Source organism: Mesoplodon mirus (genome assembly GCF_964341445.2).
Source record: "Mesoplodon mirus genome assembly, contig: HAP1_SCAFFOLD_352, whole genome shotgun sequence".
Lineage (NCBI taxonomy): Eukaryota > Metazoa > Chordata > Mammalia > Artiodactyla > Ziphiidae > Mesoplodon > Mesoplodon mirus.
In genome coordinates, this window is record NW_028295594.1 from 287,689 (window position 1) to 357,942 (window position 70,254).

Here is a 70,254-nt window from a genome sequence, read left to right on the forward strand (position 1 = left end):
CCTTTCAAATGGGGGAAGATACTGCCTTTTTCCAGGCTTCTCAATTCCACACCGGATCACCCAGCACATATCCCTCTCTTCTCTGACAAGCCAAAGGAGGCCCTTGGAACACAATTCGGCCTTCTGCGATGAAACTTTGGGATGCAGTCTGTTTGTTCTGCATGTGCTGAATGGCATAACCCTCTAAATGCCCTCAGGCGGCCTAGGTGACTTTGCATGTTCCAACTGCCTAGCAAGGCTCAGGGTACATCTCTACTTTATTTCGGGCTGGACCTAAAGTCTACTTTCTGCCTCACTTAGAGAGACGTCGAGCACGAGTCCCCAAAGTGGATTGGAGCCCCGGTGATTTCTTCCAGGGCAGCATAGGTGTCCTCAACGTGGCAGACCCGCATGGAAAGAAAGCCTGCCCAAGAAGCGTGCTCCTGGGGCTGTTTCAAAGCTGTGGAACGCTAGCCATAGAGAACAGATTAGTTGCCGGCCCTTTCACCTGCCTAGTGAGGGATGGTCCCAGAGCCGTGTATCCCTTGATTGTGCTCAGAAGGCTTCTGGTACACGGTGCACTTCCTTGGAAAGAAGTGCCCCCGTGAGAGGCTTGAGCGCTGGGAGGCCTACTAAAGCTACAGCCGTCCATGGACTGAGACTCCCTGGAAACTGGTGCACCCCTGCCTCTGGGAATGGGAAAACGTGCACCTTACCTCGAGACTAGAGGTCACATTTAGTTGGCACTTTAGCTACAGTATGCTCTGGGCTGAGCTCCCCGGAAGGAAGCGCAAGCACCCGGTTTCTTTGGCCAAAGCTCACTGCTCCTCAGAGGCATCTGTGGAGCGAACAGTGTCCTGGTGGTGTGGTGTTCAGGCAGCTTGGAAGCTGCCCCGAAGCTGCTTTCCAAAGGGGGAGAGTCGGGCTTCTCCCACATGCTCCCGTTTCCAACTTGACCCCACAGCGCAGTTACCGGCACTCTCTGACTGGCGACTGGAGACTTTCGGCCACACGGGGCCTTTCTAGGATCACACTTCGTTGCAGCCGGGGTCTTTTGCATGCCGTGCATAGCACTACCCGCTTCATGACTTAGTCAGGCCTAGGTGACTTGGATCGTCCAAATGTCTCACTCGTTGAGCGGTTTTTCTGTTCTTTCTGTCAGGCTGGGCCTACAGTGTACCTTGCGTCACAATAGAGAGATGACAGGTAAGAGTTGCCAGGGGGCTCTGTAGGCTCAGGGATTCTTTCAGTGCAGTTCAGAGGGCCTCCACAGAGGGAGAGCCACGCTGAAGGTAATCCTGGCAAAATCGTTGTCCTGGGGCTGCTTTACAGCGGTCGAAATCAAGCTAGGCAAGCGAGGATCAGTTCATTGCCCTTCCCTCTGCATAGACAGGGTTGACCCCAACAGCCTGTTCTGCGCTGTGTGGCTCGGAAAACACAAAGGGGACTCACGGCACCCACGCTCTCCCTCAGAAGGGAATTCATACGCGACTCTCTGAGGCCTCCGGAGAGCCGGAGAGCAGTGAAAGCACTCTATCGAGTCGGGGTTCCTGGAGATGGCTGCACAGCAGACTTTGCTGATAGGAAACGCTCGTGCTTCCCTTGAGGCCTGGGGTCACGTTTACTTTGCACTTTAGCTTGGGCAAGCCGTGGGACGAGCTCCTAGCAAGGCACTGGCGACCACCTGGATTCGTAGGAGAAAACTCACTTGCTTCCCTGAGGCATTCCTAGCAGTGACTAGAAGACGGGTAACGGCACTGTCTTTCAGTCAGCCTTGAGGCCGCCACTATCTACCTTTCAAATGGGGGAAAATACTGCCTTTCTCCAGGCTTCTCAATTCCACACCGGATCACCCAGCACATATCCCTCTCTTCTCTGACAAGCCAAAGGAGGCCCTTGGAACACAATTCGGCCTTCTGCGATGAAACTTTGGGATGCAGTCTGTTTGTTCTGCATGTGCTGAATGGCATAACCCTCTAAATGCCCTCAGGCGGCCTAGGTGACTTTGCATGTTCCAACTGGTAGCAAGATCAGGGTACATCTCTACTTTATTTCGGACTGGACCTAAAGTCTACTTTCTGCCTCACTTAGAGAGACGTCGAGCACGAGTCCCCAAAGTGGATTGGAGCCCCGGTGATTTCTTCCAGGGCAGCATAGGTGTCCTCAACGTGGCAGACCCGCATGGAAAGAAAGCCTGCCCAAGAAGCGTGCTCCTGGGGCTGTTTCAAAGCTGTGGAACGCTAGCCATAGAGAACAGATTAGTTGCCGGCCCTTTCACCTGCCTAGTGAGGGATGGTCCCAGAGCCGTGTATCCCTTGATTGTGCTCAGAAGGCTTCTGGTACACGGTGCACTTCCTTGGAAAGAAGTGCCCCCGTGAGAGGCTTGAGCGCTGGGAGGCCTACTAAAGCTACAGCCGTCCATGGACTGAGACTCCCTGGAAACTGGTGCACCCCTGCCTCTGGGAATGGGAAAACGTGCACCTTACCTCGAGACTAGAGGTCACATTAATTGGCACTTTAGCTACAGTATGCTCTGGGCTGAGCTCCCCGGAAGGAAGCGCAAGCACCCGGTTTCTTTGACAAAAGCTCACTGCTCCTCAGAGGCATCTGTGGAGCGAACAGTGTCCTGGTGGTGTGGTGTTCAGGCAGCTTGGAAGCTGCCCCGAAGCTGCTTTCCAAAGGGGGAGAGTCGGGCTTCTCCCAAATGCTCCCGTTTCCAACTTGACCCCACAGCGCAGTTACCGGCACTCTCTGACTGGCGACTGGAGACTTTCGGCCACACGGGGCCTTTCTAGGATCACACTTCGTTGCAGCCGGGGTCTTTTGCATGCCGTGCATAGCACTACCCGCTTCATGACTTAGTCAGGCCTAGGTGACTTGGATCATCCAAATGTCTCACTCGTTGAGCGGTTTTTCTGTTCTTTCTGTCAGGCTGGGCCTACAGTGTACCTTGCGTCACAATAGAGAGATGACAGGTAAGAGTTGCCAGGGGGCTCTGTACCTCAGGGATTCTTTCAGTGCAGTTCAGAGGTCCTCCACAGAGGGACAGCCACGTTGAAGGTAATACTGGCAAAAACTTTGTCTTTGGGCTGCTTTAAGGCGGTAGAAATCAAGCTAGGCAAGCGAGGATCAGTTCATTGCCCTTCCCTCTGCATAGACAGGGTTGACCCCAACAGCCTGTTCTGCGCTGTGTGGCTCGGAAAACACAAAGGGGACTCACGGCACCCACGCTCTCCCTCAGAAGGGAATTCATACGCGACTCTCTGAGGCCTCCGGAGAGCCGGAGAGCAGTGAAAGCACTCTATCGAGTCGGGGTTCCTGGAGATGGCTGCACAGCAAACTTTGCTGATAGGAAACGCTCGTGCTTCCCTTGAGGCCTGGGGTCACGTTTACTTTGCACTTTAGCTTGGGCAAGCCGTGGGACGAACTCCTAGCAAGGCACTGGCGACCACCTGGATTCGTAGGAGAAAACTCACTTGCTTTCCTGAGGCATTCCTAGCAGTGACTAGAAGACGGGTAACGGCACTGTCTTTCAGTCAGCCTTGAGGCCACCACTATCTACCTTTCAAATGGGGGAACATACTGCCTTTTTCCAGGCTTCTCAATTCCACACCGGATCACCCAGCACATATCCCTCTCTTCTCTGACAAGCCAAAGGAGGCCCTTGGAACACAATTCGGCCTTCTGCGATGAAACTTTGGGATGCAGTCTGTTTGTTCTGCATGTGCTGAATGGCATAACCCTCTAAATGCCCTCAGGCGGCCTAGGTGACTTTGCATGTTCCAACTGCCTAGCAAGGCTCAGGGTACATCTCTACTTTATTTCGGGCTGGACCTAAAGTCTACTTTCTGCCTCACTTAGAGAGACGTCGAGCACGAGTCCCCAAAGTGGATTGGAGCCCCGGTGATTTCTTCCAGGGCAGCATAGGTGTCCTCAACGTGGCAGACCCGCATGGAAAGAAAGCCTGCCCAAGAAGCGTGCTCCTGGGGCTGTTTCAAAGCTGTGGAACGCTAGCCATAGAGAACAGATTAGTTGCCGGCCCTTTCACCTGCCTAGTGAGGGATGGTCCCAGAGCCGTGTATCCCTTGATTGTGCTCAGAAGGCTTCTGGTACACGGTGCACTTCCTTGGAAAGAAGTGCCCCCGTGAGAGGCTTGAGCGCTGGGAGGCCTACTAAAGCTACAGCCGTCCATGGACTGAGACTCCCTGGAAACTGGTGCACCCCTGCCTCTGGGAATGGGAAAACGTGCACCTTACCTCGAGACTAGAGGTCACATTTAGTTGGCACTTTAGCTACAGTATGCTCTGGGCTGAGCTCCCCGGAAGGAAGCGCAAGCACCCGGTTTCTTTGGCCAAAGCTCACTGCTCCTCAGAGGCATCTGTGGAGCGAACAGTGTCCTGGTGGTGTGGTGTTCAGGCAGCTTGGAAGCTGCCCCGAAGCTGCTTTCCAAAGGGGGAGAGTCGGGCTTCTCCCACATGCTCCCGTTTCCAACTTGACCCCACAGCGCAGTTACCGGCACTCTCTGACTGGCGACTGGAGACTTTCGGCCACACGGGGCCTTTCTAGGATCACACTTCGTTGCAGCCGGGGTCTTTTGCATGCCGTGCATAGCACTACCCGCTTCATGACTTAGTCAGGCCTAGGTGACTTGGATCGTCCAAATGTCTCACTCGTTGAGCGGTTTTTCTGTTCTTTCTGTCAGGCTGGGCCTACAGTGTACCTTGCGTCACAATAGAGAGATGACAGGTAAGAGTTGCCAGGGGGCTCTGTAGGCTCAGGGATTCTTTCAGTGCAGTTCAGAGGGCCTCCACAGAGGGAGAGCCACGCTGAAGGTAATACTGGCAAAAACGTTGTCCTGGGGCTGCTTTACAGCGGTCGAAATCAAGCTAGGCAAGCGAGGATCAGTTCATTGCCCTTCCCTCTGCATAGACAGGGTTGACCCCAACAGCCTGTTCTGCGCTGTGTGGCTCGGAAAACACAAAGGGGACTCACGGCACCCACGCTCTCCCTCAGAAGGGAATTCATACGCGACTCTCTGAGGCCTCCGGAGAGCCGGAGAGCAGTGAAAGCAGTCTATCGAGTCGGGGTTCCTGGAGATGGCTGCACAGCAAACTTTGCTGATAGGAAACGCTCGTGCTTCCCTTGAGGCCTGGGGTCACGTTTACTTTGCACTTTAGCTTGGGCAAGCCGTGGGATGAGCTCCTAGCAAGGCACTGGCGACCACCTGGATTCGTAGGAGAAAACTCACTTGCTTCCCTGAGGCATTCCTAGCAGTGACTAGAAGACGGGTAACGGCACTGTCTTTCAGTCAGCCTTGAGGCCGCCACTATCTACCTTTCAAATGGGGGAACATACTGCCTTTTTCCAGGCTTCTCAATTCCACACCGGATCACCCAGCACATATCCCTCTCTTCTCTGACAAGCCAAAGGAGGCCCTTGGAACACAATTCGGCCTTCTGCGATGAAACTTTGGGATGCAGTCTGTTTGTTCTGCATGTGCTGAATGGCATAACCCTCTAAATGCCCTCAGGCGGCCTAGGTGACTTTGCATGTTCCAAATGCCTAGCAAGGCTCAGGGTACATCTCTACTTTATTTCGGGCTGGACCTAAAGTCTACTTTCTGCCTCACTTAGAGAGACGTCGAGCACGAGTCCCCAAAGTGGATTGGAGCCCCGGTGATTTCTTCCAGGGCAGCATAGGTGTCCTCAACGTGGCAGACCCGCATGGAAAGAAAGCCTGCCCAAGAAGCGTGCTCCTGGGGCTGTTTCAAAGCTGTGGAACGCTAGCCATAGAGAACAGATTAGTTGCCGGCCCTTTCACCTGCCTAGTGAGGGATGGTCCCAGAGCCGTGTATCCCTTGATTGTGCTCAGAAGGCTTCTGGTACACGGTGCACTTCCTTGGAAAGAAGTGCCCCCGTGAGAGGCTTGAGCGCTGGGAGGCCTACTAAAGCTACAGCCGTCCATGGACTGAGACTCCCTGGAAACTGGTGCACCCCTGCCTCTGGGAATGGGAAAACGTGCACCTTACCTCGAGACTAGAGGTCACATTAATTGGCACTTTAGCTACAGTATGCTCTGGGCTGAGCTCCCCGGAAGGAAGCGCAAGCACCCGGTTTCTTTGACAAAAGCTCACTGCTCCTCAGAGGCATCTGTGGAGCGAACAGTGTCCTGGTGGTGTGGTGTTCAGGCAGCTTGGAAGCTGCCCCGAAGCTGCTTTCCAAAGGGGGAGAGTCGGGCTTCTCCCAAATGCTCCCGTTTCCAACTTGACCCCACAGCGCAGTTACCGGCACTCTCTGACTGGCGACTGGAGACTTTCGGCCACACGGGGCCTTTCTAGGATCACACTTCGTTGCAGCCGGGGTCTTTTGCATGCCGTGCATAGCACTACCCGCTTCATGACTTAGTCAGGCCTAGGTGACTTGGATCATCCAAATGTCTCACTCGTTGAGCGGTTTTTCTGTTCTTTCTGTCAGGCTGGGCCTACAGTGTACCTTGCGTCACAATAGAGAGATGACAGGTAAGAGTTGCCAGGGTGCTCTGTACCTCAGGGATTCTTTCAGTGCAGTTCAGAGGTCCTCCACAGAGGGACAGCCACGTTGAAGGTAATACTGGCAAAAACGTTGTCTTTGGGCTGCTTTAAGGCGGTAGAAATCAAGCTAGGCAAGCGAGGATCAGTTCATTGCCCTTCCCTCTGCATAGACAGGGTTGACCCCAACAGCCTGTTCTGCGCTGTGTGGCTCGGAAAACACAAAGGGGACTCACGGCACCCACGCTCTCCCTCAGAAGGGAATTCATACGCGACTCTCTGAGGCCTCCGGAGAGCCGGAGAGCAGTGAAAGCACTCTATCGAGTCGGGGTTCCTGGAGATGGCTGCACAGCAAACTTTGCTGATAGGAAACGCTCGTGCTTCCCTTGAGGCCTGGGGTCACGTTTACTTTGCACTTTAGCTTGGGCAAGCCGTGGGACGAACTCCTAGCAAGGCACTGGCGACCACCTGGATTCGTAGGAGAAAACTCACTTGCTTTCCTGAGGCATTCCTAGCAGTGACTAGAAGACGGGTAACGGCGCTGTCTTTCAGTCAGCCTTGAGGCCGCCACTATCTACCTTTCAAATGGGGGAACATACTGCCTTTTTCCAGGCTTCTCAATTCCACACCGGATCACCCAGCACATATCCCTCTCTTCTCTGACAAGCCAAAGGAGGCCCTTGGAACACAATTCGGCCTTCTGCGATGAAACTTTGGGATGCAGTCTGTTTGTTCTGCATGTGCTGAATGGCATAACCCTCTAAATGCCCTCAGGCGGCCTAGGTGACTTTGCATGTTCCAACTGCCTAGCAAGGCTCAGGGTACATCTCTACTTTATTTCGGGCTGGACCTAAAGTCTACTTTCTGCCTCACTTAGAGAGACGTCGAGCACGAGTCCCCAAAGTGGATTGGAGCCCCGGTGATTTCTTCCAGGGCAGCATAGGTGTCCTCAACGTGGCAGACCCGCATGGAAAGAAAGCCTGCCCAAGAAGCGTGCTCCTGGGGCTGTTTCAAAGCTGTGGAACGCTAGCCATAGAGAACAGATTAGTTGCCGGCCCTTTCACCTGCATAGTGAGGGATGGTCCCAGAGCCGTGTATCCCTTGATTGTGCTCAGAAGGCTTCTGGTACACGGTGCACTTCCTTGGAAAGAAGTGCCCCCGTGAGAGGCTTGAGCGCTGGGAGGCCTACTAAAGCTACAGCCGTCCATGGACTGAGACTCCCTGGAAACTGGTGCACCCCTGCCTCTGGGAATGGGAAAACGTGCACCTTACCTCGAGACTAGAGGTCACATTTAGTTGGCACTTTAGCTACAGTATGCTCTGGGCTGAGCTCCCAGGAAGGAAGCGCAAGCACCCGGTTTCTTTGGCAAAAGCTCACTGCTCCTCAGAGGCATCTGTGGAGCGAACAGTGTCCTGGTGGTGTGGTGTTCAGGCAGCTTGGAAGCTGCCCCGAAGCTGCTTTCCAAAGGGGGAGAGTCGGGCTTCTCCCACATGCTCCCGTTTCCAACTTGACCCCACAGCGCAGTTACCGGCACTCTCTGACTGGCGACTGGAGACTTTCGGCCACACGGGGCCTTTCTAGGATCACACTTCGTTGCAGCCGGGGTCTTTTGCATGCCGTGCATAGCACTACCCGCTTCATGACTTAGTCAGGCCTAGGTGACTTGGATCGTCCAAATGTCTCACTCGTTGAGCGGTTTTTCTGTTCTTTCTGTCAGGCTGGGCCTACAGTGTACCTTGCGTCACAATAGAGAGATGACAGGTAAGAGTTGCCAGGGGGCTCTGTAGGCTCAGGGATTCTTTCAGTGCAGTTCAGAGGGCCTCCACAGAGGGAGAGCCACGCTGAAGGTAATCCTGGCAAAATCGTTGTCCTGGGGCTGCTTTACAGCGGTAGAAATCAAGCTAGGCAAGCGAGGATCAGTTCATTGCCCTTCCCTCTGCATAGACAGGGTTGACCCCAACAGCCTGTTCTGCGCTGTGTGGCTCGGAAAACACAAAGGGGACTCACGGCACCCACGCTCTCCCTCAGAAGGGAATTCATACGTGACTCTCTGAGGCCTCCGGAGAGCCGGAGAGCAGTGAAAGCACTCTATCGAGTCGGGGTTCCTGGAGATGGCTGCACAGCAAACTTTGCTGATAGGAAACGCTCGTGCTTCCCTTGAGGCCTGGGGTCACGTTTACTTTGCACTTTAGCTTGGGCAAGCCGTGGGATGAGCTCCTAGCAAGGCACTGGCGACCACCTGGATTCGTAGGAGAAAACTCACTTGCTTCCCTGAGGCATTCCTAGCAGTGACTAGAAGACGGGTAACGGCACTGTCTTTCAGTCAGCCTTGAGGCCGCCACTATCTACCTTTCAAATGGGGGAAAATACTGCCTTTTTCCAGGCTTCTCAATTCCACACCGGATCACCCAGCACATATACCTCTCTTCTCTGACAAGCCAAAGGAGGCCCTTGGAACACAATTCGGCCTTCTGCGATGAAACTTTGGGATGCAGTCTGTTTGTTCTGCATGTGCTGAATGGCATAACCCTCTAAATGCCCTCAGGCGGCCTAGGTGACTTTGCATGTTCCAACTGCCTAGCAAGGCTCAGGGTACATCTCTACTTTATTTCGGGCTGGACCTAAAGTCTACTTTCTGCCTCACTTAGAGAGACGTCGAGCACGAGTCCCCAAAGTGGATTGGAGCCCCGGTGATTTCTTCCAGGGCAGCATAGGTGTCCTCAACGTGGCAGACCCGCATGGAAAGAAAGCCTGCCCAAGAAGCGTACTCCTGGGGCTGTTTCAAAGCTGTGGAACGCTAGCCATAGAGAACAGATTAGTTGCCGGCCCTTTCACCTGCATAGTGAGGGATGGTCCCAGAGCCGTGTATCCCTTGATTGTGCTCAGAAGGCTTCTGGTACACGGTGCACTTCCTTGGAAAGAAGTGCCCCCGTGAGAGGCTTGAGCGCTGGGAGGCCTACTAAAGCTACAGCCGTCCATGGACTGAGACTCCCTGGAAACTGGTGCACCCCTGCCTCTGGGAATGGGAAAACGTGCACCTTACCTCGAGACTAGAGGTCACATTTAGTTGGCACTTTAGTTACAGTATGCTCTGGGCTGAGCTCCCCGGAAGGAAGCGCAAGCACCCGGTTTCTTTGGCAAAAGCTCACTGCTCCTCAGAGGCATCTGTGGAGCGAACAGTGTCCTGGTGGTGTGGTGTTCAGGCAGCTTGGAAGCTGCCCCGAAGCTGCTTTCCAAAGGGGGAGAGTCGGGCTTCTCCCACATGCTCCCGTTTCCAACTTGACCCCACAGCGCAGTTACCGGCACTCTCTGACTGGCGACTGGAGACTTTCGGCCACACGGGGCCTTTCTAGGATCACACTTCGTTGCAGCCGGGGTCTTTTGCATGCCGTGCATAGCACTACCCGCTTCATGACTTAGTCAGGCCTAGGTGACTTGGATCGTCCAAATGTCTCACTCGTTGAGCGGTTTTTCTGTTCTTTCTGTCAGGCTGGACCTACAGTGTACCTTGCGTCACAATAGAGAGATGACAGGTAAGAGTTGCCAGGGGGCTCTGTAGGCTCAGGGATTCTTTCAGTGCAGTTCAGAGGGCCTCCACAGAGGGAGAGCCACGCTGAAGGTAATACTGGCAAAATCGTTGTCCTGGGGCTGCTTTACAGCGGTAGAAATCAAGCTAGGCAAGCGAGGATCAGTTCATTGCCCTTCCCTCTGCATAGACAGGGTTGACCCCAACAGCCTGTTCTGCGCTGTGTGGCTCGGAAAACACAAAGGGGACTCACGGCACCCACGCTCTCCCTCAGAAGGGAATTCATACGCGACTCTCTGAGGCCTCCGGAGAGCCGGAGAGCAGTGAAAGCACTCTATCGAGTCGGGGTTCCTGGAGATGGCTGCACAGCAGACTTTGCTGATAGGAAACGCTCGTGCTTCCCTTGAGGCCTGGGGTCACGTTTACTTTGCAGTTTAGCTTGGGCAAGCCGTGGGACGAGCTCCTAGCAAGGCACTGGCGACCACCTGGATTCGTAGGAGAAAACTCACTTGCTTCCCTGAGGCATTCCTAGCAGTGACTAGAAGACGGGTAACGGCACTGTCTTTCAGTCAGCCTTGAGGCCGCCACTATCTACCTTTCAAATGGGGGAACATACTGCCTTTTTCCAGGCTTCTCAATTCCACACCGGATCACCCAGCACATATCCCTCTCTTCTCTGACAAGCCAAAGGAGGCCCTTGGAACACAATTCGGCCTTCTGCGATGAAACTTTGGGATGCAGTCTGTTTGTTCTGCATGTGCTGAATGGCATAACCCTCTAAATGCCCTCAGGCGGCCTAGGTGACTTTGCATGTTCCAACTGCCTAGCAAGGCTCAGGGTACATCTCTACTTTATTTCGGGCTGGACCTAAAGTCTACTTTCTGCCTCACTTAGAGAGACGTCGAGCACGAGTCCCCAAAGTGGATTGGAGCCCCGGTGATTTCTTCCAGGGCAGCATAGGTGTCCTCAACGTGGCAGACCCGCATGGAAAGAAAGCCTGCCCAAGAAGCGTGCTCCTGGGGCTGTTTCAAAGCTGTGGAACGCTAGCCATAGAGAACAGATTAGTTGCCGGCCCTTTCACCTGCCTAGTGAGGGATGGTCCCAGAGCCGTGTATCCCTTGATTGTGCTCAGAAGGCTTCTGGTACACGGTGCACTTCCTTGGAAAGAAGTGCCCCCGTGAGAGGCTTGAGCGCTGGGAGGCCTACTAAAGCTACAGCCGTCCATGGACTGAGACTCCCTGGAAACTGGTGCACCCCTGCCTCTGGGAATGGGAAAACGTGCACCTTACCTCGAGACTAGAGGTCACATTTAGTTGGCACTTTAGCTACAGTATGCTCTGGGCTGAGCTCCCCGGAAGGAAGCGCAAGCACCCGGTTTCTTTGGCCAAAGCTCACTGCTCCTCAGAGGCATCTGTGGAGCGAACAGTGTCCTGGTGGTGTGGTGTTCAGGCAGCTTGGAAGCTGCCCCGAAGCTGCTTTCCAAAGGGGGAGAGTCGGGCTTCTCCCAAATGCTCCCGTTTCCAACTTGACCCCACAGCGCAGTTACCGGCACTCTCTGACTGGCGACTGGAGACTTTCGGCCACACGGGGCCTTTCTAGGATCACACTTCGTTGCAGCCGGGGTCTCTTGCATGCCGTGCATAGCACTACCCGCTTCATGACTTAGTCAGGCCTAGGTGACTTGGATCATCCAAATGTCTCACTCGTTGAGCGGTTTTTCTGTTCTTTCTGTCAGGCTGGGCCTACAGTGTACCTTGCGTCACAATAGAGAGATGACAGGTAAGAGTTGCCAGGGGGCTCTGTACCTCAGGGATTCTTTCAGTGCAGTTCAGAGGTCCTCCACAGAGGGACAGCCACGTTGAAAGTAATACTGGCAAGAACGTTGTCTTTGGGCTGCTTTAAGGCGGTAGAAATCAAGCTAGGCAAGCGAGGATCAGTTCATTGCCCTTCCCTCTGCATAGACAGGGTTGACCCCAACAGCCTGTTCTGCGCTGTGTGGCTCGGAAAACACAAAGGGGACTCACGGCACCCACGCTCTCCCTCAGAAGGGAATTCATACGCGACTCTCTGAGGCCTCCGGAGAGCCGGAGAGCAGTGAAAGCACTCTATCGAGTCGGGGTTCCTGGAGATGGCTGCACAGCAAACTTTGCTGATAGGAAACGCTCGTGCTTCCCTTGAGGCCTGGGGTCACGTTTACTTTGCACTTTAGCTTGGGCAAGCCGTGGGACGAACTCCTAGCAAGGCACTGGCGACCACCTGGATTCGTAGGAGAAAACTCACTTGCTTTCCTGAGGCATTCCTAGCAGTGACTAGAAGACGGGTAACGGCACTGTCTTTCAGTCAGCCTTGAGGCCGCCACTATCTACCTTTCAAATGGGGGAACATACTGCCTTTTTCCAGGCTTCTCAATTCCACACCGGATCACCCAGCACATATCCCTCTCTTCTCTGACAAGCCAAAGGAGGCCCTTGGAACACAATTCGGCCTTCTGCGATGAAACTTTGGGATGCAGTCTGTTTGTTCTGCATGTGCTGAATGGCATAACCCTCTAAATGCCCTCAGGCGGCCTAGGTGACTTTGCATGTTCCAACTGCCTAGCAAGGCTCAGGGTACATCTCTACTTTATTTCGGGCTGGACCTAAAGTCTACTTTCTGCCTCACTTAGAGAGACGTCGAGCACGAGTCCCCAAAGTGGATTGGAGCCCCGGTGATTTCTTCCAGGGCAGCATAGGTGTCCTCAACGTGGCAGACCCGCATGGAAAGAAAGCCTGCCCAAGAAGCGTGCTCCTGGGGCTGTTTCAAAGCTGTGGAACGCTAGCCATAGAGAACAGATTAGTTGCCGGCCCTTTCACCTGCCTAGTGAGGGATGGTCCCAGAGCCGTGTATCCCTTGATTGTGCTCAGAAGGCTTCTGGTACACGGTGCACTTCCTTGGAAAGAAGTGCCCCCGTGAGAGGCTTGAGCGCTGGGAGGCCTACTAAAGCTACAGCCGTCCATGGACTGAGACTCCCTGGAAACTGGTGCACCCCTGCCTCTGGGAATGGGAAAACGTGCACCTTACCTCGAGACTAGAGGTCACATTTAGTTGGCACTTTAGCTACAGTATGCTCTGGGCTGAGCTCCCCGGAAGGAAGCGCAAGCACCCGGTTTCTTTGGCCAAAGCTCACTGCTCCTCAGAGGCATCTGTGGAGCGAACAGTGTCCTGGTGGTGTGGTGTTCAGGCAGCTTGGAAGCTGCCCCGAAGCTGCTTTCCAAAGGGGGAGAGTCGGGCTTCTCCCAAATGCTCCCGTTTCCAACTTGACCCCACAGCGCAGTTACCGGCACTCTCTGACTGGCGACTGGAGACTTTCGGCCACACGGGGCCTTTCTAGGATCACACTTCGTTGCAGCCGGGGTCTCTTGCATGCCGTGCATAGCACTACCCGCTTCATGACTTAGTCAGGCCTAGGTGACTTGGATCATCCAAATGTCTCACTCGTTGAGCGGTTTTTCTGTTCTTTCTGTCAGGCTGGGCCTACAGTGTACCTTGCGTCACAATAGAGAGATGACAGGTAAGAGTTGCCAGGGGGCTCTGTACCTCAGGGATTCTTTCAGTGCAGTTCAGGGGGCCTCCACAGAGGGAGAGCCACGTTGAAGGTAATACTGGCAAAAACGTTGTCCTGGGGCTGCTTTACAGCGGTCGAAATCAAGCTAGGCAAGCGAGGATCAGTTCATTGCCCTTCCCTCTGCATAGACAGGGTTGACCCCAACAGCCTGTTCTGCGCTGTGTGGCTCGGAAAACACAAAGGGGACTCACGGCACCCACGCTCTCCCTCAGAAGGGAATTCATACGCGACTCTCTGAGGCCTCTGGAGAGCCGGAGAGCAGTGAAAGCACTCTATCGAGTCGGGGTTCCTGGAGATGGCTGCACAGCAAACTTTGCTGATAGGAAACGCTCGTGCTTCCCTTGAGGCCTGGGGTCACGTTTACTTTGCACTTTAGCTTGGGCAAGCCGTGGGACGAGCTCCTAGCAAGGCACTGGCGACCACCTGGATTCGTAGGAGAAAACTCACTTGCTTCCCTGAGGCATTCCTAGCAGTGACTAGAAGACGGGTAACGGCACTGTCTTTCAGTCAGCCTTGAGGCCGCCACTATCTACCTTTCAAATGGGGGAACATACTGCCTTTTTCCAGGCTTCTCAATTCCACACCGGATCACCCAGCACATATCCCTCTCTTCTCTGACAAGCCAAAGGAGGCCCTTGGAACACAATTCGGCCTTCTGCGATGAAACTTTGGGATGCAGTCTGTTTGTTCTGCATGTGCTGAATGGCATAACCCTCTAAATGCCCTCAGGCGGCCTAGGTGACTTTGCATGTTCCAACTGCCTAGCAAGGCTCAGGGTACATCTCTACTTTATTTCGGGCTGGACCTAAAGTCTACTTTCTGCCTCACTTAGAGAGACGTCGAGCACGAGTCCCCAAAGTGGATTGGAGCCCCGGTGATTTCTTCCAGGGCAGCATAGGTGTCCTCAACGTGGCAGACCCGCATGGAAAGAAAGCCTGCCCAAGAAGCGTGCTCCTGGGGCTGTTTCAAAGCTGTGGAACGCTAGCCATAGAGAACAGATTAGTTGCCGGCCCTTTCACCTGCCTAGTGAGGGATGGTCCCAGAGCCGTGTATCCCTTGATTGTGCTCAGAAGGCTTCTGGTACACGGTGCACTTCCTTGGAAAGAAGTGCCCCCGTGAGAGGCTTGAGCGCTGGGAGGCCTACTAAAGCTACAGCCGTCCATGGACTGAGACTCCCTGGAAACTGGTGCACCCCTGCCTCTGGGAATGGGAAAACGTGCACCTTACCTCGAGACTAGAGGTCACATTTAGTTGGCACTTTAGCTACAGTATGCTCTGGGCTGAGCTCCCCGGAAGGAAGCGCAAGCACCCGGTTTCTTTGACAAAAGCTCACTGCTCCTCAGAGGCATCTGTGGAGCGAACAGTGTCCTGGTGGTGTGGTGTTCAGGCAGCTTGGAAGCTGCCCCGAAGCTGCTTTCCAAAGGGGGAGAGTCGGGCTTCTTCCAAATGCTCCCGTTTCCAACTTGACCCCACAGCGCAGTTACCGGCACTCTCTGACTGGCGACTGGAGACTTTCGGCCACACGGGGCCTTTCTAGGATCACACTTCGTTGCAGCCGGGGTCTTTTGCATGCCGTGCATAGCACTACCCGCTTCATGACTTAGTCAGGCCTAGGTGACTTGGATCATCCAAATGTCTCACTCGTTGAGCGGTTTTTCTGTTCTTTCTGTCAGGCTGGGCCTACAGTGTACCTTGCGTCACAATAGAGAGATGACAGGTAAGAGTTGCCAGGGGGCTCTGTACCTCAGGGATTCTTTCAGTGCAGTTCAGAGGTCCTCCACAGAGGGACAGCCACGTTGAAGGTAATACTGGCAAAAACGTTGTCTTTGGGCTGCTTTAAGGCGGTAGAAATCAAGCTAGGCAAGCGAGGATCAGTTCATTGCCCTTCCCTCTGCATAGACAGGGTTGACCCCAACAGCCTGTTCTGCGCTGTGTGGCTCGGAAAACACAAAGGGGACTCACGGCACCCACGCTCTCCCTCAGAAGGGAATTCATACGCGACTCTCTGAGGCCTCCGGAGAGCCGGAGAGCAGTGAAAGCACTCTATCGAGTCGGGGTTCCTGGAGATGGCTGCACAGCAAACTTTGCTGATAGGAAACGCTCGTGCTTCCCTTGAGGCCTGGGGTCACGTTTACTTTGCACTTTAGCTTGGGCAAGCCGTGGGACGAACTCCTAGCAAGGCACTGGCGACCACCTGGATTCGTAGGAGAAAACTCACTTGCTTTCCTGAGGCATTCCTAGCAGTGACTAGAAGACGGGTAACGGCACTGTCTTTCAGTCAGCCTTGAGGCCGCCACTATCTACCTTTCAAATGGGGGAACATACTGCCTTTTTCCAGGCTTCTCAATTCCACACCGGATCACCCAGCACATATCCCTCTCTTCTCTGACAAGCCAAAGGAGGCCCTTGGAACACAATTCGGCCTTCTGCGATGAAACTTTGGGATGCAGTCTGTTTGTTCTGCATGTGCTGAATGGCATAACCCTCTAAATGCCCTCAGGCGGCCTAGGTGACTTTGCATGTTCCAACTGCCTAGCAAGGCTCAGGGTACATCTCTACTTTATTTCGGGCTGGACCTAAAGTCTACTTTCTGCCTCACTTAGAGAGACGTCGAGCACGAGTCCCCAAAGTGGATTGGAGCCCCGGTGATTTCTTCCAGGGCAGCATAGGTGTCCTCAACGTGGCAGACCCGCATGGAAAGAAAGCCTGCCCAAGAAGCGTGCTCCTGGGGCTGTTTCAAAGCTGTGGAACGCTAGCCATAGAGAACAGATTAGTTGCCGGCCCTTTCACCTGCATAGTGAGGGATGGTCCCAGAGCCGTGTATCCCTTGATTGTGCTCAGAAGGCTTCTGGTACACGGTGCACTTCCTTGGAAAGAAGTGCCCCCGTGAGAGGCTTGAGCGCTGGGAGGCCTACTAAAGCTACAGCCGTCCATGGACTGAGACTCCCTGGAAACTGGTGCACCCCTGCCTCTGGGAATGGGAAAACGTGCACCTTACCTCGAGACTAGAGGTCACATTTAGTTGGCACTTTAGCTACAGTATGCTCTGGGCTGAGCTCCCAGGAAGGAAGCGCAAGCACCCGGTTTCTTTGGCAAAAGCTCACTGCTCCTCAGAGGCATCTGTGGAGCGAACAGTGTCCTGGTGGTGTGGTGTTCAGGCAGCTTGGAAGCTGCCCCGAAGCTGCTTTCCAAAGGGGGAGAGTCGGGCTTCTCCCACATGCTCCCGTTTCCAACTTGACCCCACAGCGCAGTTACCGGCACTCTCTGACTGGCGACTGGAGACTTTCGGCCACACGGGGCCTTTCTAGGATCACACTTCGTTGCAGCCGGGGTCTTTTGCATGCCGTGCATAGCACTACCCGCTTCATGACTTAGTCAGGCCTAGGTGACTTGGATCGTCCAAATGTCTCACTCGTTGAGCGGTTTTTCTGTTCTTTCTGTCAGGCTGGGCCTACAGTGTACCTTGCGTCACAATAGAGAGATGACAGGTAAGAGTTGCCAGGGGGCTCTGTAGGCTCAGGGATTCTTTCAGTGCAGTTCAGAGGTCCTCCACAGAGGGACAGCCACGTTGAAGGTAATACTGGCAAAAACTTTGTCTTTGGGCTGCTTTAAGGCGGTAGAAATCAAGCTAGGCAAGCGAGGATCAGTTCATTGCCCTTCCCTCTGCATAGACAGGGTTGACCCCAACAGCCTGTTCTGCGCTGTGTGGCTCGGAAAACACAAAGGGGACTCACGGCACCCACGCTCTCCCTCAGAAGGGAATTCATACGCGACTCTCTGAGGCCTCCGGAGAGCCGGAGAGCAGTGAAAGCACTCTATCGAGTCGGGGTTCCTGGAGATGGCTGCACAGCAAACTTTGCTGATAGGAAACGCTCGTGCTTCCCTTGAGGCCTGGGGTCACGTTTACTTTGCACTTTAGCTTGGGCAAGCCGTGGGACGAACTCCTAGCAAGGCACTGGCGACCACCTGGATTCGTAGGAGAAAACTCACTTGCTTTCCTGAGGCATTCCTAGCAGTGACTAGAAGACGGGTAACGGCACTGTCTTTCAGTCAGCCTTGAGGCCGCCACTATCTACCTTTCAAATGGGGGAACATACTGCCTTTTTCCAGGCTTCTCAATTCCACACCGGATCACCCAGCACATATCCCTCTCTTCTCTGACAAGCCAAAGGAGGCCCTTGGAACACAATTCGGCCTTCTGCGATGAAACTTTGGGATGCAGTCTGTTTGTTCTGCATGTGCTGAATGGCATAACCCTCTAAATGCCCTCAGGCGGCCTAGGTGACTTTGCATGTTCCAACTGCCTAGCAAGGCTCAGGGTACATCTCTACTTTATTTCGGGCTGGACCTAAAGTCTACTTTCTGCCTCACTTAGAGAGACGTCGAGCACGAGTCCCCAAAGTGGATTGGAGCCCCGGTGATTTCTTCCAGGGCAGCATAGGTGTCCTCAACGTGGCAGACCCGCATGGAAAGAAAGCCTGCCCAAGAAGCGTGCTCCTGGGGCTGTTTCAAAGCTGTGGAACGCTAGCCATAGAGAACAGATTAGTTGCCGGCCCTTTCACCTGCCTAGTGAGGGATGGTCCCAGAGCCGTGTATCCCTTGATTGTGCTCAGAAGGCTTCTGGTACACGGTGCACTTCCTTGGAAAGAAGTGCCCCCGTGAGAGGCTTGAGCGCTGGGAGGCCTACTAAAGCTACAGCCGTCCATGGACTGAGACTCCCTGGAAACTGGTGCACCCCTGCCTCTGGGAATGGGAAAACGTGCACCTTACCTCGAGACTAGAGGTCACATTTAGTTGGCACTTTAGCTACAGTATGCTCTGGGCTGAGCTCCCCGGAAGGAAGCGCAAGCACCCGGTTTCTTTGGCCAAAGCTCACTGCTCCTCAGAGGCATCTGTGGAGCGAACAGTGTCCTGGTGGTGTGGTGTTCAGGCAGCTTGGAAGCTGCCCCGAAGCTGCTTTCCAAAGGGGGAGAGTCGGGCTTCTCCCACATGCTCCCGTTTCCAACTTGACCCCACAGCGCAGTTACCGGCACTCTCTGACTGGCGACTGGAGACTTTCGGCCACACGGGGCCTTTCTAGGATCACACTTCGTTGCAGCCGGGGTCTTTTGCATGCCGTGCATAGCACTACCCGCTTCATGACTTAGTCAGGCCTAGGTGACTTGGATCGTCCAAATGTCTCACTCGTTGAGCGGTTTTTCTGTTCTTTCTGTCAGGCTGGACCTACAGTGTACCTTGCGTCACAATAGAGAGATGACAGGTAAGAGTTGCCAGGGGGCTCTGTAGGCTCAGGGATTCTTTCAGTGCAGTTCAGAGGGCCTCCACAGAGGGAGAGCCACGCTGAAGGTAATACTGGCAAAATCGTTGTCCTGGGGCTGCTTTACAGCGGTAGAAATCAAGCTAGGCAAGCGAGGATCAGTTCATTGCCCTTCCCTCTGCATAGACAGGGTTGACCCCAACAGCCTGTTCTGCGCTGTGTGGCTCGGAAAACACAAAGGGGACTCACGGCACCCACGCTCTCCCTCAGAAGGGAATTCATACGCGACTCTCTGAGGCCTCCGGAGAGCCGGAGAGCAGTGAAAGCACTCTATCGAGTCGGGGTTCCTGGAGATGGCTGCACAGCAGACTTTGCTGATAGGAAACGCTCGTGCTTCCCTTGAGGCCTGGGGTCACGTTTACTTTGCACTTTAGCTTGGGCAAGCCGTGGGACGAGCTCCTAGCAAGGCACTGGCGACCACCTGGATTCGTAGGAGAAAACTCACTTGCTTCCCTGAGGCATTCCTAGCAGTGACTAGAAGACGGGTAACGGCACTGTCTTTCAGTCAGCCTTGAGGCCGCCACTATCTACCTTTCAAATGGGGGAAAATACTGCCTTTCTCCAGGCTTCTCAATTCCACACCGGATCACCCAGCACATATCCCTCTCTTCTCTGACAAGCCAAAGGAGGCCCTTGGAACACAATTCGGCCTTCTGCGATGAAACTTTGGGATGCAGTCTGTTTGTTCTGCATGTGCTGAATGGCATAACCCTCTAAATGCCCTCAGGCGGCCTAGGTGACTTTGCATGTTCCAACTGCCTAGCAAGGCTCAGGGTACATCTCTACTTTATTTCGGGCTGGACCTAAAGTCTACTTTCTGCCTCACTTAGAGAGACGTCGAGCACGAGTCCCCAAAGTGGATTGGAGCCCCGGTGATTTCTTCCAGGGCAGCATAGGTGTCCTCAACGTGGCAGACCCGCATGGAAAGAAAGCCTGCCCAAGAAGCGTGCTCCTGGGGCTGTTTCAAAGCTGTGGAACGCTAGCCATAGAGAACAGATTAGTTGCCGGCCCTTTCACCTGCATAGTGAGGGATGGTCCCAGAGCCGTGTATCCCTTGATTGTGCTCAGAAGGCTTCTGGTACACGGTGCACTTCCTTGGAAAGAAGTGCCCCCGTGAGAGGCTTGAGCGCTGGGAGGCCTACTAAAGCTACAGCCGTCCATGGACTGAGACTCCCTGGAAACTGGTGCACCCCTGCCTCTGGGAATGGGAAAACGTGCACCTTACCTCGAGACTAGAGGTCACATTTAGTTGGCACTTTAGCTACAGTATGCTCTGGGCTGAGCTCCCCGGAAGGAAGCGCAAGCACCCGGTTTCTTTGGCAAAAGCTCACTGCTCCTCAGAGGCATCTGTGGAGCGAACAGTGTCCTGGTGGTGTGGTGTTCAGGCAGCTTGGAAGCTGCCCCGAAGCTGCTTTCCAAAGGGGGAGAGTCGGGCTTCTCCCACATGCTCCCGTTTCCAACTTGACCCCACAGCGCAGTTACCGGCACTCTCTGACTGGCGACTGGAGACTTTCGGCCACACGGGGCCTTTCTAGGATCACACTTCGTTGCAGCCGGGGTCTTTTGCATGCCGTGCATAGCACTACCCGCTTCATGACTTAGTCAGGCCTAGGTGACTTGGATCGTCCAAATGTCTCACTCGTTGAGCGGTTTTTCTGTTCTTTCTGTCAGGCTGGGCCTACAGTGTACCTTGCGTCACAATAGAGAGATGACAGGTAAGAGTTGCCAGGGGGCTCTGTAGGCTCAGGGATTCTTTCAGTGCAGTTCAGAGGGCCTCCACAGAGGGAGAGCCACGCTGAAGGTAATCCTGGCAAAATCGTTTTCCTGGGGCTGCTTTACAGCGGTAGAAATCAAGCTAGGCAAGCGAGGATCAGTTCATTGCCCTTCCCTCTGCATAGACAGGGTTGACCCCAACAGCCTGTTCTGCGCTGTGTGGCTCGGAAAACACAAAGGGGACTCACGGCACCCACGCTCTCCCTCAGAAGGGAATTCATACGCGACTCTCTGAGGCCTCCGGAGAGCCGGAGAGCAGTGAAAGCACTCTATCGAGTCGGGGTTCCTGGAGATGGCTGCACAGCAAACTTTGCTGATAGGAAACGCTCGTGCTTCCCTTGAGGCCTGGGGTCACGTTTACTTTGCACTTTAGCTTGGGCAAGCCGTGGGACGAACTCCTAGCAAGGCACTGGCGACCACCTGGATTCGTAGGAGAAAACTCACTTGCTTTCCTGAGGCATTCCTAGCAGTGACTAGAAGACGGGTAACGGCGCTGTCTTTCAGTCAGCCTTGAGGCCGCCACTATCTACCTTTCAAATGGGGGAACATACTGCCTTTTTCCAGGCTTCTCATTTCCACACCGGATCACCCAGCACATATCCCTCTCTTCTCTGACAAGCCAAAGGAGGCCCTTGGAACACAATTCGGCCTTCTGCGATGAAACTTTGGGATGCAGTCTGTTTGTTCTGCATGTGCTGAATGGCATAACCCTCTAAATGCCCTCAGGCGGCCTAGGTGACTTTGCATGTTCCAACTGCCTAGCAAGGCTCAGGGTACATCTCTACTTTATTTCGGGCTGGACCTAAAGTCTACTTTCTGCCTCACTTAGAGAGACGTCGAGCACGAGTCCCCAAAGTGGATTGGAGCCCCGGTGATTTCTTCCAGGGCAGCATAGGTGTCCTCAACGTGGCAGACCCGCATGGAAAGAAAGCCTGCCCAAGAAGCGTGCTCCTGGGGCTGTTTCAAAGCTGTGGAACGCTAGCCATAGAGAACAGATTAGTTGCCGGCCCTTTCACCTGCATAGTGAGGGATGGTCCCAGAGCCGTGTATCCCTTGATTGTGCTCAGAAGGCTTCTGGTACACGGTGCACTTCCTTGGAAAGAAGTGCCCCCGTGAGAGGCTTGAGCGCTGGGAGGCCTACTAAAGCTACAGCCGTCCATGGACTGAGACTCCCTGGAAACTGGTGCACCCCTGCCTCTGGGAATGGGAAAACGTGCACCTTACCTCGAGACTAGAGGTCACATTTAGTTGGCACTTTAGCTACAGTATGCTCTGGGCTGAGCTCCCAGGAAGGAAGCGCAAGCACCCGGTTTCTTTGGCAAAAGCTCACTGCTCCTCAGAGGCATCTGTGGAGCGAACAGTGTCCTGGTGGTGTGGTGTTCAGGCAGCTTGGAAGCTGCCCCGAAGCTGCTTTCCAAAGGGGGAGAGTCGGGCTTCTCCCACATGCTCCCGTTTCCAACTTGACCCCACAGCGCAGTTACCGGCACTCTCTGACTGGCGACTGGAGACTTTCGGCCACACGGGGCCTTTCTAGGATCACACTTCGTTGCAGCCGGGGTCTTTTGCATGCCGTGCATAGCACTACCCGCTTCATGACTTAGTCAGGCCTAGGTGACTTGGATCGTCCAAATGTCTCACTCGTTGAGCGGTTTTTCTGTTCTTTCTGTCAGGCTGGGCCTACAGTGTACCTTGCGTCACAATAGAGAGATGACAGGTAAGAGTTGCCAGGGGGCTCTGTAGGCTCAGGGATTCTTTCAGTGCAGTTCAGAGGGCCTCCACAGAGGGAGAGCCACGCTGAAGGTAATACTGGCAAAAACGTTGTCCTGGGGCTGCTTTACAGCGGTAGAAATCAAGCTAGGCAAGCGAGGATCAGTTCATTGCCCTTCCCTCTGCATAGACAGGGTTGACCCCAACAGCCTGTTCTGCGCTGTGTGGCTCGGAAAACACAAAGGGGACTCACGGCACCCACGCTCTCCCTCAGAAGGGAATTCATACGTGACTCTCTGAGGCCTCCGGAGAGCCGGAGAGCAGTGAAAGCACTCTATCGAGTCGGGGTTCCTGGAGATGGCTGCACAGCAAACTTTGCTGATAGGAAACGCTCGTGCTTCCCTTGAGGCCTGGGGTCACGTTTACTTTGCACTTTAGCTTGGGCAAGCCGTGGGATGAGCTCCTAGCAAGGCACTGGCGACCACCTGGATTCGTAGGAGAAAACTCACTTGCTTCCCTGAGGCATTCCTAGCAGTGACTAGAAGACGGGTAACGGCACTGTCTTTCAGTCAGCCTTGAGGCCGCCACTATCTACCTTTCAAATGGGGGAAAATACTGCCTTTTTCCAGGCTTCTCAATTCCACACCGGATCACCCAGCACATATACCTCTCTTCTCTGACAAGCCAAAGGAGGCCCTTGGAACACAATTCGGCCTTCTGCGATGAAACTTTGGGATGCAGTCTGTTTGTTCTGCATGTGCTGAATGGCATAACCCTCTAAATGCCCTCAGGCGGCCTAGGTGACTTTGCATGTTCCAACTGCCTAGCAAGGCTCAGGGTACATCTCTACTTTATTTCGGGCTGGACCTAAAGTCTACTTTCTGCCTCACTTAGAGAGACGTCGAGCACGAGTCCCCAAAGTGGATTGGAGCCCCGGTGATTTCTTCCAGGGCAGCATAGGTGTCCTCAACGTGGCAGACCCGCATGGAAAGAAAGCCTGCCCAAGAAGCGTACTCCTGGGGCTGTTTCAAAGCTGTGGAACGCTAGCCATAGAGAACAGATTAGTTGCCGGCCCTTTCACCTGCATAGTGAGGGATGGTCCCAGAGCCGTGTATCCCTTGATTGTGCTCAGAAGGCTTCTGGTACACGGTGCACTTCCTTGGAAAGAAGTGCCCCCGTGAGAGGCTTGAGCGCTGGGAGGCCTACTAAAGCTACAGCCGTCCATGGACTGAGACTCCCTGGAAACTGGTGCACCCCTGCCTCTGGGAATGGGAAAACGTGCACCTTACCTCGAGACTAGAGGTCACATTTAGTTGGCACTTTAGTTACAGTATGCTCTGGGCTGAGCTCCCCGGAAGGAAGCGCAAGCACCCGGTTTCTTTGGCAAAAGCTCACTGCTCCTCAGAGGCATCTGTGGAGCGAACAGTGTCCTGGTGGTGTGGTGTTCAGGCAGCTTGGAAGCTGCCCCGAAGCTGCTTTCCAAAGGGGGAGAGTCGGGCTTCTCCCACATGCTCCCGTTTCCAACTTGACCCCACAGCGCAGTTACCGGCACTCTCTGACTGGCGACTGGAGACTTTCGGCCACACGGGGCCTTTCTAGGATCACACTTCGTTGCAGCCGGGGTCTTTTGCATGCCGTGCATAGCACTACCCGCTTCATGACTTAGTCAGGCCTAGGTGACTTGGATCGTCCAAATGTCTCACTCGTTGAGCGGTTTTTCTGTTCTTTCTGTCAGGCTGGACCTACAGTGTACCTTGCGTCACAATAGAGAGATGACAGGTAAGAGTTGCCAGGGGGCTCTGTAGGCTCAGGGATTCTTTCAGTGCAGTTCAGAGGGCCTCCACAGAGGGAGAGCCACGCTGAAGGTAATACTGGCAAAATCGTTGTCCTGGGGCTGCTTTACAGCGGTAGAAATCAAGCTAGGCAAGCGAGGATCAATTCATTGCCCTTCCCTCTGCATAGACAGGGTTGACCCCAACAGCCTGTTCTGCGCTGTGTGGCTCGGAAAACACAAAGGGGACTCACGGCACCCACGCTCTCCCTCAGAAGGGAATTCATACGCGACTCTCTGAGGCCTCCGGAGAGCCGGAGAGCAGTGAAAGCACTCTATCGAGTCGGGGTTCCTGGAGATGGCTGCACAGCAGACTTTGCTGATAGGAAACGCTCGTGCTTCCCTTGAGGCCTGGGGTCACGTTTACTTTGCAGTTTAGCTTGGGCAAGCCGTGGGACGAGCTCCTAGCAAGGCACTGGCGACCACCTGGATTCGTAGGAGAAAACTCACTTGCTTCCCTGAGGCATTCCTAGCAGTGACTAGAAGACGGGTAACGGCACTGTCTTTCAGTCAGCCTTGAGGCCGCCACTATCTACCTTTCAAATGGGGGAACATACTGCCTTTTTCCAGGCTTCTCAATTCCACACCGGATCACCCAGCACATATCCCTCTCTTCTCTGACAAGCCAAAGGAGGCCCTTGGAACACAATTCGGCCTTCTGCGATGAAACTTTGGGATGCAGTCTGTTTGTTCTGCATGTGCTGAATGGCATAACCCTCTAAATGCCCTCAGGCGGCCTAGGTGACTTTGCATGTTCCAACTGCCTAGCAAGGCTCAGGGTACATCTCTACTTTATTTCGGGCTGGACCTAAAGTCTACTTTCTGCCTCACTTAGAGAGACGTCGAGCACGAGTCCCCAAAGTGGATTGGAGCCCCGGTGATTTCTTCCAGGGCAGCATAGGTGTCCTCAACGTGGCAGACCCGCATGGAAAGAAAGCCTGCCCAAGAAGCGTGCTCCTGGGGCTGTTTCAAAGCTGTGGAACGCTAGCCATAGAGAACAGATTAGTTGCCGGCCCTTTCACCTGCCTAGTGAGGGATGGTCCCAGAGCCGTGTATCCCTTGATTGTGCTCAGAAGGCTTCTGGTACACGGTGCACTTCCTTGGAAAGAAGTGCCCCCGTGAGAGGCTTGAGCGCTGGGAGGCCTACTAAAGCTACAGCCGTCCATGGACTGAGACTCCCTGGAAACTGGTGCACCCCTGCCTCTGGGAATGGGAAAACGTGCACCTTACCTCGAGACTAGAGGTCACATTTAGTTGGCACTTTAGCTACAGTATGCTCTGGGCTGAGCTCCCCGGAAGGAAGCGCAAGCACCCGGTTTCTTTGGCAAAAGCTCACTGCTCCTCAGAGGCATCTGTGGAGCGAACAGTGTCCTGGTGGTGTGGTGTTCAGGCAGCTTGGAAGCTGCCCCGAAGCTGCTTTCCAAAGGGGGAGAGTCGGGCTTCTCCCAAATGCTCCCGTTTCCAACTTGACCCCACAGCGCAGTTACCGGCACTCTCTGACTGGCGACTGGAGACTTTCGGCCACACGGGGCCTTTCTAGGATCACACTTCGTTGCAGCCGGGGTCTCTTGCATGCCGTGCATAGCACTACCCGCTTCATGACTTAGTCAGGCCTAGGTGACTTGGATCATCCAAATGTCTCACTCGTTGAGCGGTTTTTCTGTTCTTTCTGTCAGGCTGGGCCTACAGTGTACCTTGCGTCACAATAGAGAGATGACAGGTAAGAGTTGCCAGGGGGCTCTGTACCTCAGGGATTCTTTCAGTGCAGTTCAGAGGTCCTCCACAGAGGGACAGCCACGTTGAAAGTAATACTGGCAAGAACGTTGTCTTTGGGCTGCTTTAAGGCGGTAGAAATCAAGCTAGGCAAGCGAGGATCAGTTCATTGCCCTTCCCTCTGCATAGACAGGGTTGACCCCAACAGCCTGTTCTGCGCTGTGTGGCTCGGAAAACACAAAGGGGACTCACGGCACCCACGCTCTCCCTCAGAAGGGAATTCATACGCGACTCTCTGAGGCCTCCGGAGAGCCGGAGAGCAGTGAAAGCACTCTATCGAGTCGGGGTTCCTGGAGATGGCTGCACAGCAAACTTTGCTGATAGGAAACGCTCGTGCTTCCCTTGAGGCCTGGGGTCACGTTTACTTTGCACTTTAGCTTGGGCAAGCCGTGGGATGAGCTCCTAGCAAGGCACTGGCGACCACCTGGATTCGTAGGAGAAAACTCACTTGCTTCCCTGAGGCATTCCTAGCAGTGACTAGAAGACGGGTAACGGCACTGTCTTTCAGTCAGCCTTGAGGCCGCCACTATCTACCTTTCAAATGGGGGAAAATACTGCCTTTTTCCAGGCTTCTCAATTCCACACCGGATCACCCAGCACATATCCCTCTCTTCTCTGACAAGCCAAAGGAGGCCCTTGGAACACAATTCGGCCTTCTGCGATGAAACTTTGGGATGCAGTCTGTTTGTTCTGCATGTGCTGAATGGCTTAATCCTCTAAATGCCCTCAGGCGGCCTAGGTGACTTTGCATGTTCCAAATGCCTAGCAAGGCTCAGGGTACATCTCTACTTTATTTCGGGCTGGACCTAAAGTCTACTTTCTGCCTCACTTAGAGAGACGTCGAGCATGAGTCCCCAAAGTGGATTGGAGCCCCGGTGATTTCTTCCAGGGCAGCATAGGTGTCCTCAACGTGGCAGACCCGCATGGAAAGAAAGCCTGCCCAAGAAGCGTGCTCCTGGGGCTGTTTCAAAGCTGTGGAACGCTAGCCATAGAGAACAGATTAGTTGCCGGCCCTTTCACCTGCATAGTGAGGGATGGTCCCAGAGCCGTGTATCCCTTGATTGTGCTCAGAAGGCTTCTGGTACACGGTGCACTTCCTTGGAAAGAAGTGCCCCCGTGAGAGGCTTGAGCGCTGGGAGGCCTACTAAAGCTACAGCCGTCCATGGACTGAGATTCCCTGGAAACTGGTGCACCCCTGCCTCTGGGAATGGGAAAACGTGCACCTTACCTCGAGACTAGAGGTCACATTTAGTTGGCACTTTAGCTACAGTATGCTCTGGGCTGAGCTCCCCGGAAGGAAGCGCAAGCACCCGGTTTCTTTGGCCAAAGCTCACTGCTCCTCAGAGGCATCTGTGGAGCGAACAGTGTCCTGGTGGTGTGGTGTTCAGGCAGCTTGGAAGCTGCCCCGAAGCTGCTTTCCAAAGGGGGAGAGTCGGGCTTCTCCCACATGCTCCCGTTTCCAACTTGACCCCACAGCGCAGTTACCGGCACTCTCTGACTGGCGACTGGAGACTTTCGGCCACACGGGGCCTTTCTAGGATCACACTTCGTTGCAGCCGGGGTCTTCTGCATGCCGTGCATAGCACTACCCGCTTCATGACTTAGTCAGGCCTAGGTGACTTGGATCGTCCAAATGTCTCACTCGTTGAGCGGTTTTTTTGTTCTTTCTGTCAGGCTGGGCCTACAGTGTACCTTGCGTCACAATAGAGAGATGACAGGTAAGAGTTGCCAGGGGGCTCTGTAGGCTCAGGGATTCTTTCAGTGCAGTTCAGAGGGCCTCCACAGAGGGAGAGCCACGCTGAAGGTAATACTGGCAAAATCGTTGTCCTGGGGCTGCTTTACAGCGGTAGAAATCAAGCTAGGCAAGCGAGGATCAGTTCATTGCCCTTCCCTCTGCATAGACAGGGTTGACCCCAACAGCCTGTTCTGCGCTGTGTGGCTCGGAAAACACAAAGGGGACTCACGGCACCCACGCTCTCCCTCAGAAGGGAATTCATACGCGACTCTCTGAGGCCTCCGGAGAGCCGGAGAGCAGTGAAAGCACTCTATCGAGTCGGGGTTCCTGGAGATGGCTGCACAGCAGACTTTGCTGATAGGAAACGCTCGTGCTTCCCTTGAGGCCTGGGGTCACGTTTACTTTGCACTTTAGCTTGGGCAAGCCGTTGGACGAGCTCCTAGCAAGGCACTGGCGACCACCTGGATTCGTAGGAGAAAACTCACTTGCTTCCCTGAGGCATTCCTAGCAGTGACTAGAAGACGGGTAACGGCACTGTCTTTCAGTCAGCCTTGAGGCCGCCACTATCTACCTTTCAAATGGGGGAAAATACTGCCTTTCTCCAGGCTTCTCAATTCCACACCGGATCACCCAGCACATATCCCTCTCTTCTCTGACAAGCCAAAGGAGGCCCTTGGAACACAATTCGGCCTTCTGCGATGAAACTTTGGGATGCAGTCTGTTTGTTCTGCATGTGCTGAATGGCATAACCCTCTAAATGCCCTCAGGTGGCCTAGGTGACTTTGCATGTTCCAACTGGTAGCAAGATCAGGGTCCATCTCTACTTTATTTCGGGCTGGACCTAAAGTCTACTTTCTGCCTCACTTAGAGAGACGTCGAGCACGAGTCCCCAAAGTGGATTGGAGCCCCGGTGATTTCTTCCAGGGCAGCATAGGTGTCCTCAACGTGGCAGACCCGCATGGAAAGAAAGCCTGCCCAAGAAGCGTGCTCCTGGGGCTGTTTCAAAGCTGTGGAACGCTAGCCATAGAGAACAGATTAGTTGCCGGCCCTTTCACCTGCCTAGTGAGGGATGGTCCCAGAGCCGTGTATCCCTTGATTGTGCTCAGAAGGCTTCTGGTACACGGTGCACTTCCTTGGAAAGAAGTGCCCCCGTGAGAGGCTTGAGCGCTGGGAGGCCTACTAAAGCTACAGCCGTCCATGGACTGAGACTCCCTGGAAACTGGTGCACCCCTGCCTCTGGGAATGGGAAAACGTGCACCTTACCTCGAGACTAGAGGTCACATTTAGTTGGCACTTTAGCTACAGTATGCTCTGGGCTGAGCTCCCCGGAAGGAAGCGCAAGCACCCGGTTTCTTTGGCAAAAGCTCACTGCTCCTCAGAGGCATCTGTGGAGCGAACAGTGTCCTGGTGGTGTGGTGTTCAGGCAGCTTGGAAGCTGCCCCGAAGCTGCTTTCCAAAGGGGGAGAGTCGGGCTTCTCCCAAATGCTCCCGTTTCCAACTTGACCCCACAGCGCAGTTACCGGCACTCTCTGACTGGCGACTGGAGACTTTCGGCCACACGGGGCCTTTCTAGGATCACACTTCGTTGCAGCCGGGGTCTTTTGCATGCCGTGCATAGCACTACCCGCTTCATGACTTAGTCAGGCCTAGGTGACTTGGATCATCCAAATGTCTCACTCGTTGAGCGGTTTTTCTGTTCTTTCTGTCAGGCTGGGCCTACAGTGTACCTTGCGTCACAATAGAGAGATGACAGGTAAGAGTTGCCAGGGGGCTCTGTACCTCAGGGATTCTTTCAGTGCAGTTCAGAGGTCCTCCACAGAGGGACAGCCACGTTGAAGGTAATACTGGCAAAAACGTTGTCTTTGGGCTGCTTTAAGGCGGTAGAAATCAAGCTAGGCAAGCGAGGATCAGTTCATTGCCCTTCCCTCTGCATAGACAGGGTTGACCCCAAAAGCCTGTTCTGCGCTGTGTGGCTCGGAAAACACAAAGGGGACTCACGGCACCCACGCTCTCCCTCAGAAGGGAATTCATACGCGACTCTCTGAGGCCTCCGGAGAGCCGGAGAGCAGTGAAAGCACTCTATCGAGTCGGGGTTCCTGGAGATGGCTGCACAGCAAACTTTGCTGATAGGAAACGCTCGTGCTTCCCTTGAGGCCTGGGGTCACGTTTACTTTGCACTTTAGCTTGGGCAAGCCGTGGGACGAACTCCTAGCAAGGCACTGGCGACCACCTGGATTCGTAGGAGAAAACTCACTTGCTTTCCTGAGGCATTCCTAGCAGTGACTAGAAGACGGGTAACGGCACTGTCTTTCAGTCAGCCTTGAGGCCGCCACTATCTACCTTTCAAATGGGGGAACATACTGCCTTTTTCCAGGCTTCTCAATTCCACACCGGATCACCCAGCACATATCCCTCTCTTCTCTGACAAGCCAAAGGAGGCCCTTGGAACACAATTCGGCCTTCTGCGATGAAACTTTGGGATGCAGTCTGTTTGTTCTGCATGTGCTGAATGGCATAACCCTCTAAATGCCCTCAGGCGGCCTAGGTGACTTTGCATGTTCCAACTGCCTAGCAAGGCTCAGGGTACATCTCTACTTTATTTCGGGCTGGACCTAAAGTCTACTTTCTGCCTCACTTAGAGAGACGTCGAGCACGAGTCCCCAAAGTGGATTGGAGCCCCGGTGATTTCTTCCAGGGCAGCATAGGTGTCCTCAACGTGGCAGACCCGCATGGAAAGAAAGCCTGCCCAAGAAGCGTGCTCCTGGGGCTGTTTCAAAGCTGTGGAACGCTAGCCATAGAGAACAGATTAGTTGCTGGCACTTTCACCTGCATAGTGAGGGATGGTCCCAGAGCCGTGTATCCCTTGATTGTGCTCAGAAGGCTTCTGGTACACGGTGCAATTCCTTGGAAAGAAGTGCCCCCGTGAGAGGCTTGAGCGCTGGGAGGCCTACTAAAGCTACAGCCGTCCATGGACTGAGACTCCCTGGAAACTGGTGCACCCCTGCCTCTGGGAATGGGAAAACGTGCACCTTACCTCGAGACTAGAGGTCACATTTAGTTGGCACTTTAGCTACAGTATGCTCTGGGCTGAGCTCCCAGGAAGGAAGCGCAAGCACCCGGTTTCTTTGGCAAAAGCTCACTGCTCCTCAGAGGCATCTGTGGAGCGAACAGTGTCCTGGTGTTGTGGTGTTCAGGCAGCTTGGAAGCTGCCCCGAAGCTGCTTTCCAAAGGGGGAGAGTCGGGCTTCTCCCACATGCTCCCGTTTCCAACTTGACCCCACAGCGCAGTTACCGGCACTCTCTGACTGGCAACTGGAGACTTTCGGCCACACGGGGCCTTTCTAGGATCACACTTCGTTGCAGCCGGGGTCTTTTGCATGCCGTGCATAGCACTACCCGCTTCATGACTTAGTCAGGCCTAGGTGACTTGGATCGTCCAAATGTCTCACTCGTTGAGCGGTTTTTCTGTTCTTTCTGTCAGGCTGGGCCTACAGTGTACCTTGCGTCACAATAGAGAGATGACAGGTAAGAGTTGCCAGGGGGCTCTGTAGGCTCAGGGATTCTTTCAGTGCAGTTCAGAGGGCCTCCACAGAGGGAGAGCCACGTTGAAGGTAATCCTGGCAAAAACGTTGTCCTGGGGCTGCTTTACAGCGGTCGAAATCAAGCTAGGCAAGCGAGGATCAGTTCATTGCCCTTCCCTCTGCATAGACAGGGTTGACCCCAACAGCCTGTTCTGCGCTGTGTGGCTCGGAAAACACAAAGGGGACTCACGGCACCCACGCTCTCCCTCAGAAGGGAATTCATACGCGACTCTCTGAGGCCTCCGGAGAGCCGGAGAGCAGTGAAAGCACTCTATCGAGTCGGGGTTCCTGGAGATGGCTGCACAGCAAACTTTGCTGATAGGAAACGCTCGTGCTTCCCTTGAGGCCTGGGGTCACGTTTACTTTGCACTTTAGCTTGGGCAAGCCGTGGGATGAGCTCCTAGCAAGGCACTGGCGACCACCTGGATTCGTAGGAGAAAACTCACTTGCTTCCCTGAGGCATTCCTAGCAGTGACTAGAAGACGGGTAACGGCACTGTCTTTCAGTCAGCCTTGAGGCCGCCACTATCTACCTTTCAAATGGGGGAACATACTGCCTTTTTCCAGGCTTCTCAATTCCACACCGGATCACCCAGCACATATCCCTCTCTTCTCTGACAAGCCAAAGGAGGCCCTTGGAACCCAATTCGGCCTTCTGCGATGAAACTTTGGGATGCAGTCTGTTTGTTCTGCATGTGCTGAATGGCCTAATCCTCTAAATGCCCTCAGGCGGCCTAGGTGACTTTGCATGTTCCAAATGCCTAGCAAGGCTCAGGGTACATCTCTACTTTATTTCGGGCTGGACCTAAAGTCTACTTTCTGCCTCACTTAGAGAGACGTCGAGCACGAGTCCCCAAAGTGGATTGGAGCCCCGGTGATTTCTTCCAGGGCAGCATAGGTGTCCTCAACGTGGCAGACCCGCATGGAAAGAAAGCCTGCCCAAGAAGCGTGCTCCTGGGGCTGTTTCAAAGCTGTGGAACGCTAGCCATAGAGAACAGATTAGTTGCCGGCCCTTTCACCTGCCTAGTGAGGGATGGTCCCAGAGCCGTGTATCCCTTGATTGTGCTCAGAAGGCTTCTGGTACACGGTGCACTTCCTTGGAAAGAAGTGCCCCCGTGAGAGGCTTGAGCGCTGGGAGGCCTACTAAAGCTACAGCCGTCCATGGACTGAGACTCCCTGGAAACTGGTGCACCCCTGCCTCTGGGAATGGGAAAACGTGCACCTTACCTCGAGACTAGAGGTCACATTTAGTTGGCACTTTAGCTACAGTATGCTCTGGGCTGAGCTCCCCGGAAGGAAGCGCAAGCACCCGGTTTCTTTGGCCAAAGCTCACTGCTCCTCAGAGGCATCTGTGGAGCGAACAGTGTCCTGGTGGTGTGGTGTTCAGGCAGCTTGGAAGCTGCCCCGAAGCTGCTTTCCAAAGGGGGAGAGTCGGGCTTCTCCCACATGCTCCCGTTTCCAACTTGACCCCACAGCGCAGTTACCGGCACTCTCTGACTGGCGACTGGAGACTTTCGGCCACACGGGGCCTTTCTAGGATCACACTTCGTTGCAGCCGGGGTCTTTTGCATGCCGTGCATAGCACTACCCGCTTCATGACTTAGTCAGGCCTAGGTGACTTGGATCGTCCAAATGTCTCACTCATTGAGCGGTTTTTCTGTTCTTTCTGTCAGGCTGGACCTACAGTGTACCTTGCGTCACAATAGAGAGATGACAGGTAAGAGTTGCCAGGGGGCTCTGTAGGCTCAGGGATTCTTTCAGTGCAGTTCAGAGGGCCTCCACAGAGGGAGAGCCACGCTGAAGGTAATACTGGCAAAAACGTTGTCCTGGGGCTGCTTTACAGCGGTAGAAATCAAGCTAGGCAAGCGAGGATCAGTTCATTGCCCTTCCCTCTGCATAGACAGGGTTGACCCCAACAGCCTGTTCTGCGCTGTGTGGCTCGGAAAACACAAAGGGGACTCACGGCACCCACGCTCTCCCTCAGAAGGGAATTCATACGCGACTCTCTGAGGCCTCCGGAGAGCCGGAGAGCAGTGAAAGCACTCTATCGAGTCGGGGTTCCTGGAGATGGCTGCACAGCAAACTTTGCTGATAGGAAACGCTCGTGCTTCCCTTGAGGCCTGGGGTCACGTTTACTTTGCACTTTAGCTTGGGCAAGCCGTGGGACGAACTCCTAGCAAGGCACTGGCGACCACCTGGATTCGTAGGAGAAAACTCACTTGCTTCCCTGAGGCATTCCTAGCAGTGACTAGAAGACGGGTAACGGCACTGTCTTTCAGTCAGCCTTGAGGCCGCCACTATCTACCTTTCAAATGGGGGAAAATACTGCCTTTTTCCAGGCTTCTCAATTCCACACCGGATCACCCAGCACATATCCCTCTCTTCTCTGACAAGCCAAAGGAGGCCCTTGGAACCCAATTCGGCCTTCTGCGATGAAACTTTGGGATGCAGTCTGTTTGTTCTGCATGTGCTGAATGGCCTAATCCTCTAAATGCCCTCAGGCGGCCTAGGTGACTTTGCATGTTCCAACTGCCTAGCAAGGCTCAGGGTACATCTCTACTTTATTTCGGGCTGGACCTAAAGTCTACTTTCTGCCTCACTTAGAGAGACGTCGAGCACGAGTCCCCAAAGTGGATTGGAGCCCCGGTGATTTCTTCCAGGGCAGCATAGGTGTCCTCAACGTGGCAGACCCGCATGGAAAGAAAGCCTGCCCAAGAAGCGTGCTCCTGGGGCTGTTTCAAAGCTGTGGAACGCTAGCCATAGAGAACAGATTAGTTGCCGGCCCTTTCACCTGCCTAGTGAGGGATGGTCCCAGAGCCGTGTATCCCTTGATTGTGCTCAGAAGGCTTCTGGTACACGGTGCACTTCCTTGGAAAGAAGTGCCCCCGTGAGAGGCTTGAGCGCTGGGAGGCCTACTAAAGCTACAGCCGTCCATGGACTGAGACTCCCTGGAAACTGGTGCACCCCTGCCTCTGGGAATGGGAAAACGTGCACCTTACCTCGAGACTAGAGGTCACATTTAGTTGGCACTTTAGCTACAGTATGCTCTGGGCTGAGCTCCCCGGAAGGAAGCGCAAGCACCCGGTTTCTTTGGCCAAAGCTCACTGCTCCTCAGAGGCATCTGTGGAGCGAACAGTGTCCTGGTGGTGTGGTGTTCAGGCAGCTTGGAAGCTGCCCCGAAGCTGCTTTCCAAAGGGGGAGAGTCGGGCTTCTCCCACATGCTCCCGTTTCCAACTTGACCCCACAGCGCAGTTACCGGCACTCTCTGACTGGCGACTGGAGACTTTCGGCCACACGGGGCCTTTCTAGGATCACACTTCGTTGCAGCCGGGGTCTTTTGCATGCCGTGCATAGCACTACCCGCTTCATGACTTAGTCAGGCCTAGGTGACTTGGATCGTCCAAATGTCTCACTCGTTGAGCGGTTTTTCTGTTCTTTCTGTCAGGCTGGGCCTACAGTGTACCTTGCGTCACAATAGAGAGATGACAGGTAAGAGTTGCCAGGGGGCTCTGTAGGCTCAGGGATTCTTTCAGTGCAGTTCAGAGGGCCTCCACAGAGGGAGAGCCACGCTGAAGGTAATACTGGCAAAAACGTTGTCCTGGGGCTGCTTTACAGCGGTCGAAATCAAGCTAGGCAAGCGAGGATCAGTTCATTGCCCTTCCCTCTGCATAGACAGGGTTGACCCCAACAGCCTGTTCTGCGCTGTGTGGCTCGGAAAACACAAAGGGGACTCACGGCACCCACGCTCTCCCTCAGAAGGGAATTCATACGCGACTCTCTGAGGCCTCCGGAGAGCCGGAGAGCAGTGAAAGCACTCTATCGAGTCGGGGTTCCTGGAGATGGCTGCACAGCAAACTTTGCTGATAGGAAACGCTCGTGCTTCCCTTGAGGCCTGGGGTCACGTTTACTTTGCACTTTAGCTTGGGCAAGCCGTGGGACGAACTCCTAGCAAGGCACTGGCGACCACCTGGATTCGTAGGAGAAAACTCACTTGCTTCCCTGAGGCATTCCTAGCAGTGACTAGAAGACGGGTAACGGCACTGTCTTTCAGTCAGCCTTGAGGCCGCCACTATCTACCTTTCAAATGGGGGAAAATACTGCCTTTTTCCAGGCTTCTCAATTCCACACCGGATCACCCAGCACATATCCCTCTCTTCTCTGACAAGCCAAAGGAGGCCCTTGGAACCCAATTCGGCCTTCTGCGATGAAACTTTGGGATGCAGTCTGTTTGTTCTGCATGTGCTGAATGGCCTAATCCTCTAAATGCCCTCAGGCGGCCTAGGTGACTTTGCATGTTCCAACTGCCTAGCAAGGCTCAGGGTACATCTCTACTTTATTTCGGGCTGGACCTAAAGTCTACTTTCTGCCTCACTTAGAGAGACGTCGAGCACGAGTCCCCAAAGTGGATTGGAGCCCCGGTGATTTCTTCCAGGGCAGCATAGGTGTCCTCAACGTGGCAGACCCGCATGGAAAGAAAGCCTGCCCAAGAAGCGTGCTCCTGGGGCTGTTTCAAAGCTGTGGAACGCTAGCCATAGAGAACAGATTAGTTGCCGGCCCTTTCACCTGCCTAGTGAGGGATGGTCCCAGAGCCGTGTATCCCTTGATTGTGCTCAGAAGGCTTCTGGTACACGGTGCACTTCCTTGGAAAGAAGTGCCCCCGTGAGAGGCTTGAGCGCTGGGAGGCCTACTAAAGCTACAGCCGTCCATGGACTGAGACTCCCTGGAAACTGGTGCACCCCTGCCTCTGGGAATGGGAAAACGTGCACCTTACCTCGAGACTAGAGGTCACATTTAGTTGGCACTTTAGCTACAGTATGCTCTGGGCTGAGCTCCCCGGAAGGAAGCGCAAGCACCCGGTTTCTTTGGCCAAATCTCACTGCTCCTCAGAGGCATCTGTGGAGCGAACAGTGTCCTGGTGGTGTGGTGTTCAGGCAGCTTGGAAGCTGCCCCGAAGCTGCTTTCCAAAGGGGGAGAGTCGGGCTTCTCCCACATGCTCCCGTTTCCAACTTGACCCCACAGCGCAGTTACCGGCACTCTCTGACTGGCGACTGGAGACTTTCGGCCACACGGGGCCTTTCTAGGATCACACTTCGTTGCAGCCGGGGTCTTTTGCATGCCGTGCATAGCACTACCCGCTTCATGACTTAGTCAGGCCTAGGTGACTTGGATCGTCCAAATGTCTCACTCATTGAGCGGTTTTTCTGTTCTTTCTGTCAGGCTGGACCTACAGTGTACCTTGCGTCACAATAGAGAGATGACAGGTAAGAGTTGCCAGGGGGCTCTGTAGGCTCAGGGATTCTTTCAGTGCAGTTCAGAGGGCCTCCACAGAGGGAGAGCCACGCTGAAGGTAATCCTGGCAAAAACGTTTTCCTGGGGCTGCTTTACAGCGGTAGAAATCAAGCTAGGCAAGCGAGGATCAGTTCATTGCCCTTCCCTCTGCATAGACAGGGTTGACCCCAACAGCCTGTTCTGCGCTGTGTGGCTCGGAAAACACAAAGGGGACTCACGGCACCCACGCTCTCCCTCAGAAGGGAATTCATACGCGACTCTCTGAGGCCTCCGGAGAGCCGGAGAGCAGTGAAAGCACTCTATCGAGTCGGGGTTCCTGGAGATGGCTGCACAGCAAACTTTGCTGATAGGAAACGCTCGTGCTTCCCTTGAGGCCTGGGGTCACGTTTACTTTGCACTTTAGCTTGGGCAAGCCGTGGGACGAACTCCTAGCAAGGCACTGGCGACCACCTGGATTCGTAGGAGAAAACTCACTTGCTTCCCTGAGGCATTCCTAGCAGTGACTAGAAGACGGGTAACGGCACTGTCTTTCAGTCAGCCTTGAGGCCGCCACTATCTACCTTTCAAATGGGGGAAAATACTGCCTTTTTCCAGGCTTCTCAATTCCACACCGGATCACCCAGCACATATCCCTCTCTTCTCTGACAAGCCAAAGGAGGCCCTTGGAACCCAATTCGGCCTTCTGCGATGAAACTTTGGGATGCAGTCTGTTTGTTCTGCATGTGCTGAATGGCCTAATCCTCTAAATGCCCTCAGGCGGCCTAGGTGACTTTGCATGTTCCAACTGCCTAGCAAGGCTCAGGGTACATCTCTACTTTATTTCGGGCTGGACCTAAAGTCTACTTTCTGCCTCACTTAGAGAGACGTCGAGCACGAGTCCCCAAAGTGGATTGGAGCCCCGGTGATTTCTTCCAGGGCAGCATAGGTGTCCTCAACGTGGCAGACCCGCATGGAAAGAAAGCCTGCCCAAGAAGCGTGCTCCTGGGGCTGTTTCAAAGCTGTGGAACGCTAGCCATAGAGAACAGATTAGTTGCCGGCCCTTTCACCTGCCTAGTGAGGGATGGTCCCAGAGCCGTGTATCCCTTGATTGTGCTCAGAAGGCTTCTGGTACACGGTGCACTTCCTTGGAAAGAAGTGCCCCCGTGAGAGGCTTGAGCGCTGGGAGGCCTACTAAAGCTACAGCCGTCCATGGACTGAGACTCCCTGGAAACTGGTGCACCCCTGCCTCTGGGAATGGGAAAACGTGCACCTTACCTCGAGACTAGAGGTCACATTTAGTTGGCACTTTAGCTACAGTATGCTCTGGGCTGAGCTCCCCGGAAGGAAGCGCAAGCACCCGGTTTCTTTGGCCAAAGCTCACTGCTCCTCAGAGGCATCTGTGGAGCGAACAGTGTCCTGGTGGTGTGGTGTTCAGGCAGCTTGGAAGCTGCCCCGAAGCTGCTTTCCAAAGGGGGAGAGTCGGGCTTCTCCCACATGCTCCCGTTTCCAACTTGACCCCACAGCGCAGTTACCGGCACTCTCTGACTGGCGACTGGAGACTTTCGGCCACACGGGGCCTTTCTAGGATCACACTTCGTTGCAGCCGGGGTCTTTTGCATGCCGTGCATAGCACTACCCGCTTCATGACTTAGTCAGGCCTAGGTGACTTGGATCGTCCAAATGTCTCACTCATTGAGCGGTTTTTCTGTTCTTTCTGTCAGGCTGGGCCTACAGTGTACCTTGCGTCACAATAGAGAGATGACAGGTAAGAGTTGCCAGGGGGCTCTGTAGGCTCAGGGATTCTTTCAGTGCAGTTCAGAGGGCCTCCACAGAGGGAGAGCCACGCTGAAGGTAATACTGGCAAAAACGTTGTCCTGGGGCTGCTTTACAGCGGTCGAAATCAAGCTAGGCAAGCGAGGATCAGTTCATTGCCCTTCCCTCTGCATAGACAGGGTTGACCCCAACAGCCTGTTCTGCGCTGTGTGGCTCGGAAAACACAAAGGGGACTCACGGCACCCACGCTCTCCCTCAGAAGGGAATTCATACGCGACTCTCTGAGGCCTCCGGAGAGCCGGAGAGCAGTGAAAGCACTCTATCGAGTCGGGGTTCCTGGAGATGGCTGCACAGCAAACTTTGCTGATAGGAAACGCTCGTGCTTCCCTTGAGGCCTGGGGTCACGTTTACTTTGCACTTTAGCTTGGGCAAGCCGTGGGACGAACTCCTAGCAAGGCACTGGCGACCACCTGGATTCGTAGGAGAAAACTCACTTGCTTCCCTGAGGCATTCCTAGCAGTGACTAGAAGACGGGTAACGGCACTGTCTTTCAGTCAGCCTTGAGGCCGCCACTATCTACCTTTCAAATGGGGGAAAATACTGCCTTTTTCCAGGCTTCTCAATTCCACACCGGATCACCCAGCACATATCCCTCTCTTCTCTGACAAGCCAAAGGAGGCCCTTGGAACCCAATTCGGCCTTCTGCGATGAAACTTTGGGATGCAGTCTGTTTGTTCTGCATGTGCTGAATGGCCTAATCCTCTAAATGCCCTCAGGCGGCCTAGGTGACTTTGCATGTTCCAAATGCCTAGCAAGGCTCAGGGTACATCTCTACTTTATTTCGGGCTGGACCTAAAGTCTACTTTCTGCCTCACTTAGAGAGACGTCGAGCACGAGTCCCCAAAGTGGATTGGAGCCCCGGTGATTTCTTCCAGGGCAGCATAGGTGTCCTCAACGTGGCAGACCCGCATGGAAAGAAAGCCTGCCCAAGAAGCGTGCTCCTGGGGCTGTTTCAAAGCTGTGGAACGCTAGCCATAGAGAACAGATTAGTTGCCGGCCCTTTCACCTGCCTAGTGAGGGATGGTCCCAGAGCCGTGTATCCCTTGATTGTGCTCAGAAGGCTTCTGGTACACGGTGCACTTCCTTGGAAAGAAGTGCCCCCGTGAGAGGCTTGAGCGCTGGGAGGCCTACTAAAGCTACAGCCGTCCATGGACTGAGACTCCCTGGAAACTGGTGCACCCCTGCCTCTGGGAATGGGAAAACGTGCACCTTACCTCGAGACTAGAGGTCACATTTAGTTGGCACTTTAGCTACAGTATGCTCTGGGCTGAGCTCCCCGGAAGGAAGCGCAAGCACCCGGTTTCTTTGGCCAAAGCTCACTGCTCCTCAGAGGCATCTGTGGAGCGAACAGTGTCCTGGTGGTGTGGTGTTCAGGCAGCTTGGAAGCTGCCCCGAAGCTGCTTTCCAAAGGGGGAGAGTCGGGCTTCTCCCACATGCTCCCGTTTCCAACTTGACCCCACAGCGCAGTTACCGGCACTCTCTGACTGGCGACTGGAGACTTTCGGCCACACGGGGCCTTTCTAGGATCACACTTCGTTGCAGCCGGGGTCTTTTGCATGCCGTGCATAGCACTACCCGCTTCATGACTTAGTCAGGCCTAGGTGACTTGGATCGTCCAAATGTCTCACTCGTTGAGCGGTTTTTCTGTTCTTTCTGTCAGGCTGGACCTACAGTGTACCTTGCGTCACAATAGAGAGATGACAGGTAAGAGTTGCCAGGGGGCTCTGTAGGCTCAGGGATTCTTTCAGTGCAGTTCAGAGGGCCTCCACAGAGGGAGAGCCACGCTGAAGGTAATACTGGCAAAAACGTTTTCCTGGGGCTGCTTTACAGCGGTAGAAATCAAGCTAGGCAAGCGAGGATCAGTTCATTGCCCTTCCCTCTGCATAGACAGGGTTGACCCCAACAGCCTGTTCTGCGCTGTGTGGCTCGGAAAACACAAAGGGGACTCACGGCACCCACGCTCTCCCTCAGAAGGGAATTCATACGCGACTCTCTGAGGCCTCCGGAGAGCCGGAGAGCAGTGAAAGCACTCTATCGAGTCGGGGTTCCTGGAGATGGCTGCACAGCAAACTTTGCTGATAGGAAACGCTCGTGCTTCCCTTGAGGCCTGGGGTCACGTTTACTTTGCACTTTAGCTTGGGCAAGCCGTGGGACGAACTCCTAGCAAGGCACTGGCGACCACCTGGATTCGTAGGAGAAAACTCACTTGCTTCCCTGAGGCATTCCTAGCAGTGACTAGAAGACGGGTAACGGCACTGTCTTTCAGTCAGCCTTGAGGCCGCCACTATCTACCTTTCAAATGGGGGAAAATACTGCCTTTTTCCAGGCTTCTCAATTCCACACCGGATCACCCAGCACATATCCCTCTCTTCTCTGACAAGCCAAAGGAGGCCCTTGGAACCCAATTCGGCCTTCTGCGATGAAACTTTGGGATGCAGTCTGTTTGTTCTGCATGTGCTGAATGGCCTAATCCTCTAAATGCCCTCAGGCGGCCTAGGTGACTTTGCATGTTCCAACTGCCTAGCAAGGCTCAGGGTACATCTCTACTTTATTTCGGGCTGGACCTAAAGTCTACTTTCTGCCTCACTTAGAGAGACGTCGAGCACGAGTCCCCAAAGTGGATTGGAGCCCCGGTGATTTCTTCCAGGGCAGCATAGGTGTCCTCAACGTGGCAGACCCGCATGGAAAGAAAGCCTGCCCAAGAAGCGTGCTCCTGGGGCTGTTTCAAAGCTGTGGAACGCTAGCCATAGAGAACAGATTAGTTGCCGGCCCTTTCACCTGCCTAGTGAGGGATGGTCCCAGAGCCGTGTATCCCTTGATTGTGCTCAGAAGGCTTCTGGTACACGGTGCACTTCCTTGGAAAGAAGTGCCCCCGTGAGAGGCTTGAGCGCTGGGAGGCCTACTAAAGCTACAGCCGTCCATGGACTGAGACTCCCTGGAAACTGGTGCACCCCTGCCTCTGGGAATGGGAAAACGTGCACCTTACCTCGAGACTAGAGGTCACATTTAGTTGGCACTTTAGCTACAGTATGCTCTGGGCTGAGCTCCCCGGAAGGAAGCGCAAGCACCCGGTTTCTTTGGCCAAAGCTCACTGCTCCTCAGAGGCATCTGTGGAGCGAACAGTGTCCTGGTGGTGTGGTGTTCAGGCAGCTTGGAAGCTGCCCCGAAGCTGCTTTCCAAAGGGGGAGAGTCGGGCTTCTCCCACATGCTCCCGTTTCCAACTTGACCCCACAGCGCAGTTACCGGCACTCTCTGACTGGCGACTGGAGACTTTCGGCCACACGGGGCCTTTCTAGGATCACACTTCGTTGCAGCCGGGGTCTTTTGCATGCCGTGCATAGCACTACCCGCTTCATGACTTAGTCAGGCCTAGGTGACTTGGATCGTCCAAATGTCTCACTCGTTGAGCGGTTTTTCTGTTCTTTCTGTCAGGCTGGGCCTACAGTGTACCTTGCGTCACAATAGAGAGATGACAGGTAAGAGTTGCCAGGGGGCTCTGTAGGCTCAGGGATTCTTTCAGTGCAGTTCAGAGGGCCTCCACAGAGGGAGAGCCACGCTGAAGGTAATACTGGCAAAAACGTTGTCCTGGGGCTGCTTTACAGCGGTCGAAATCAAGCTAGGCAAGCGAGGATCAGTTCATTGCCCTTCCCTCTGCATAGACAGGGTTGACCCCAACAGCCTGTTCTGCGCTGTGTGGCTCGGAAAACACAAAGGGGACTCACGGCACCCACGCTCTCCCTCAGAAGGGAATTCATACGCGACTCTCTGAGGCCTCCGGAGAGCCGGAGAGCAGTGAAAGCACTCTATCGAGTCGGGGTTCCTGGAGATGGCTGCACAGCAAACTTTGCTGATAGGAAACGCTCGTGCTTCCCTTGAGGCCTGGGGTCACGTTTACTTTGCACTTTAGCTTGGGCAAGCCGTGGGACGAACTCCTAGCAAGGCACTGGCGACCACCTGGATTCGTAGGAGAAAACTCACTTGCTTCCCTGAGGCATTCCTAGCAGTGACTAGAAGACGGGTAACGGCACTGTCTTTCAGTCAGCCTTGAGGCCGCCACTATCTACCTTTCAAATGGGGGAAAATACTGCCTTTTTCCAGGCTTCTCAATTCCACACCGGATCACCCAGCACATATCCCTCTCTTCTCTGACAAGCCAAAGGAGGCCCTTGGAACCCAATTCGGCCTTCTGCGATGAAACTTTGGGATGCAGTCTGTTTGTTCTGCATGTGCTGAATGGCCTAATCCTCTAAATGCCCTCAGGCGGCCTAGGTGACTTTGCATGTTCCAACTGCCTAGCAAGGCTCAGGGTACATCTCTACTTTATTTCGGGCTGGACCTAAAGTCTACTTTCTGCCTCACTTAGAGAGACGTCGAGCACGAGTCCCCAAAGTGGATTGGAGCCCCGGTGATTTCTTCCAGGGCAGCATAGGTGTCCTCAACGTGGCAGACCCGCATGGAAAGAAAGCCTGCCCAAGAAGCGTGCTCCTGGGGCTGTTTCAAAGCTGTGGAACGCTAGCCATAGAGAACAGATTAGTTGCCGGCCCTTTCACCTGCCTAGTGAGGGATGGTCCCAGAGCCGTGTATCCCTTGATTGTGCTCAGAAGGCTTCTGGTACACGGTGCACTTCCTTGGAAAGAAGTGCCCCCGTGAGAGGCTTGAGCGCTGGGAGGCCTACTAAAGCTACAGCCGTCCATGGACTGAGACTCCCTGGAAACTGGTGCACCCCTGCCTCTGGGAATGGGAAAACGTGCACCTTACCTCGAGACTAGAGGTCACATTTAGTTGGCACTTTAGCTACAGTATGCTCTGGGCTGAGCTCCCCGGAAGGAAGCGCAAGCACCCGGTTTCTTTGGCCAAAGCTCACTGCTCCTCAGAGGCATCTGTGGAGCGAACAGTGTCCTGGTGGTGTGGTGTTCAGGCAGCTTGGAAGCTGCCCCGAAGCTGCTTTCCAAAGGGGGAGAGTCGGGCTTCTCCCACATGCTCCCGTTTCCAACTTGACCCCACAGCGCAGTTACCGGCACTCTCTGACTGGCGACTGGAGACTTTCGGCCACACGGGGCCTTTCTAGGATCACACTTCGTTGCAGCCGGGGTCTTTTGCATGCCGTGCATAGCACTACCCGCTTCATGACTTAGTCAGGCCTAGGTGACTTGGATCGTCCAAATGTCTCACTCGTTGAGCGGTTTTTCTGTTCTTTCTGTCAGGCTGGGCCTACAGTGTACCTTGCGTCACAATAGAGAGATGACAGGTAAGAGTTGCCAGGGGGCTCTGTAGGCTCAGGGATTCTTTCAGTGCAGTTCAGAGGGCCTCCACAGAGGGAGAGCCACGCTGAAGGTAATACTGGCAAAAACGTTGTCCTGGGGCTGCTTTACAGCGGTCGAAATCAAGCTAGGCAAGCGAGGATCAGTTCATTGCCCTTCCCTCTGCATAGACAGGGTTGACCCCAACAGCCTGTTCTGCGCTGTGTGGCTCGGAAAACACAAAGGGGACTCACGGCACCCACGCTCTCCCTCAGAAGGGAATTCATACGCGACTCTCTGAGGCCTCCGGAGAGCCGGAGAGCAGTGAAAGCACTCTATCGAGTCGGGGTTCCTGGAGATGGCTGCACAGCAAACTTTGCTGATAGGAAACGCTCGTGCTTCCCTTGAGGCCTGGGGTCACGTTTACTTTGCACTTTAGCTTGGGCAAGCCGTGGGACGAACTCCTAGCAAGGCACTGGCGACCACCTGGATTCGTAGGAGAAAACTCACTTGCTTCCCTGAGGCATTCCTAGCAGTGACTAGAAGACGGGTAACGGCACTGTCTTTCAGTCAGCCTTGAGGCCGCCACTATCTACCTTTCAAATGGGGGAAAATACTGCCTTTTTCCAGGCTTCTCAATTCCACACCGGATCACCCAGCACATATCCCTCTCTTCTCTGACAAGCCAAAGGAGGCCCTTGGAACCCAATTCGGCCTTCTGCGATGAAACTTTGGGATGCAGTCTGTTTGTTCTGCATGTGCTGAATGGCCTAATCCTCTAAATGCCCTCAGGCGGCCTAGGTGACTTTGCATGTTCCAACTGCCTAGCAAGGCTCAGGGTACATCTCTACTTTATTTCGGGCTGGACCTAAAGTCTACTTTCTGCCTCACTTAGAGAGACGTCGAGCACGAGTCCCCAAAGTGGATTGGAGCCCCGGTGATTTCTTCCAGGGCAGCATAGGTGTCCTCAACGTGGCAGACCCGCATGGAAAGAAAGCCTGCCCAAGAAGCGTGCTCCTGGGGCTGTTTCAAAGCTGTGGAACGCTAGCCATAGAGAACAGATTAGTTGCCGGCCCTTTCACCTGCCTAGTGAGGGATGGTCCCAGAGCCGTGTATCCCTTGATTGTGCTCAGAAGGCTTCTGGTACACGGTGCACTTCCTTGGAAAGAAGTGCCCCCGTGAGAGGCTTGAGCGCTGGGAGGCCTACTAAAGCTACAGCCGTCCATGGACTGAGACTCCCTGGAAACTGGTGCACCCCTGCCTCTGGGAATGGGAAAACGTGCACCTTACCTCGAGACTAGAGGTCACATTTAGTTGGCACTTTAGCTACAGTATGCTCTGGGCTGAGCTCCCCGGAAGGAAGCGCAAGCACCCGGTTTCTTTGGCCAAAGCTCACTGCTCCTCAGAGGCATCTGTGGAGCGAACAGTGTCCTGGTGGTGTGGTGTTCAGGCAGCTTGGAAGCTGCCCCGAAGCTGCTTTCCAAAGGGGGAGAGTCGGGCTTCTCCCACATGCTCCCGTTTCCAACTTGACCCCACAGCGCAGTTACCGGCACTCTCTGACTGGCGACTGGAGACTTTCGGCCACACGGGGCCTTTCTAGGATCACACTTCGTTGCAGCCGGGGTCTTTTGCATGCCGTGCATAGCACTACCCGCTTCATGACTTAGTCAGGCCTAGGTGACTTGGATCGTCCAAATGTCTCACTCATTGAGCGGTTTTTCTGTTCTTTCTGTCAGGCTGGACCTACAGTGTACCTTGCGTCACAATAGAGAGATGACAGGTAAGAGTTGCCAGGGGGCTCTGTAGGCTCAGGGATTCTTTCAGTGCAGTTCAGAGGGCCTCCACAGAGGGAGAGCCACGCTGAAGGTAATACTGGCAAAAACGTTGTCCTGGGGCTGCTTTACAGCGGTAGAAATCAAGCTAGGCAAGCGAGGATCAGTTCATTGCCCTTCCCTCTGCATAGACAGGGTTGACCCCAACAGCCTGTTCTGCGCTGTGTGGCTCGGAAAACACAAAGGGGACTCACGGCACCCACGCTCTCCCTCAGAAGGGAATTCATACGCGACTCTCTGAGGCCTCCGGAGAGCCGGAGAGCAGTGAAAGCACTCTATCGAGTCGGGGTTCCTGGAGATGGCTGCACAGCAAACTTTGCTGATAGGAAACGCTCGTGCTTCCCTTGAGGCCTGGGGTCACGTTTACTTTGCACTTTAGCTTGGGCAAGCCGTGGGACGAACTCCTAGCAAGGCACTGGCGACCACCTGGATTCGTAGGAGAAAACTCACTTGCTTCCCTGAGGCATTCCTAGCAGTGACTAGAAGACGGGTAACGGCACTGTCTTTCAGTCAGCCTTGAGGCCGCCACTATCTACCTTTCAAATGGGGGAAAATACTGCCTTTTTCCAGGCTTCTCAATTCCACACCGGATCACCCAGCACATATCCCTCTCTTCTCTGACAAGCCAAAGGAGGCCCTTGGAACCCAATTCGGCCTTCTGCGATGAAACTTTGGGATGCAGTCTGTTTGTTCTGCATGTGCTGAATGGCCTAATCCTCTAAATGCCCTCAGGCGGCCTAGGTGACTTTGCATGTTCCAACTGCCTAGCAAGGCTCAGGGTACATCTCTACTTTATTTCGGGCTGGACCTAAAGTCTACTTTCTGCCTCACTTAGAGAGACGTCGAGCACGAGTCCCCAAAGTGGATTGGAAGCCCCGGTGATTCTTCCAGGGCAGCATAGGTGTCCTCAACGTGGCAGACCCGCATGGAAAGAAAGCCTGCCCAAGAAGCGTGCTCCTGGGGCTGTTTCAAAGCTGTGGAACGCTAGCCATAGAGAACAGATTAGTTGCCGGCCCTTTCACCTGCCTAGTGAGGGATGGTCCCAGAGCCGTGTATCCCTTGATTGTGCTCAGAAGGCTTCTGGTACACGGTGCACTTCCTTGGAAAGAAGTGCCCCCGTGAGAGGCTTGAGGCGCTGGGAGGCCTACTAAAGCTACAGCCGTCCATGGACTGAGACTCCCTGGAAACTGGTGCACCCCTGCCTCTGGGAATGGGAAAACGTGCACCTTACCTCGAGACTAGAGGTCACATTTAGTTGGCACTTTAGCTACAGTATGCTCTGGGCTGAGCTCCCCGGAAGGAAGCGCAAGCACCCGGTTTCTTTGGCCAAAGCTCACTGCTCCTCAGAGGCATCTGTGGAGCGAACAGTGTCCTGGTGGTGGTGGTGTTCAGGCAGCTTGGAAGCTGCCCCGAAGCTGCTTTCCAAAGGGGGAGAGTCGGGCTTCTCCCACATGCTCCCGTTTCCAACTTGACCCCACAGCGCAGTTACCGGCACTCTCTGACTGGCGACTGGAGACTTTCGGCCACACGGGGCCTTTCTAGGATCACACTTCGTTGCAGCCGGGGTCTTTTGCATGCCGTGCATAGCACTACCCGCTTCATGACTTAGTCAGGCCTAGGTGACTTGGATCGTCCAAATGTCTCACTCGTTGAGCGGTTTTTCTGTTCTTTCTGTCAGGCTGGGCTACAGTGTACCTTGCGTCACAATAGAGAGATGACAGGTAAGAGTTGCCAGGGGGCTCTGTAGGCTCAGGGATTCTTTCAGTGCAGTTCAGGGGCCTCCACAGAGGGAGAGCCACGCTGAAGGTAATACTGGCAAAAACGTTGTCCTGGGGCTGCTTTACAGCGGTCGAAATCAAGCTAGGCAAGCGAGGATCAGTTCATTGCCCTTCCCTCTGCATAGACAGGGTTGACCCCAACAGCCTGTTCTGCGCTGTGTGGCTCGGAAAACACAAAGGGGACTCACGGCACCCACGCTCTCCCTCAGAAGGGAATTCATACGCGACTCTCCTGAGGCCTCCGGAGAGCCGGAGAGCAGTGAAAGCACTCTATCGAGTCGGGGTTCCTGGAGATGGCTGCACAGCAAACTTTGCTGATAGGAAACGCTCGTGCTTCCCTTGAGGCCTGGGGTCACGTTTACTTTGCACTTTAGCTTGGCAAGCCGTGGGACGAACTCCTAGCAAGGCACTGGCGACCACCTGGATTCGTAGGAGAAAACTCACTTGCTTCCCTTGAGGCATTCCTAGCAGTGACTAGAAGACGGGTAACGGCACTGTCTTTCAGTCAGCCTTGAGGCCGCCACTATCTACCTTTCAAATGGGGGAAAATACTGCCTTTTTCCAGGCTTCTCAATTCCACACCGGATCACCCAGCACATATCCCTCTCTTCTCTGACAAGCCAAAGGAGGCCCTTGGAACCCAATTCGGCCTTCTGCGATGAAACTTTGGATGCAGTCTGTTTGTTCTGCATGTGCTGAATGGCCTAATCCTCTAAATGCCCTCAGGCGGCCTAGGTGACTTTGCATGTTCCAAATGCCTAGCAAGGCTCAGGGTACATCTCTACTTTATTTCGGGCTGGACCTAAAGTCTACTTTCTGCCTCACTTAGAGAGACGTCGAGCACGAGTCCCCAAAGTGGATTGGAGCCCCGGTGATTTCTTCCAGGGCAGCATAGGTGTCCTCAACGTGGCAGACCCGCATGGAAAGAAAGCCTGCCCAAGAAGCGTGCTCCTGGGGCTGTTTCAAAGCTGTGGAACGCTAGCCATAGAGAACAGATTAGTTGCCGGCCCTTTCACCTGCCTAGTGAGGGATGGTCCCAGAGCCGTGTATCCCTTGATTGTGCTCAGAAGGCTTCTGGTACACGGTGCACTTCCTTGGAAAGAAGTGCCCCCGTGAGAGGCTTGAGCGCTGGGAGGCCTACTAAAGCTACAGCCGTCCATGGACTGAGACTCCCTGGAAACTGGTGCACCCCTGCCTCTGGGAATGGGAAAACGTGCACCTTACCTCGAGACTAGAGGTCACATTTAGTTGGCACTTTAGCTACAGTATGCTCTGGGCTGAGCTCCCCGGAAGGAAGCGCAAGCACCCGGTTTCTTTGGCCAAAGCTCACTGCTCCTCAGAGGCATCTGTGGAGCGAACAGTGTCCTGGTGGTGTGGTGTTCAGGCAGCTTGGAAGCTGCCCCGAAGCTGCTTTCCAAAGGGGGAGAGTCGGGCTTCTCCCACATGCTCCCGTTTCCAACTTGACCCCACAGCGCAGTTACCGGCACTCTCTGACTGGCGACTGGAGACTTTCGGCCACACGGGGCCTTTCTAGGATCACACTTCGTTGCAGCCGGGGTCTTTTGCATGCCGTGCATAGCACTACCCGCTTCATGACTTAGTCAGGCCTAGGTGACTTGGATCGTCCAAATGTCTCACTCGTTGAGCGGTTTTTCTGTTCTTTCTGTCAGGCTGGACCTACAGTGTACCTTGCGTCACAATAGAGAGATGACAGGTAAGAGTTGCCAGGGGGCTCTGTAGGCTCAGGGATTCTTTCAGTGCAGTTCAGAGGGCCTCCACAGAGGGAGAGCCACGCTGAAGGTAATACTGGCAAAAACGTTTTCCTGGGGCTGCTTTACAGCGGTAGAAATCAAGCTAGGCAAGCGAGGATCAGTTCATTGCCCTTCCCTCTGCATAGACAGGGTTGACCCCAACAGCCTGTTCTGCGCTGTGTGGCTCGGAAAACACAAAGGGGACTCACGGCACCCACGCTCTCCCTCAGAAGGGAATTCATACGCGACTCTCTGAGGCCTCCGGAGAGCCGGAGAGCAGTGAAAGCACTCTATCGAGTCGGGGTTCCTGGAGATGGCTGCACAGCAAACTTTGCTGATAGGAAACGCTCGTGCTTCCCTTGAGGCCTGGGGTCACGTTTACTTTGCACTTTAGCTTGGGCAAGCCGTGGGACGAACTCCTAGCAAGGCACTGGCGACCACCTGGATTCGTAGGAGAAAACTCACTTGCTTCCCTGAGGCATTCCTAGCAGTGACTAGAAGACGGGTAACGGCACTGTCTTTCAGTCAGCCTTGAGGCCGCCACTATCTACCTTTCAAATGGGGGAAAATACTGCCTTTTTCCAGGCTTCTCAATTCCACACCGGATCACCCAGCACATATCCCTCTCTTCTCTGACAAGCCAAAGGAGGCCCTTGGAACCCAATTCGGCCTTCTGCGATGAAACTTTGGGATGCAGTCTGTTTGTTCTGCATGTGCTGAATGGCCTAATCCTCTAAATGCCCTCAGGCGGCCTAGGTGACTTTGCATGTTCCAACTGCCTAGCAAGGCTCAGGGTACATCTCTACTTTATTTCGGGCTGGACCTAAAGTCTACTTTCTGCCTCACTTAGAGAGACGTCGAGCACGAGTCCCCAAAGTGGATTGGAGCCCCGGTGATTTCTTCCAGGGCAGCATAGGTGTCCTCAACGTGGCAGACCCGCATGGAAAGAAAGCCTGCCCAAGAAGCGTGCTCCTGGGGCTGTTTCAAAGCTGTGGAACGCTAGCCATAGAGAACAGATTAGTTGCCGGCCCTTTCACCTGCCTAGTGAGGGATGGTCCCAGAGCCGTGTATCCCTTGATTGTGCTCAGAAGGCTTCTGGTACACGGTGCACTTCCTTGGAAAGAAGTGCCCCCGTGAGAGGCTTGAGCGCTGGGAGGCCTACTAAAGCTACAGCCGTCCATGGACTGAGACTCCCTGGAAACTGGTGCACCCCTGCCTCTGGGAATGGGAAAACGTGCACCTTACCTCGAGACTAGAGGTCACATTTAGTTGGCACTTTAGCTACAGTATGCTCTGGGCTGAGCTCCCCGGAAGGAAGCGCAAGCACCCGGTTTCTTTGGCCAAAGCTCACTGCTCCTCAGAGGCATCTGTGGAGCGAACAGTGTCCTGGTGGTGTGGTGTTCAGGCAGCTTGGAAGCTGCCCCGAAGCTGCTTTCCAAAGGGGGAGAGTCGGGCTTCTCCCACATGCTCCCGTTTCCAACTTGACCCCACAGCGCAGTTACCGGCACTCTCTGACTGGCGACTGGAGACTTTCGGCCACACGGGGCCTTTCTAGGATCACACTTCGTTGCAGCCGGGGTCTTTTGCATGCCGTGCATAGCACTACCCGCTTCATGACTTAGTCAGGCCTAGGTGACTTGGATCGTCCAAATGTCTCACTCGTTGAGCGGTTTTTCTGTTCTTTCTGTCAGGCTGGGCCTACAGTGTACCTTGCGTCACAATAGAGAGATGACAGGTAAGAGTTGCCAGGGGGCTCTGTAGGCTCAGGGATTCTTTCAGTGCAGTTCAGAGGGCCTCCACAGAGGGAGAGCCACGCTGAAGGTAATACTGGCAAAAACGTTGTCCTGGGGCTGCTTTACAGCGGTCGAAATCAAGCTAGGCAAGCGAGGATCAGTTCATTGCCCTTCCCTCTGCATAGACAGGGTTGACCCCAACAGCCTGTTCTGCGCTGTGTGGCTCGGAAAACACAAAGGGGACTCACGGCACCCACGCTCTCCCTCAGAAGGGAATTCATACGCGACTCTCTGAGGCCTCCGGAGAGCCGGAGAGCAGTGAAAGCACTCTATCGAGTCGGGGTTCCTGGAGATGGCTGCACAGCAAACTTTGCTGATAGGAAACGCTCGTGCTTCCCTTGAGGCCTGGGGTCACGTTTACTTTGCACTTTAGCTTGGGCAAGCCGTGGGACGAACTCCTAGCAAGGCACTGGCGACCACCTGGATTCGTAGGAGAAAACTCACTTGCTTCCCTGAGGCATTCCTAGCAGTGACTAGAAGACGGGTAACGGCACTGTCTTTCAGTCAGCCTTGAGGCCGCCACTATCTACCTTTCAAATGGGGGAAAATACTGCCTTTTTCCAGGCTTCTCAATTCCACACCGGATCACCCAGCACATATCCCTCTCTTCTCTGACAAGCCAAAGGAGGCCCTTGGAACCCAATTCGGCCTTCTGCGATGAAACTTTGGGATGCAGTCTGTTTGTTCTGCATGTGCTGAATGGCCTAATCCTCTAAATGCCCTCAGGCGGCCTAGGTGACTTTGCATGTTCCAACTGCCTAGCAAGGCTCAGGGTACATCTCTACTTTATTTCGGGCTGGACCTAAAGTCTACTTTCTGCCTCACTTAGAGAGACGTCGAGCACGAGTCCCCAAAGTGGATTGGAGCCCCGGTGATTTCTTCCAGGGCAGCATAGGTGTCCTCAACGTGGCAGACCCGCATGGAAAGAAAGCCTGCCCAAGAAGCGTGCTCCTGGGGCTGTTTCAAAGCTGTGGAACGCTAGCCATAGAGAACAGATTAGTTGCCGGCCCTTTCACCTGCCTAGTGAGGGATGGTCCCAGAGCCGTGTATCCCTTGATTGTGCTCAGAAGGCTTCTGGTACACGGTGCACTTCCTTGGAAAGAAGTGCCCCCGTGAGAGGCTTGAGCGCTGGGAGGCCTACTAAAGCTACAGCCGTCCATGGACTGAGACTCCCTGGAAACTGGTGCACCCCTGCCTCTGGGAATGGGAAAACGTGCACCTTACCTCGAGACTAGAGGTCACATTTAGTTGGCACTTTAGCTACAGTATGCTCTGGGCTGAGCTCCCCGGAAGGAAGCGCAAGCACCCGGTTTCTTTGGCCAAAGCTCACTGCTCCTCAGAGGCATCTGTGGAGCGAACAGTGTCCTGGTGGTGTGGTGTTCAGGCAGCTTGGAAGCTGCCCCGAAGCTGCTTTCCAAAGGGGGAGAGTCGGGCTTCTCCCACATGCTCCCGTTTCCAACTTGACCCCACAGCGCAGTTACCGGCACTCTCTGACTGGCGACTGGAGACTTTCGGCCACACGGGGCCTTTCTAGGATCACACTTCGTTGCAGCCGGGGTCTTTTGCATGCCGTGCATAGCACTACCCGCTTCATGACTTAGTCAGGCCTAGGTGACTTGGATCGTCCAAATGTCTCACTCATTGAGCGGTTTTTCTGTTCTTTCTGTCAGGCTGGACCTACAGTGTACCTTGCGTCACAATAGAGAGATGACAGATAAGAGTTGCCAGGGGGCTCTGTAGGCTCAGGGATTCTTTCAGTGCAGTTCAGAGGGCCTCCACAGAGGGAGAGCCACGCTGAAGGTAATACTGGCAAAAACGTTTTCCTGGGGCTGCTTTACAGCGGTCGAAATCAAGCTAGGCAAGCGAGGATCAGTTCATTGCCCTTCCCTCTGCATAGACAGGGTTGACCCCAACAGCCTGTTCTGCGCTGTGTGGCTCGGAAAACACAAAGGGGACTCACGGCACCCACGCTCTCCCTCAGAAGGGAATTCATACGCGACTCTCTGAGGCCTCCGGAGAGCCGGAGAGCAGTGAAAGCACTCTATCGAGTCGGGGTTCCTGGAGATGGCTGCACAGCAAACTTTGCTGATAGGAAACGCTCGTGCTTCCCTTGAGGCCTGGGGTCACGTTTACTTTGCACTTTAGCTTGGGCAAGCCGTGGGACGAACTCCTAGCAAGGCACTGGCGACCACCTGGATTCGTAGGAGAAAACTCACTTGCTTCCCTGAGGCATTCCTAGCAGTGACTAGAAGACGGGTAACGGCACTGTCTTTCAGTCAGCCTTGAGGCCGCCACTATCTACCTTTCAAATGGGGGAAAATACTGCCTTTTTCCAGGCTTCTCAATTCCACACCGGATCACCCAGCACATATCCCTCTCTTCTCTGACAAGCCAAAGGAGGCCCTTGGAACCCAATTCGGCCTTCTGCGATGAAACTTTGGGATGCAGTCTGTTTGTTCTGCATGTGCTGAATGGCCTAATCCTCTAAATGCCCTCAGGCGGCCTAGGTGACTTTGCATGTTCCAAATGCCTAGCAAAGCTCAGGGTACATCTCTACTTTATTTCGGGCTGGACCTAAAGTCTACTTTCTGCCTCACTTAGAGAGACGTCGAGCACGAGTCCCCAAAGTGGATTGGAGCCCCGGTGATTTCTTCCAGGGCAGCATAGGTGTCCTCAACGTGGCAGACCCGCATGGAAAGAAAGCCTGCCCAAGAAGCGTGCTCCTGGGGCTGTTTCAAAGCTGTGGAACGCTAGCCATAGAGAACAGATTAGTTGCCGGCCCTTTCACCTGCCTAGTGAGGGATGGTCCCAGAGCCGTGTATCCCTTGATTGTGCTCAGAAGGCTTCTGGTACACGGTGCACTTCCTTGGAAAGAAGTGCCCCCGTGAGAGGCTTGAGCGCTGGGAGGCCTACTAAAGCTACAGCCGTCCATGGACTGAGACTCCCTGGAAACTGGTGCACCCCTGCCTCTGGGAATGGGAAAACGTGCACCTTACCTCGAGACTAGAGGTCACATTTAGTTGGCACTTTAGCTACAGTATGCTCTGGGCTGAGCTCCCCGGAAGGAAGCGCAAGCACCCGGTTTCTTTGGCCAAAGCTCACTGCTCCTCAGAGGCATCTGTGGAGCGAACAGTGTCCTGGTGGTGTGGTGTTCAGGCAGCTTGGAAGCTGCCCCGAAGCTGCTTTCCAAAGGGGGAGAGTCGGGCTTCTCCCACATGCTCCCGTTTCCAACTTGACCCCACAGCGCAGTTACCGGCACTCTCTGACTGGCGACTGGAGACTTTCGGCCACACGGGGCCTTTCTAGGATCACACTTCGTTGCAGCCGGGGTCTTTTGCATGCCGTGCATAGCACTACCCGCTTCATGACTTAGTCAGGCCTAGGTGACTTGGATCGTCCAAATGTTTCACTCGTTGAGCGGTTTTTCTGTTCTTTCTGTCAGGCTGGGCCTACAGTGTACCTTGCGTCACAATAGAGAGATGACAGGTAAGAGTTGCCAGGGGGCTCTGTAGGCTCAGGGATTCTTTCAGTGCAGTTCAGAGGGCCTCCACAGAGGGAGAGCCACGCTGAAGGTAATACTGGCAAAAACGTTGTCCTGGGGCTGCTTTACAGCGGTCGAAATCAAGCTAGGCAAGCGAGGATCAGTTCATTGCCCTTCCCTCTGCATAGACAGGGTTGACCCCAACAGCCTGTTCTGCGCTGTGTGGCTCGGAAAACACAAAGGGGACTCACGGCACCCACGCTCTCCCTCAGAAGGGAATTCATACGCGACTCTCTGAGGCCTCCGGAGAGCCGGAGAGCAGTGAAAGCACTCTATCGAGTCGGGGTTCCTGGAGATGGCTGCACAGCAAACTTTGCTGATAGGAAACGCTCGTGCTTCCCTTGAGGCCTGGGGTCACGTTTACTTTGCACTTTAGCTTGGCAAGCCGTGGGACGAGCTCCTAGCAAGGCACTGGCGACCACCTGGATTCGTAGGAGAAAACTCACTTGCTTCCCTGAGGCATTCCTAGCAGTGACTAGAAGACGGGTAACGGCACTGTCTTTCAGTCAGCCTTGAGGCCGCCACTATCTACCTTTCAAATGGGGGAACATACTGCCTTTTTCCAGGCTTCTCAGTTCCACACCGGATCACCCAGCACATATCCCTCTCTTCTCTGACAAGCCAAAGGAGGCCCTTGGAACACAATTCGGCCTTCTGCGATGAAACTTTGGGATGCAGTCTGTTTGTTCTGCATGTGCTGAATGGCATAACCCTCTAAATGCCCTCAGGCGGCCTAGGTGACTTTGCATGTTCCAACTGCCTAGCAAGGCTCAGGGTACATCTCTACTTTATTTCGGGCTGGACCTAAAGTCTACTTTCTGCCTCACTTAGAGAGACGTCGAGCACGAGTCCCCAAAGTGGATTGGAGCCCCGGTGATTTCTTCCAGGGCAGCATAGGTGTCCTCAACGTGGCAGACCCGCATGGAAAGAAAGCCTGCCCAAGAAGCGTGCTCCTGGGGCTGTTTCAAAGCTGTGGAACGCTAGCCATAGAGAACAGATTAGTTGCCGGCCCTTTCACCTGCCTAGTGAGGGATGGTCCCAGAGCCGTGTATCCCTTGATTGTGCTCAGAAGGCTTCTGGTACACGGTGCACTTCCTTGGAAAGAAGTGCCCCCGTGAGAGGCTTGAGCGCTGGGAGGCCTACTAAAGCTACAGCCGTCCATGGACTGAGACTCCCTGGAAACTGGTGCACCCCTGCCTCTGGGAATGGGAAAACGTGCACCTTACCTCGAGACTAGAGGTCACATTTAGTTGGCACTTTAGCTACAGTATGCTCTGGGCTGAGCTCCCCGGAAGGAAGCGCAAGCACCCGGTTTCTTTGGCCAAAGCTCACTGCTCCTCAGAGGCATCTGTGGAGCGAACAGTGTCCTGGTGGTGTGGTGTTCAGGCAGCTTGGAAGCTGCCCCGAAGCTGCTTTCCAAAGGGGGAGAGTCGGGCTTCTCCCACATGCTCCCGTTTCCAACTTGACCCCACAGCGCAGTTACCGGCACTCTCTGACTGGCGACTGGAGACTTTCGGCCACACGGGGCCTTTCTAGGATCACACTTCGTTGCAGCCGGGGTCTTTTGCATGCCGTGCATAGCACTACCCGCTTCATGACTTAGTCAGGCCTAGGTGACTTGGATCGTCCAAATGTCTCACTCGTTGAGCGGTTTTTCTGTTCTTTCTGTCAGGCTGGGCCTACAGTGTACCTTGCGTCACAATAGAGAGATGACAGGTAAGAGTTGCCAGGGGGCTCTGTAGGCTCAGGGATTCTTTCAGTGCAGTTCAGAGGGCCTCCACAGAGGGAGAGCCACGCTGAAGGTAATACTGGCAAAAACGTTGTCCTGGGGCTGCTTTACAGCGGTCGAAATCAAGCTAGGCAAGCGAGGATCAGTTCATTGCCCTTCCCTCTGCATAGACAGGGTTGACCCCAACAGCCTGTTCTGCGCTGTGTGGCTCGGAAAACACAAAGGGGACTCACGGCACCCACGCTCTCCCTCAGAAGGGAATTCATACGCGACTCTCTGAGGCCTCCGGAGAGCCGGAGAGCAGTGAAAGCACTCTATCGAGTCGGGGTTCCTGGAGATGGCTGCACAGCAAACTTTGCTGATAGGAAACGCTCGTGCTTCCCTTGAGGCCTGGGGTCACGTTTACTTTGCACTTTAGCTTGGGCAAGCCGTGGGATGAGCTCCTAGCAAGGCACTGGCGACCACCTGGATTCGTAGGAGAAAACTCACTTGCTTCCCTGAGGCATTCCTAGCAGTGACTAGAAGACGGGTAACGGCACTGTCTTTCAGTCAGCCTTGAGGCCGCCACTATCTACCTTTCAAATGGGGGAACATACTGCCTTTTTCCAGGCTTCTCAATTCCACACCGGATCACCCAGCACATATCCCTCTCTTCTCTGACAAGCCAAAGGAGGCCCTTGGAACACAATTCGGCCTTCTGCGATGAAACTTTGGGATGCAGTCTGTTTGTTCTGCATGTGCTGAATGGCATAACCCTCTAAATGCCCTCAGGCGGCCTAGGTGACTTTGCATGTTCCAACTGCCTAGCAAGGCTCAGGGTACATCTCTACTTTATTTCGGGCTGGACCTAAAGTCTACTTTCTGCCTCACTTAGAGAGACGTCGAGCACGAGTCCCCAAAGTGGATTGGAGCCCCGGTGATTTCTTCCAGGGCAGCATAGGTGTCCTCAACGTGGCAGACCCGCATGGAAAGAAAGCCTGCCCAAGAAGCGTGCTCCTGGGGCTGTTTCAAAGCTGTGGAACGCTAGCCATAGAGAACAGATTAGTTGCCGGCCCTTTCACCTGCCTAGTGAGGGATGGTCCCAGAGCCGTGTATCCCTTGATTGTGCTCAGAAGGCTTCTGGTACACGGTGCACTTCCTTGGAAAGAAGTGCCCCCGTGAGAGGCTTGAGCGCTGGGAGGCCTACTAAAGCTACAGCCGTCCATGGACTGAGACTCCCTGGAAACTGGTGCACCCCTGCCTCTGGGAATGGGAAAACGTGCACCTTACCTCGAGACTAGAGGTCACATTTAGTTGGCACTTTAGCTACAGTATGCTCTGGGCTGAGCTCCCCGGAAGGAAGCGCAAGCACCCGGTTTCTTTGGCCAAAGCTCACTGCTCCTCAGAGGCATCTGTGGAGCGAACAGTGTCCTGGTGGTGTGGTGTTCAGGCAGCTTGGAAGCTGCCCCGAAGCTGCTTTCCAAAGGGGGAGAGTCGGGCTTCTCCCACATGCTCCCGTTTCCAACTTGACCCCACAGCGCAGTTACCGGCACTCTCTGACTGGCGACTGGAGACTTTCGGCCACACGGGGCCTTTCTAGGATCACACTTCGTTGCAGCCGGGGTCTTTTGCATGCCGTGCATAGCACTACCCGCTTCATGACTTAGTCAGGCCTAGGTGACTTGGATCGTCCAAATGTCTCACTCATTGAGCGGTTTTTCTGTTCTTTCTGTCAGGCTGGACCTACAGTGTACCTTGCGTCACAATAGAGAGATGACAGAGAAGAGTTGCCAGGGGGCTCTGTAGGCTCAGGGATTCTTTCAGTGCAGTTCAGAGGGCCTCCACAGAGGGAGAGCCACGCTGAAGGTAATACTGGCAAAAACGTTTTCCTGGGGCTGCTTTACAGCGGTAGAAATCAAGCTAGGCAAGCGAGGATCAGTTCATTGCCCTTCCCTCTGCATAGACAGGGTTGACCCCAACAGCCTGTTCTGCGCTGTGTGGCTCGGAAAACACAAAGGGGACTCACGGCACCCACGCTCTCCCTCAGAAGGGAATTCATACGCGACTCTCTGAGGCCTCCGGAGAGCCGGAGAGCAGTGAAAGCACTCTATCGAGTCGGGGTTCCTGGAGATGGCTGCACAGCAAACTTTGCTGATAGGAAACGCTCGTGCTTCCCTTGAGGCCTGGGGTCACGTTTACTTTGCACTTTAGCTTGGGCAAGCCGTGGGACGAACTCCTAGCAAGGCACTGGCGACCACCTGGATTCGTAGGAGAAAACTCACTTGCTTCCCTGAGGCATTCCTAGCAGTGACTAGAAGACGGGTAACGGCACTGTCTTTCAGTCAGCCTTGAGGCCGCCACTATCTACCTTTCAAATGGGGGAAAATACTGCCTTTTTCCAGGCTTCTCAATTCCACACCGGATCACCCAGCACATATCCCTCTCTTCTCTGACAAGCCAAAGGAGGCCCTTGGAACCCAATTCGGCCTTCTGCGATGAAACTTTGGGATGCAGTCTGTTTGTTCTGCATGTGCTGAATGGCCTAATCCTCTAAATGCCCTCAGGCGGCCTAGGTGACTTTGCATGTTCCAAATGCCTAGCAAAGCTCAGGGTACATCTCTACTTTATTTCGGGCTGGACCTAAAGTCTACTTTCTGCCTCACTTAGAGAGACGTCGAGCACGAGTCCCCAAAGTGGATTGGAGCCCCGGTGATTTCTTCCAGGGCAGCATAGGTGTCCTCAACGTGGCAGACCCGCATGGAAAGAAAGCCTGCCCAAGAAGCGTGCTCCTGGGGCTGTTTCAAAGCTGTGGAACGCTAGCCATAGAGAACAGATTAGTTGCCGGCCCTTTCACCTGCCTAGTGAGGGATGGTCCCAGAGCCGTGTATCCCTTGATTGTGCTCAGAAGGCTTCTGGTACACGGTGCACTTCCTTGGAAAGAAGTGCCCCCGTGAGAGGCTTGAGCGCTGGGAGGCCTACTAAAGCTACAGCCGTCCATGGACTGAGACTCCCTGGAAACTGGTGCACCCCTGCCTCTGGGAATGGGAAAACGTGCACCTTACCTCGAGACTAGAGGTCACATTTAGTTGGCACTTTAGCTACAGTATGCTCTGGGCTGAGCTCCCCGGAAGGAAGCGCAAGCACCCGGTTTCTTTGGCCAAAGCTCACTGCTCCTCAGAGGCATCTGTGGAGCGAACAGTGTCCTGGTGGTGTGGTGTTCAGGCAGCTTGGAAGCTGCCCCGAAGCTGCTTTCCAAAGGGGGAGAGTCGGGCTTCTCCCACATGCTCCCGTTTCCAACTTGACCCCACAGCGCAGTTACCGGCACTCTCTGACTGGCGACTGGAGACTTTCGGCCACACGGGGCCTTTCTAGGATCACACTTCGTTGCAGCCGGGGTCTTTTGCATGCCGTGCATAGCACTACCCGCTTCATGACTTAGTCAGGCCTAGGTGACTTGGATCGTCCAAATGTTTCACTCGTTGAGCGGTTTTTCTGTTCTTTCTGTCAGGCTGGGCCTACAGTGTACCTTGCGTCACAATAGAGAGATGACAGGTAAGAGTTGCCAGGGGGCTCTGTAGGCTCAGGGATTCTTTCAGTGCAGTTCAGAGGGCCTCCACAGAGGGAGAGCCACGCTGAAGGTAATACTGGCAAAAACGTTGTCCTGGGGCTGCTTTACAGCGGTCGAAATCAAGCTAGGCAAGCGAGGATCAGTTCATTGCCCTTCCCTCTGCATAGACAGGGTTGACCCCAACAGCCTGTTCTGCGCTGTGTGGCTCGGAAAACACAAAGGGGACTCACGGCACCCACGCTCTCCCTCAGAAGGGAATTCATACGCGACTCTCTGAGGCCTCCGGAGAGCCGGAGAGCAGTGAAAGCACTCTATCGAGTCGGGGTTCCTGGAGATGGCTGCACAGCAAACTTTGCTGATAGGAAACGCTCGTGCTTCCCTTGAGGCCTGGGGTCACGTTTACTTTGCACTTTAGCTTGGCAAGCCGTGGGACGAGCTCCTAGCAAGGCACTGGCGACCACCTGGATTCGTAGGAGAAAACTCACTTGCTTCCCTGAGGCATTCCTAGCAGTGACTAGAAGACGGGTAACGGCACTGTCTTTCAGTCAGCCTTGAGGCCGCCACTATCTACCTTTCAAATGGGGGAACATACTGCCTTTTTCCAGGCTTCTCAGTTCCACACCGGATCACCCAGCACATATCCCTCTCTTCTCTGACAAGCCAAAGGAGGCCCTTGGAACACAATTCGGCCTTCTGCGATGAAACTTTGGGATGCAGTCTGTTTGTTCTGCATGTGCTGAATGGCATAACCCTCTAAATGCCCTCAGGCGGCCTAGGTGACTTTGCATGTTCCAACTGCCTAGCAAGGCTCAGGGTACATCTCTACTTTATTTCGGGCTGGACCTAAAGTCTACTTTCTGCCTCACTTAGAGAGACGTCGAGCACGAGTCCCCAAAGTGGATTGGAGCCCCGGTGATTTCTTCCAGGGCAGCATAGGTGTCCTCAACGTGGCAGACCCGCATGGAAAGAAAGCCTGCCCAAGAAGCGTGCTCCTGGGGCTGTTTCAAAGCTGTGGAACGCTAGCCATAGAGAACAGATTAGTTGCCGGCCCTTTCACCTGCCTAGTGAGGGATGGTCCCAGAGCCGTGTATCCCTTGATTGTGCTCAGAAGGCTTCTGGTACACGGTGCACTTCCTTGGAAAGAAGTGCCCCCGTGAGAGGCTTGAGCGCTGGGAGGCCTACTAAAGCTACAGCCGTCCATGGACTGAGACTCCCTGGAAACTGGTGCACCCCTGCCTCTGGGAATGGGAAAACGTGCACCTTACCTCGAGACTAGAGGTCACATTTAGTTGGCACTTTAGCTACAGTATGCTCTGGGCTGAGCTCCCCGGAAGGAAGCGCAAGCACCCGGTTTCTTTGGCCAAAGCTCACTGCTCCTCAGAGGCATCTGTGGAGCGAACAGTGTCCTGGTGGTGTGGTGTTCAGGCAGCTTGGAAGCTGCCCCGAAGCTGCTTTCCAAAGGGGGAGAGTCGGGCTTCTCCCACATGCTCCCGTTTCCAACTTGACCCCACAGCGCAGTTACCGGCACTCTCTGACTGGCGACTGGAGACTTTCGGCCACACGGGGCCTTTCTAGGATCACACTTCGTTGCAGCCGGGGTCTTTTGCATGCCGTGCATAGCACTACCCGCTTCATGACTTAGTCAGGCCTAGGTGACTTGGATCGTCCAAATGTCTCACTCGTTGAGCGGTTTTTCTGTTCTTTCTGTCAGGCTGGGCCTACAGTGTACCTTGCGTCACAATAGAGAGATGACAGGTAAGAGTTGCCAGGGGGCTCTGTAGGCTCAGGGATTCTTTCAGTGCAGTTCAGAGGGCCTCCACAGAGGGAGAGCCACGCTGAAGGTAATACTGGCAAAAACGTTGTCCTGGGGCTGCTTTACAGCGGTCGAAATCAAGCTAGGCAAGCGAGGATCAGTTCATTGCCCTTCCCTCTGCATAGACAGGGTTGACCCCAACAGCCTGTTCTGCGCTGTGTGGCTCGGAAAACACAAAGGGGACTCACGGCACCCACGCTCTCCCTCAGAAGGGAATTCATACGCGACTCTCTGAGGCCTCCGGAGAGCCGGAGAGCAGTGAAAGCACTCTATCGAGTCGGGGTTCCTGGAGATGGCTGCACAGCAAACTTTGCTGATAGGAAACGCTCGTGCTTCCCTTGAGGCCTGGGGTCACGTTTACTTTGCACTTTAGCTTGGGCAAGCCGTGGGATGAGCTCCTAGCAAGGCACTGGCGACCACCTGGATTCGTAGGAGAAAACTCACTTGCTTCCCTGAGGCATTCCTAGCAGTGACTAGAAGACGGGTAACGGCACTGTCTTTCAGTCAGCCTTGAGGCCGCCACTATCTACCTTTCAAATGGGGGAACATACTGCCTTTTTCCAGGCTTCTCAATTCCACACCGGATCACCCAGCACATATCCCTCTCTTCTCTGACAAGCCAAAGGAGGCCCTTGGAACACAATTCGGCCTTCTGCGATGAAACTTTGGGATGCAGTCTGTTTGTTCTGCATGTGCTGAATGGCATAACCCTCTAAATGCCCTCAGGCGGCCTAGGTGACTTTGCATGTTCCAACTGCCTAGCAAGGCTCAGGGTACATCTCTACTTTATTTCGGGCTGGACCTAAAGTCTACTTTCTGCCTCACTTAGAGAGACGTCGAGCACGAGTCCCCAAAGTGGATTGGAGCCCCGGTGATTTCTTCCAGGGCAGCATAGGTGTCCTCAACGTGGCAGACCCGCATGGAAAGAAAGCCTGCCCAAGAAGCGTGCTCCTGGGGCTGTTTCAAAGCTGTGGAACGCTAGCCATAGAGAACAGATTAGTTGCCGGCCCTTTCACCTGCCTAGTGAGGGATGGTCCCAGAGCCGTGTATCCCTTGATTGTGCTCAGAAGGCTTCTGGTACACGGTGCACTTCCTTGGAAAGAAGTGCCCCCGTGAGAGGCTTGAGCGCTGGGAGGCCTACTAAAGCTACAGCCGTCCATGGACTGAGACTCCCTGGAAACTGGTGCACCCCTGCCTCTGGGAATGGGAAAACGTGCACCTTACCTCGAGACTAGAGGTCACATTTAGTTGGCACTTTAGCTACAGTATGCTCTGGGCTGAGCTCCCCGGAAGGAAGCGCAAGCACCCGGTTTCTTTGGCCAAAGCTCACTGCTCCTCAGAGGCATCTGTGGAGCGAACAGTGTCCTGGTGGTGTGGTGTTCAGGCAGCTTGGAAGCTGCCCCGAAGCTGCTTTCCAAAGGGGGAGAGTCGGGCTTCTCCCACATGCTCCCGTTTCCAACTTGACCCCACAGCGCAGTTACCGGCACTCTCTGACTGGCGACTGGAGACTTTCGGCCACACGGGGCCTTTCTAGGATCACACTTCGTTGCAGCCGGGGTCTTTTGCATGCCGTGCATAGCACTACCCGCTTCATGACTTAGTCAGGCCTAGGTGACTTGGATCGTCCAAATGTCTCACTCGTTGAGCGGTTTTTCTGTTCTTTCTGTCAGGCTGGGCCTACAGTGTACCTTGCGTCACAATAGAGAGATGACAGGTAAGAGTTGCCAGGGGGCTCTGTAGGCTCAGGGATTCTTTCAGTGCAGTTCAGAGGGCCTCCACAGAGGGAGAGCCACGCTGAAGGTAATCCTGGCCAAAACGTTGTCCTGGGGCTGCTTTACAGCGGTCGAAATCAAGCTAGGCAAGCGAGGATCAGTTCATTGCCCTTCCCTCTGCATAGACAGGGTTGACCCCAACAGCCTGTTCTGCGCTGTGTGGCTCGGAAAACACAAAGGGGACTCACGGCACCCACGCTCTCCCTCAGAAGGGAATTCATACGCGACTCTCTGAGGCCTCCGGAGAGCCGGAGAGCAGTGAAAGCACTCTATCGAGTCGGGGTTCCTGGAGATGGCTGCACAGCAAACTTTGCTGATAGGAAACGCTCGTGCTTCCCTTGAGGCCTGGGGTCACGTTTACTTTGCACTTTAGCTTGGGCAAGCCGTGGGACGAGCTCCTAGCAAGGCACTGGCGACCACCTGGATTCGTAGGAGAAAACTCACTTGCTTCCCTGAGGCATTCCTAGCAGTGACTAGAAGACGGGTAACGGCACTGTCTTTCAGTCAGCCTTGAGGCCGCCACTATCTACCTTTCAAATGGGGGAACATACTGCCTTTTTCCAGGCTTCTCAGTTCCACACCGGATCACCCAGCACATATCCCTCTCTTCTCTGACAAGCCAAAGGAGGCCCTTGGAACACAATTCGGCCTTCTGCGATGAAACTTTGGGATGCAGTCTGTTTGTTCTGCATGTGCTGAATGGCATAACCCTCTAAATGCCCTCAGGCGGCCTAGGTGACTTTGCATGTTCCAACTGCCTAGCAAGGCTCAGGGTACATCTCTACTTTATTTCGGGCTGGACCTAAAGTCTACTTTCTGCCTCACTTAGAGAGACGTCGAGCACGAGTCCCCAAAGTGGATTGGAGCCCCGGTGATTTCTTCCAGGGCAGCATAGGTGTCCTCAACGTGGCAGACCCGCATGGAAAGAAAGCCTGCCCAAGAAGCGTGCTCCTGGGGCTGTTTCAAAGCTGTGGAACGCTAGCCATAGAGAACAGATTAGTTGCCGGCCCTTTCACCTGCCTAGTGAGGGATGGTCCCAGAGCCGTGTATCCCTTGATTGTGCTCAGAAGGCTTCTGGTACACGGTGCACTTCCTTGGAAAGAAGTGCCCCCGTGAGAGGCTTGAGCGCTGGGAGGCCTACTAAAGCTACAGCCGTCCATGGACTGAGACTCCCTGGAAACTGGTGCACCCCTGCCTCTGGGAATGGGAAAACGTGCACCTTACCTCGAGACTAGAGGTCACATTTAGTTGGCACTTTAGCTACAGTATGCTCTGGGCTGAGCTCCCCGGAAGGAAGCGCAAGCACCCGGTTTCTTTGGCCAAAGCTCACTGCTCCTCAGAGGCATCTGTGGAGCGAACAGTGTCCTGGTGGTGTGGTGTTCAGGCAGCTTGGAAGCTGCCCCGAAGCTGCTTTCCAAAGGGGGAGAGTCGGGCTTCTCCCACATGCTCCCGTTTCCAACTTGACCCCACAGCGCAGTTACCGGCACTCTCTGACTGGCGACTGGAGACTTTCGGCCACACGGGGCCTTTCTAGGATCACACTTCGTTGCAGCCGGGGTCTTTTGCATGCCGTGCATAGCACTACCCGCTTCATGACTTAGTCAGGCCTAGGTGACTTGGATCGTCCAAATGTCTCACTCGTTGAGCGGTTTTTCTGTTCTTTCTGTCAGGCTGGGCCTACAGTGTACCTTGCGTCACAATAGAGAGATGACAGGTAAGAGTTGCCAGGGGGCTCTGTAGGCTCAGGGATTCTTTCAGTGCAGTTCAGGGGGCCTCCACAGAGGGAGAGCCACGTTGAAGGTAATACTGGCAAAAACGTTGTCCTGGGGCTGCTTTACAGCGGTCGAAATCAAGCTAGGCAAGCGAGGATCAGTTCATTGCCCTTCCCTCTGCATAGACAGGGTTGACCCCAACAGCCTGTTCTGCGCTGTGTGGCTCGGAAAACACAAAGGGGACTCACGGCACCCACGCTCTCCCTCAGAAGGGAATTCATACGCGACTCTCTGAGGCCTCCGGAGAGCCGGAGAGCAGTGAAAGCACTCTATCGAGTCGGGGTTCCTGGAGATGGCTGCACAGCAGACTTTGCTGATAGGAAACGCTCGTGCTTCCCTTGAGGCCTGGGGTCACGTTTACTTTGCACTTTAGCTTGGGCAAGCCGTGGGACGAGCTCCTAGCAAGGCACTGGCGACCACCTGGATTCGTAGGAGAAAACTCACTTGCTTCCCTGAGGCATTCCTAGCAGTGACTAGAAGACGGGTAACGGCACTGTCTTTCAGTCAGCCTTGAGGCCGCCACTATCTACCTTTCAAATGGGGGAACATACTGCCTTTTTCCAGGCTTCTCAGTTCCACACCGGATCACCCAGCACATATCCCTCTCTTCTCTGACAAGCCAAAGGAGGCCCTTGGAACACAATTCGGCCTTCTGCGATGAAACTTTGGGATGCAGTCTGTTTGTTCTGCATGTGCTGAATGGCATAACCCTCTAAATGCCCTCAGGCGGCCTAGGTGACTTTGCATGTTCCAACTGCCTAGCAAGGCTCAGGGTACATCTCTACTTTATTTCGGGCTGGACCTAAAGTCTACTTTCTGCCTCACTTAGAGAGACGTCGAGCACGAGTCCCCAAAGTGGATTGGAGCCCCGGTGATTTCTTCCAGGGCAGCATAGGTGTCCTCAACGTGGCAGACCCGCATGGAAAGAAAGCCTGCCCAAGAAGCGTGCTCCTGGGGCTGTTTCAAAGCTGTGGAACGCTAGCCATAGAGAACAGATTAGTTGCCGGCCCTTTCACCTGCCTAGTGAGGGATGGTCCCAGAGCCGTGTATCCCTTGATTGTGCTCAGAAGGCTTCTGGTACACGGTGCACTTCCTTGGAAAGAAGTGCCCCCGTGAGAGGCTTGAGCGCTGGGAGGCCTACTAAAGCTACAGCCGTCCATGGACTGAGACTCCCTGGAAACTGGTGCACCCCTGCCTCTGGGAATGGGAAAACGTGCACCTTACCTCGAGACTAGAGGTCACATTTAGTTGGCACTTTAGCTACAGTATGCTCTGGGCTGAGCTCCCCGGAAGGAAGCGCAAGCACCCGGTTTCTTTGGCCAAAGCTCACTGCTCCTCAGAGGCATCTGTGGAGCGAACAGTGTCCTGGTGGTGTGGTGTTCAGGCAGCTTGGAAGCTGCCCCGAAGCTGCTTTCCAAAGGGGGAGAGTCGGGCTTCTCCCACATGCTCCCGTTTCCAACTTGACCCCACAGCGCAGTTACCGGCACTCTCTGACTGGCGACTGGAGACTTTCGGCCACACGGGGCCTTTCTAGGATCACACTTCGTTGCAGCCGGGGTCTTTTGCATGCCGTGCATAGCACTACCCGCTTCATGACTTAGTCAGGCCTAGGTGACTTGGATCGTCCAAATGTCTCACTCGTTGAGCGGTTTTTCTGTTCTTTCTGTCAGGCTGGGCCTACAGTGTACCTTGCGTCACAATAGAGAGATGACAGGTAAGAGTTGCCAGGGGGCTCTGTAGGCTCAGGGATTCTTTCAGTGCAGTTCAGAGGGCCTCCACAGAGGGAGAGCCACGCTGAAGGTAATACTGGCAAAAACGTTGTCCTGGGGCTGCTTTACAGCGGTCGAAATCAAGCTAGGCAAGCGAGGATCAGTTCATTGCCCTTCCCTCTGCATAGACAGGGTTGACCCCAACAGCCTGTTCTGCGCTGTGTGGCTCGGAAAACACAAAGGGGACTCACGGCACCCACGCTCTCCCTCAGAAGGGAATTCATACGCGACTCTCTGAGGCCTCCGGAGAGCCGGAGAGCAGTGAAAGCACTCTATCGAGTCGGGGTTCCTGGAGATGGCTGCACAGCAAACTTTGCTGATAGGAAACGCTCGTGCTTCCCTTGAGGCCTGGGGTCACGTTTACTTTGCACTTTAGCTTGGGCAAGCCGTGGGATGAGCTCCTAGCAAGGCACTGGCGACCACCTGGATTCGTAGGAGAAAACTCAGTTGCTTCCCTGAGGCATTCCTAGCAGTGACTAGAAGACGGGTAACGGCACTGTCTTTCAGTCAGCCTTGAGGCCGCCACTATCTACCTTTCAAATGGGGGAACATACTGCCTTTTTCCAGGCTTCTCAATTCCACACCGGATCACCCAGCACATATCCCTCTCTTCTCTGACAAGCCAAAGGAGGCCCTTGGAACACAATTCGGCCTTCTGCGATGAAACTTTGGGATGCAGTCTGTTTGTTCTGCATGTGCTGAATGGCATAACCCTCTAAATGCCCTCAGGCGGCCTAGGTGACTTTGCATGTTCCAACTGCCTAGCAAGGCTCAGGGTACATCTCTACTTTATTTCGGGCTGGACCTAAAGTCTACTTTCTGCCTCACTTAGAGAGACGTCGAGCACGAGTCCCCAAAGTGGATTGGAGCCCCGGTGATTTCTTCCAGGGCAGCATAGGTGTCCTCAACGTGGCAGACCCGCATGGAAAGAAAGCCTGCCCAAGAAGCGTGCTCCTGGGGCTGTTTCAAAGCTGTGGAACGCTAGCCATAGAGAACAGATTAGTTGCCGGCCCTTTCACCTGCCTAGTGAGGGATGGTCCCAGAGCCGTGTATCCCTTGATTGTGCTCAGAAGGCTTCTGGTACACGGTGCACTTCCTTGGAAAGAAGTGCCCCCGTGAGAGGCTTGAGCGCTGGGAGGCCTACTAAAGCTACAGCCGTCCATGGACTGAGACTCCCTGGAAACTGGTGCACCCCTGCCTCTGGGAATGGGAAAACGTGCACCTTACCTCGAGACTAGAGGTCACATTTAGTTGGCACTTTAGCTACAGTATGCTCTGGGCTGAGCTCCCCGGAAGGAAGCGCAAGCACCCGGTTTCTTTGGCCAAAGCTCACTGCTCCTCAGAGGCATCTGTGGAGCGAACAGTGTCCTGGTGGTGTGGTGTTCAGGCAGCTTGGAAGCTGCCCCGAAGCTGCTTTCCAAAGGGGGAGAGTCGGGCTTCTCCCACATGCTCCCGTTTCCAACTTGACCCCACAGCGCAGTTACCGGCACTCTCTGACTGGCGACTGGAGACTTTCGGCCACACGGGGCCTTTCTAGGATCACACTTCGTTGCAGCCGGGGTCTTTTGCATGCCGTGCATAGCACTACCCGCTTCATGACTTAGTCAGGCCTAGGTGACTTGGATCGTCCAAATGTCTCACTCGTTGAGCGGTTTTTCTGTTCTTTCTGTCAGGCTGGGCCTACAGTGTACCTTGCGTCACAATAGAGAGATGACAGGTAAGAGTTGCCAGGGGGCTCTGTAGGCTCAGGGATTCTTTCAGTGCAGTTCAGAGGGCCTCCACAGAGGGAGAGCCACGCTGAAGGTAATCCTGGCCAAAACGTTGTCCTGGGGCTGCTTTACAGCGGTCGAAATCAAGCTAGGCAAGCGAGGATCAGTTCATTGCCCTTCCCTCTGCATAGACAGGGTTGACCCCAACAGCCTGTTCTGCGCTGTGTGGCTCGGAAAACACAAAGGGGACTCACGGCACCCACGCTCTCCCTCAGAAGGGAATTCATACGCGACTCTCTGAGGCCTCCGGAGAGCCGGAGAGCAGTGAAAGCACTCTATCGAGTCGGGGTTCCTGGAGATGGCTGCACAGCAAACTTTGCTGATAGGAAACGCTCGTGCTTCCCTTGAGGCCTGGGGTCACGTTTACTTTGCACTTTAGCTTGGGCAAGCCGTGGGATGAGCTCCTAGCAAGGCACTGGCGACCACCTGGATTCGTAGGAGAAAACTCAGTTGCTTCCCTGAGGCATTCCTAGCAGTGACTAGAAGACGGGTAACGGCACTGTCTTTCAGTCAGCCTTGAGGCCGCCACTATCTACCTTTCAAATGGGGGAACATACTGCCTTTTTCCAGGCTTCTCAGTTCCACACCGGATCACCCAGCACATATCCCTCTCTTCTCTGACAAGCCAAAGGAGGCCCTTGGAACACAATTCGGCCTTCTGCGATGAAACTTTGGGATGCAGTCTGTTTGTTCTGCATGTGCTGAATGGCATAACCCTCTAAATGCCCTCAGGCGGCCTAGGTGACTTTGCATGTTCCAACTGCCTAGCAAGGCTCAGGGTACATCTCTACTTTATTTCGGGCTGGACCTAAAGTCTACTTTCTGCCTCACTTAGAGAGACGTCGAGCACGAGTCCCCAAAGTGGATTGGAGCCCCGGTGATTTCTTCCAGGGCAGCATAGGTGTCCTCAACGTGGCAGACCCGCATGGAAAGAAAGCCTGCCCAAGAAGCGTGCTCCTGGGGCTGTTTCAAAGCTGTGGAACGCTAGCCATAGAGAACAGATTAGTTGCCGGCCCTTTCACCTGCCTAGTGAGGGATGGTCCCAGAGCCGTGTATCCCTTGATTGTGCTCAGAAGGCTTCTGGTACACGGTGCACTTCCTTGGAAAGAAGTGCCCCCGTGAGAGGCTTGAGCGCTGGGAGGCCTACTAAAGCTACAGCCGTCCATGGACTGAGACTCCCTGGAAACTGGTGCACCCCTGCCTCTGGGAATGGGAAAACGTGCACCTTACCTCGAGACTAGAGGTCACATTTAGTTGGCACTTTAGCTACAGTATGCTCTGGGCTGAGCTCCCCGGAAGGAAGCGCAAGCACCCGGTTTCTTTGGCCAAAGCTCACTGCTCCTCAGAGGCATCTGTGGAGCGAACAGTGTCCTGGTGGTGTGGTGTTCAGGCAGCTTGGAAGCTGCCCCGAAGCTGCTTTCCAAAGGGGGAGAGTCGGGCTTCTCCCACATGCTCCCGTTTCCAACTTGACCCCACAGTGCAGTTACCGGCACTCTCTGACTGGCGACTGGAGACTTTCGGCCACACGGGGCCTTTCTAGGATCACACTTCGTTGCAGCCGGGGTCTTTTGCATGCCGTGCATAGCACTACCCGCTTCATGACTTAGTCAGGCCTAGGTGACTTGGATCGTCCAAATGTCTCACTCGTTGAGCGGTTTTTCTGTTCTTTCTGTCAGGCTGGGCCTACAGTGTACCT

At 54.4% G+C, this 70,254-nt stretch overlaps 1 long non-coding RNA gene across 1 annotated transcript; it reads left to right on the top strand.

Annotated features, from left to right (window-relative positions):
• Positions 1 to 9,989: 9,989 nt before the first annotated feature.
• LOC309797315 lies at positions 9,990 to 52,560 on the top strand. The gene is made up of 9 exons (XR_014292582.1): positions 9,990 to 10,039; positions 18,853 to 18,896; positions 24,169 to 24,212; positions 33,025 to 33,068; positions 36,569 to 36,612; positions 40,113 to 40,156; positions 45,429 to 45,472; positions 48,973 to 49,016; positions 52,517 to 52,560. It is a non-coding gene; the product is annotated as an uncharacterized lncRNA (long non-coding RNA).
• The last annotated feature ends 17,694 nt before the right edge of the window (positions 52,561 to 70,254 follow it).